The sequence below is a fragment of the Ornithodoros turicata genome, chromosome 5, assembly GCF_037126465.1.
Source record: "Ornithodoros turicata isolate Travis chromosome 5, ASM3712646v1, whole genome shotgun sequence".
In the NCBI taxonomy this organism is placed as follows: Eukaryota; Metazoa; Arthropoda; class Arachnida; order Ixodida; family Argasidae; genus Ornithodoros; species Ornithodoros turicata.
The window spans coordinates 222,692-294,780 of NC_088205.1; the positions used below are offsets into that span (position 1 = coordinate 222,692).

Below are 72,089 nucleotides of genomic sequence, written 5' to 3' on the forward strand. Positions count from 1 at the left end.
CGTCCAGAAAGCAAGCCGTAATTCTTAACAACATTTCATCTGACCTCGGATATGTAAAATCAGGAGTGCCTCAAGGTAGCATATTAGGACCTCTACTCTTTAACATTTATATAAATGATATTGTTAATGTGTCCTCTGCAGTAAACAGGTCAGTCAAATTAGATTTTAGACGACACCACACTTCTTTTTTCTGCATTTTCGATAACGGAAATAGAAAGGTTTGCAAACTACGTAATGCAAAAACTACAGGTATGGTCGGACTGTAACTCTTTAAGTGTTAACACAGATAAAACTAAAATGATGTTGTTTCGACCACGGAACAAGACTGTTCTTACAGATATTAATATCTATTTTGCGAATAGAAAGCTCCAATTAGTACCCTCCTTTAAAAGCCTAGGGGTTGTTTTCTCAGAGTGTCTAAACTGGAATATACATATTAGGGATGTTGCAAAAAAACTAGCTGCCATAGATGGTATGTTAAGTAGGTACCGATATTTCTTGCCGGAAAAGGTAAAATTACAAGTTTACAATGCATTGTTCGTCTCGAAATATAGTTACTGCTTTCTTATATGGGGCACGACTACACTAGGTAATATAAATATGTTATTCCGTTTGCAAACGAGAGCACTTAGGGTTATTGCTGGAACTCGCCGTTTCTCCCAGATTCCAGATTTATTTAGATACTACAACAATATCCCTATACAGAAGTTCCTCCATTACAGACTTGCACTGACATACTCGGTGAGCACCCGGCAATACAACACAGCGTTTTTGCAACTTTGTAACATTCAAAAACGCCCCTCTCCTTATCAGTTTCGTGCCGAACAGTTTTATACACGACGATGTCGAACAAATTATGGCAAACAATCATTGCAATATCTGCTACCTACTGTTCTTAATAAATACATTCGTATCTCTTCCGATTTCCTGCTAATGTCTAAAAATAGACTTGTTTCCTTTTTCCTAGATATGGAATAGTGTGCTCGTTTTTTTTTGTGCCTTTGTTCTTGATATGTATAACATTTTGTTTGTTAGCATGTGACTGCTGCTGTACGTTGTTATGGGAGCGGGATCTCTGTCAAGCCTAATGGCTTTTTATCCCGACTTCCATCCGCAAAGGAGAAATAAACTGAAACTGAAACTGAAACTAACGCATACCCATCCTGTGTAATACACCTAAGGCTCCCAATATTTCGAAACATAGTTTTAAACAGATCCGATAGCATGCAGACGAGCGAAAATCATTGTGTCGTCTGTACCAGTATAGTCTGAACAAGTTGGGGAGGTTCTTTTTCCTAGCACTGCAACAATTACTACCAACATAAGGAAGACGTGTGAATCAGGAGTAATTTCATCAATAAAAATAACGCAGAGCAAATACAAAAATTGTTCCAACGAAGTTCTGAACAAACAGCTAGGTGGTTTTAATGAGCAAACGTTGAAGCGGACGTTGCATACGCCTATGAAACAGTGCCGTTGAACAATGTGACCACTTGACCTCAACACAAAATTCTAGATGGAACCACAAAACATATTAACCAGAGAACGCTCTTCTACCGAACGTGACAGTCGAGCTAGAGCAACTGGCGCCTCGCTCCTACCCCTCTCTTCTACCAGCCAGAAAACACTCTCCTGCACCGGGTAACAGAGGCGGTAGAGTAGCTGAGTCTCGCTTCCTAACCCTTTCTTCTTCCAGCCAGAAAGCACTCTCCTGCACCACGTGACAGAAGCGGTAGAGCAGCTGGTCCCTCGCCTCCTACTGCTATCAACCAGAAAACACTCCCCTGCACCGCGTGACAGACGAGAACAGCTGGCGCCTTGTTTCTTACACCTGTATTCTACGAACCAGAAAACACTCTCCTGCCCCACGTGACTGTCGCTGTAGAGCAGCTGGAGCATCGCTTCTACCCCTCTCTTCTACCAACCAAAAAACAATCTCCTGCACCACGTGACAGTCGCGGTAGAGTATTTGGCGCTTCCCTTCCTACCCCCTCTACCTACCAGAAAACACTCTCCTGCACCACGTGACAGTCGAGGCAGGGCCAGTAAGCCTCGCTTCTTACCCCTCTCTTCTACCAACCAGAAAACAGTCTCCTGCATCACGTGACAGTCGCGGTAGAGCAGCTAAGCCTAACTTCCTACCCCTCTCTTCTACCAGCAAGAAAACACTATCCTGCACCTCGTGACAGAAGCGGTAGAGCAGCTGGTCCCTCGCCTCCTACTGCTATCAACCAGAAAACACTCCCCTGCACCGCGTGACAGACGAGAACAGCTGGCGCCTTGTTTCTTACACCTGTATTCTACCAACCAGAAAACACTCTCCTGCCCCACGTGACTGTCGCTGTAGAGCAGCTGGAGCATCGCTTCTACCCCTCTCTTCTACCAACAAAAAAACAATCTCCTGCACCACGTGACAGTCGCGGTAGAGTATCTTGCGCTTCCCTTCCTACCCCCTCTACCCACCACAAAACACTCTCCTGCAACACGTAACAGTCGTGGTAGAGCAGCTAAGCCTCACTTCTTACCCCTCTCTTCTACCAGCTAGAAAACACTCTCTTGCACTTCGTGACAGACGCGGTAGAGCAGCTGGTGCCTCGCCTCCTACTGCTATCAACCAGAAAACACTCCCCTGCACCGCGTGACAGACGAGAACAGCTGGCGCCTTGTTTATTACACCTGCCCAGGCCTGCTGCGAGGCAGCTGGTGCCTCGCCTCCTACTTCAATCAACCAGAAAACATTCTCCTGCACCGCGCGACAGTCGCGGGCTGGCGCCTAACTTCTTACCCGCATTTGCAACCTCCTTTCGTCGGACTGACAGCGATTGCGCTCAAAAAGTGGTCGCGCGTTATGCTCTGGTGCTAAGAAAAGCAAGATGTTCAGCTATTTTTTCCCGATGGGATAGCTCCAGAATATCCCTGTCAATTATCATGCATTTGAGTAAATTCGGCACGCTCTTCACATTGGTGGGGTAAAAAAGCGACCTTTACTTGGCAAATTTCCGAGTTCAGTTCGCAAATATTTACATAATTAAACTTACGTTACATGACATTCACATCAGGTGGTGGCAAAAATCTAGTAGGACTAAATGCCCTTGACCACATGATTCGTGGTGGCGTAGTTTTTTTTATTATAATTCAATGACACGTTTTCTGGGACACCCTGTATATCTGAGGAATAGACAAGCTGGGCTTCGTCTGATAACCTTTCCTTTCTTACATCCCGCCACGTGCCCTTCCTTCTTTCCACCCCCTCTCTTCTGTCAACCAGAAAACACTTTCTCCTGCTCCATTTGACATTTCCACAAGCATTTCCGACTCTGTAACCATCGGTCATGGCAGTATAAGATAACCCTAGACACTGAAGCAAGAAGCCTGACCGCCATATGATGCTTTTCGCTCGCAGAAAGTACATTTCGGTTAACTCAGCATGTTTTGGAAGCACACAGCTCAGAAGATTTTCGGCAGGCACAAGTCCAAGTGATGAGGTCGAAACATCTTTATTCCGGAAATAAATACTGAAGATATATCCTTGAAGGCTGTGACACAAATATGAAACAATATTCACACGATGGAACTCGAACAAGGATTGATGACGTCATGACAACTTGGCATGCAAGTAAAGGATAAAACACCACCAATATTTCTTCAACGTGGTTGTCGTCGTTGGCGAATTATGATAAAGAAAAATTAATAAAACACATTCTAACAATGCCTGACAATAAAAATCGTAGGACACAATTCATACATGGCACATGGTGTCGTTTCTACGAACAGATGAAACTCTTAGAAGGATATTTAATGAATTTGAGTGACCCACTTGGTTCACTGTACTGGTAAAAATTCATGCAATGCTGGCAACGGCATGAGTGATACTTTACGGCGGAAGCTATGACAGAAGTTGAGAAGAGGATGAAAAACTGAAATATTTACTAATGCTATGAAGCTTTATGTATAGACCTGGAATTTATTTCTTTCAACAGTTTACAACACGTGCATTTATTAGCGGAGGCATGACTAATGGCGTACATTTAATGCACTTATCACATTTTCTGCTGGAAAGGGATAAAACGACTAAAAACAATAGATCTGAATTAAGTACTATTTTAAAACGGACGCCAAATTCGAATAATCAAACAAAGAAAAACTCCGTTTCTTTCTTCATATTCGAAGTGCACATGTAACCCGACGCTTTCCTTGTTGCGGGATTATTTACAGAGACTTAAAAATAACGTCCATTGCTGTGGACACTGTCAGGCACTGCGACTTGATCCGCCGCTATTTTCATTGTATAGCATCAATGAAGGATAACACTCTTTGCTGTCTACTTAGTGAGGTTATACAATGGCTGACAAATAACTTTTTTTTCGTAAACACAGGAATGCACGAACAGTAATCAGTCAAACACACAGGACACACACTTTTGTTTCTGCACACGGCACAATTGCGTTTCCCAACACTGATAGACACATCTTATCTTCACACGGTGACACGTCTAGGCTGTGGTATACCGGACAGTAATCGTGTCTCTTATTGGAATCCTAATCTATACCTTGTACTCTCTAGTTAACGGGCACATTCTTGGAACCCTGTATTCACACGAGCGACATTCCGCAGAATACTCCACCGGAAGATGCACGAAACGTCATAGCTTTCTGCTGTCACGTGAGCACGACCCCTCATCGTCATGTCTTTTCGTGCTCTTCTTACCATGCGTAATATCCTGCGTCTCAGCCACATGATAGTCCGTAGCAGACGACACCGACGACACTGTCGTCTGCTACGCACTATCTTGCGCGCTATGTCGTTTTCGATACTCCTGCCCCCCGTGAGGAAGTTTTTGCTTTTTCTTCCGCTAGAATAATGCGTGGAGACGTTGCCCGGGTGAAGACACGGGAAAAGGCATCAGAAGAGCTCCCATCTCGTCTGCTCTGATAGAGTTAAGGCTGGTTTACATGTGTTATATTATCGAAATGCGCATGCGCTATCTTTCCATCCGTGACGTCGTTCTCTGTTTCGTGACACCTTAGTAAATAATAACAACGCCAAAGTAGACCATCTGCTTGTAAGCCATATTTCTAATATCAAAACACTCTTAAAGTATGTATGTACAATGCTAAGACGATTAGAAAAACCGGAAATAGTATTTATACATACGTATGTAGCCTTAGTATACAGGGCACCCCAGAAGAGGTCATACGTTTTTCTGCCGAATTCTTCAAACGCATGCCAAATGGATTGTGGCTCATGTTTCACGTGCAGTTTTGAGCTCAACTGTAAATGGTATCGTCGACGGCGTTTTTTAGCCGTTCACATAATCTACTTATTTTGGGAGACACTACGTTTCAATGTCAGTGATTAGGAATCGCCTTTATCCATCCATAGTAAATGCCCGTACTCAGGATGCACAGATATGATTCCTGTACCGATACTAGAGGTCATACAAATTTCAAAGCTATGTCTGTATGTACACAATCTGACATGGCAGCGAATTTCACCGAGTTACTCCATTAAATGAAGTATAGCTAGGTCACTAAACCCTACAGCGTGGATTGTGCAGTCACACTTTCGATTACAAAGGTGCTGATAAACCCGACGTTCGTAGCTTCGCACTGTTGCTTGCCAACCGATTGGATGTAACTAAAGCCACAGTGAAAACTACAGTGCATTGAAATCATTTCATGATAAAAAATACAGAGGTCTGCGTATGAAGAATGCATTCCACATTATTGTCTCAGCGATTAGGTCGCAAAGTGCGATAAAACCTTGCTGTCACTCACCACCTACTCTGAATGGGGAAGTGGAAAGAGGGACAGAAAGGGATGTGTCACATGATACCACAACGAACACAAGCTTTGTCTGGCTTCGCCCCCTGTTTGTAGAATGCATTCTGCATAAAGTGTCTCACAATTGAAATATAGTTTTGTACCCTTGGAATTTGGGGCCGAGATCATATTGTTGACGGTATATATGTTTCTAAAATAATTGTAACATAGCTCAACAGACGAGGCAGCCTATCCAGGGCCTCCAGGACCACCTTGAAACGGAACAGTATAAATAACGTAACAATATAATACTTTCTAGCACTGGGGAATAACGTATAAACAATAAATTACAACGTTAATTAATGTAGTCACGGGTCAAAACAAGATGAGAGGGACAACAAACAAAAGATGAACATTTGCCAGGGATATGAGAATGAGTTGGACAGTTTGGGAACATAGGAAGAACTAAAACGATGATCACTAAATCATTGTCCTTAAGAGTGTCGCGTTCCACACGTTCATAACACGGAACCAAAACGGCCACAGGTGTTGTAGTTGAAGATGAACGAGGGTTAATTGGAATAATATCTAACTAAACACGCGGCGAAGAGTCTGAACTCATAGACACCGTCCACCGGGGACGATGCCAGCACCTTTGGTTGCGAAGTACACACGGGCATACGCATGCACACTGTTACGGAGAGTAGGTATCGGGTGGTGGTCGGATATGACGTCATGGCTGTTCTTCTCGCTCTTGATTCAGCGTATCATGAGAAACATGGCGCATGACAGGACCATTCCGACGACCTGGTGGATAAAGAAATGTTCTGGGTTACATACTTCGTAGAAGAAATAGAAAGTCGCAATGAATTCGCCAAAATAAGCTTGCAACAAATTGCTTGATTAAATAATAATAATAATAATGTTGACAGCACGGTATATAAAGTGACACTGCGTGTGGGCAACTTTGGGGTTGGTTGTTGGCATATGGGAATGCCTTTGTTGATCGATCTAGTAGACTGCTGCTGTTGCTCGATATAATTGTAAGCACAGAATGAGATACTTGGTGGAAACGACTACAAGCAGCTCTCAGGACTTCAGGACTACATGAAACTCTTTCGGCAGCCACACATAATGTGTTGCTGAAAACGTGGCAGTCAATGTTGTCAATGAATATAGGAATCGATGCTTACCAGCAGGCAGGATATGCCGATCCCCATTCCACCCACAATGACAGCGTGGCCCTTCACGAAATCTCGAACTTTCTCGTGACAACTCTGTAACATACATAAACAGATTCAGAACTCGATTACTCACCAAACTTCTAATCTGGAGATGCATTTGTGATGACACTGCTTGTGCATAAATACATTGGACTCTAATATTAAATAATACGTTTAACCACAGTCTGTGCACAGTGCACTTTGCGCGAGCTCGAGGATAACGAAATTTATGGCTGAGGACGTGCCTAAAGCTGCCCTAGAGAAATTTCTTACTATTAAAGAAGCGCGACACACTTCATCCTCTGTGAGATTCCACACCTACTCCTAAGCGCGTATAGCAACTCGAGAAATTGTTCATTTTGAGTGAATACGACTTTTCTGGCAGATACCAGTGATTTTTAGCGCTTAATTGGGCTACATTTTTGGCGTAGGCCTTAAAAACTTCCCTTCCAGCTCCCTGATGATAAAAAATTTAGTGTTTCGTTCACTGCTGTGATCACTCACAAAATGAAGATGGCTCGAACGAGGATTCTAATCTCATTAACGTCTAGAAAATATAGCTAAATTAAGACATTCAACAATATACACAGTTAGTTACATAATAGGTACATAACACATAACAGCTTTGTAATAGATTTCCCCTGTCGTGCGTAGTTGGAGAAACAAGGAGGGGAGTGCCTTAAGATCCTTGTGCCCCCTGACGTCCACTACAAAATGATGCCTATTTACGGCGCAAATCGTCGAACTGGTTGTCGTCTAAGGTGGGATAAATACACTCACGTCCATGTAGGTGTCCCTGCTTGTGGGTTGCTTGAGGCAAGCGTGTAGCCACTCTTTCTTCCTGCAGCATGACTCCGGCACCTGGTGGTTGCTGTTGAAGTGGGAGTTCTTGAGCGACCACACGCGGAAAGGCTCGTACCTCTCCGTTCGAACTCCGCAGCATTCAAACTGAGGAGGAACATATACGTCCTTTTATCTCTTGTATTTCGCACACATGTGGTCAAAAGCAGTCTGTAACCTTTACATACACTAAGTGAATAAAATTCCTTCTTAAGCTGATGTGAGCATATGGTGAAAAGACTGACCACAACGTGCAAACTTAACGCGTTACGAGCAGTTGAGTTACTCATTCTCATAGTCGATAGCTTTTTCACAGCATTTTTTTTTTCTGGACTAGTTGATTGGTTTTCGAAACAAGATACGAGTTAATTACTACACTTGCCAGTTATTGCTATTGCTATTACGTGTTACTTTGTATGAGCACTCAAGGAAGAAAAATTCCAAAGGCGGGCCAATTTGTTATCAGCAAATCAAATACCCAGTCTTGACTCTCTTCTCCATCTTTTCTTTATTTTTTCATTTTTTTATTTTTTTTTATGTAAGGCTGTTTTTCCAGGTGGGTTATACGGCCAGGCGGCCATTTTCTTGAAGAGAGTTTAACTACTGTGTGACCTAAAATTATTTAATTAACTCTTTAATTAGGGGCTTTCGGCCTAAAGTGAGATAACACAATGGGAGATAATCCTTGTTGAAAGCGTTTCTATTTTAAAAAGGTTCTGAAACGTGCTCGTGCTTTGAAATGTCAATCGCCGACTTTGGCTATACAAATGAAGCGAAACCGAAACCGCGCACATCAGGAGCGCAGGAAGGACAGCGCTCATTCCACGTCAGAGGGCCACGTGCTTTGGAGCGATGGATACGATTGGAGCAGGTGCTGATCCCCTGGCCAGACCAACCGCTTTGCGGCCCAGATAACCCGCCGACTGCGAAGGTAATGAGGTCCAGAGGCGCCCGGTTTCGGTTTCGGCTCATTCGCGAGGCAAAATTCGGCGATAGATACTATTTCAACGCACGTGCCGTTTCAGGTTTTTAAAAATAGAAATGCTTACAAAAAAGATTCGCTCCCACTCTGCTAACCTAGTTTTGTCCGAAAGCCGAAAGTAATTAACGAATTTTAGGTAAATAGTCAACCAGTAGTTACATACTCTATTCGTGATTACGTTCACCTGACGGTAAGACTAACGGCGTATAAGCTGCTATCATAGCTTTTTTTACAAAAGAAACCTGTAACCAATAAAAAAAAAACTGTACAGCATATGTGCAGCTCGGTGTATCGTTAAACTATGCTGTCAAAGAGTTATTTGCTTCAAGATATTTCGCGCATAACGCTGTGTAAACACCATTTCGTGTCAGGCCAAGTAAAAAGAAGGCAAAAAGTTGGTAACCTACATGCTGTTGAACTGCGTCCCAGGCATCCGTGACGACCGAGTCGTTTTTGTACATGGGGATAGACATGATCATTTCTTGATACATGCGATCGTCCACCTGCAAGTTCGATGTCAGGAATGTCGTTAGTTCCTCGGCGAGACTTGACTTTGTGCAGTCAGAATTAGAAGCAACGAAAATAATGCAACGTGTCGGTGTTCTCACCTCGTTTCTAAACACATAGCCCAGAATACCTCCTACGAGCATTGTGATGAATATCATGAAGAGTATTATGAAGAACTGCAAGAGAAAATGAGGATTGTTAGCTTCGTTGGCGAAGCGACGACAGTCAAACACATTTTAATCTCGCAATTCAATCTTTCGTGAGTTATTTGTACAGTCTAAGAAAAAATGAGTAAATTTGGGCTGGATTACAGCTTCTAGACCCCTAGATTGAAATTTCTGTCCATTGTAGTCCCATAACTAAACATGAGTGCGGGTAAGCCGGCGGGAAAACCAGCCCGCCGGCTTTTGGTGCACGACCCGATTCATTGCGAACATTTGGCCTAAAACACATTCCAAGACGTTCTTATCCAGACCTTCTGTGGTACAAGAGATGATGACAGTTTTGTCATTTACTGGTACCGCGTTCTATGCTTGCTCTTTGACATAGACAGAGGGGGCAAGCATCCAGCTGATTAAGAGACCGGGAAAGTGCGGTTCGGGAAGGTTGGTAGTATAGGCGATGAAGAATGGAGTAGTGTATTGCCCCTGGCGACGAAACTCTTGTTGTTGCCGCTCTTTGACTATGTTTGCCGCATGGGGCTAATTTTGGCTATCTTTCGACACCACGACTGGTACGCTTCGCGTTAGTAAGCTGGCAACCAAGTCAGCAGTCGCCACAGCGTCTGACGCATCAATAAATCATTTCGTGCTGGGAGGATCATGCGGGATAACTGAAACCTGCGTACGCATTGGGCTGCAAGTACATCTGCGGGTATGCGGGTGCGCGTAGGGATGTGCGGGTGCGGATGCGGGTCGTGCTCCTGCGGGTGCGGTGCGGGTGCGGCTACGAATTTTCCTACCCGCACTCATCTCTACCCATAACCCTGAAAAGTACTCCTCAGCACATCGCAGTGCATAAACTTTTAATAAATTTCGGTGCTCGTGGCAATGGATCTAGTCCCCAAAAAGACTACAATTAATCATTTTTTTATGTTTTACTTTTTTTTCTACAACTGCTGCTTCGCTTAGCAACGAGATCGGTCAATTCGAATTACGACAAACGTCTCTTTCTAAACAGTACAGACTTCGCTGTCCTCTCACCGTGTCTGTCTCGCGCTATTAGCTTCGAGGAGAACGGATATAAGCAGGGGCGGGCCCTGGGTTTTTCTGAGAGGGGGGTCCAGCCTTTGCCAGCATGGTAGATACACGATCTAGGAAAATTAATTATACGTGAAGATAGAAATTGAGGAGGGGGCCAGGCTCGAGATCCGCCCCTGGATATAAGTGAGTTTTAGTGCATCGTAAGCTAACGCCTTTGCGTACGTAAGGGATAACGTTAGTGGTTCAGCGAACGCCAAAAACTAAAGATAAATCCTGGCGTCAGCTCCTGTTTCCTGAGTTGTTTGATTACATAAAGAGAGCTTCGCGCATTGCGCAGAACCACCACGCCATCGCATTTGTGGGATAGCGTGGTGGTTCCGCGCGTGCGCAGAACCGACAACGCTATCCCTTACGTACGCAATGGCGATAGCGTACGATGCACTAAAACTCACTATTGGCTCCAATGCAACAAGGTATTTTTTACATTAACGCAAGACGAACACAAACATGATTTCATTGGCGGTGTTTCTTATGGCTAGGTGGAGACTGACGAAGCAAACCCCGGAACGTTGTTCACTGCAGTGAGCCGAAGGAAGGAAAGATCAGGATGAAGAAAAGCAGAAACACCGTTTTGTTTCTGATTCGCTGCTACGTAATTCTCCTGTCATGCCCCCAGAGCTCTCGTTTTGCAAGTTTTCAGTGTTTCGCTCTTTCAGTTTTTCGTATATTTTCACTGCGCGCGCACGTTATGTAGATTTATCTAATTTCGCTTGACATGAACCACGGGCAGCATTCGCATTCGCATCAGAGAAGAAAAGGCGAGTGTTGTTTAGAAGAAGTTCCAAATGACCGTTTCCATGTGAACAGTGAAGCAACACAACGGTTCATTGGAAAAAGGTTAGCTTCAAGTACAGAAGCATTTGATGGGGTCGATAAGAGCGACCTGCGAGAAATATGGTCGATGTTCAATGATGTTCTGCCGTCTCTCCATGTGTAAGCAAAGCAGAGTCCTTTGAAGGTCTGTGACACCCTGATACGTGTGGTTCGTGCACACAATGTACTACACGCCACAGTATCGTGGAAAAAAGAATCGTCTTTCTGGGTGTCCTACTTAGCGAGATATAATCCCGTGAACCGATGTACGCCTGTCAAGCTCTGATGTCCGAGGCGCCCGCGAACTGCGACCATTCCCATTGCTAGTCGTAAGCACGTGACTTCTCTCGCGCTGCCTCACTGGCGGTGATGTCTGAGCCCGATGAATTTGGGTATTCGCAGTGCTCATTTTCTACGCCTTACTGTCCCTTTTGCGCTAAAAATTGGAATGCAGGTTCAGATCGATGCAAATATGTATTTTGAATTTATTTATATGTAATATATTCATATTTATAAAGTATTCATAATTATATATTTTACACTTGTCCTGTATATACTCGGGACGTAGTGTCACAACTCCGAGAAACCTTTCCTACTGTACATGGTACGCTCTTCGCCTTCTTGCATTTTCTACTGTGCCATAAAGAACCATTAGCGGCACGAAATAACCCTTTAATTACGGGTGTATCGTTGCATAACAGTCAGTTAAAGCGAATTTCCCACGCCGACCTGCTTGCGGAAATAATCGCAAACAAATAACTACGGACTTTTTTAAATTTTGTATTGAAGTTCTTATTTTTTACGGTGAGATAGTGTCGCACGTAATGTTCTGCTTGTTTCCAAAGTTTTCTTCCACGTAAATAGTCCAAATATAAAACACTAAAACATAAAAGATGCCGTTACCCTGATACCAACACACAAAAAAATGGGAGTCATATCCGTTCCGTTGTTCGTAATGTATGAGCGAAAGAACCTGCAGGTTACGTTTTCCCCTTTCCCTCTCCCTCTTGAGAATGCCGACAATACGGAGCGCGCTCCGCTCATAGGTCTCCGCAAGACGATTCGCCCAATCATCGCCGGAGATTCAATCGGAGGCCTCACCGCGCTGTCGGGCTTCTTGAGCAGGGGAGGGAGAGGGAAGGCGTACATTGCGGTTTCTCTCGCTCGTAAATCACGAATGACACGACCGACGAATGCCGTTCCTTTTGTGTTGGGGTTACGGCAACGGCAGGGTGTTAAGGGTTTCAACTTCATTACATGCCATAAAACATCATCACGCTTGCTCATTTGCATGAAAAACGTCACAAAACATGACTGCAGGTCGCGCGCTCCTGCAGGCCCTATGTGGCATGGTCCTATATGCGGAAGGAGAATAGGGTAATTATCTACGTACCGTGAGCAACATGCACTTGATCTCTTTGAAGGCTCCCAGGCATCCGAGAAAAGAAATGATGGTGACGACGACTCCCGTGGCAATGAGAATGGAAGCCGAACTGACGTACAAGTCGGTGCCCAGCAACCGTTCCATGAATGACCGATCCGCCAGGGTCCAGATGCCCACGGCGAAGACCGCCACTCCGCCAACCTACGATGACAATCAGGTATGCAGCTTGAGTGTTGCTGTAAATATGCGACACGTCGAATCGCGAGCGGGCCTCGAGTTAGCGAACCATGAGATAGAGTCTCCGGGGACGCTCATGGAAGACTAGGTGGTTTCAAAAAGAACGGTAGACAAACATGCCAACGAGTGGATAATATAGTTGAGAAGATAGCAGGATATTTCGCGTTTACTCATTTCCCTAATTTAACTAGCTAATAACGAATTTGTCGTCAACTTAGTTAGTCTGAGTTGAGTAAGTTTAAATTATTTTTTCATGTTTCTTGTGACGTGGGCAACCGATGAATGCCTGAACTCTGAACACAAAATTGCGTGCGTGCGGTGGGTGAACACAAAAACATCCGGTAGCATGCAACATTTCTCGTGAATTCACAATCGAATTTATTTTATGACATTTTCTTAAATATAATATGCTGCGTATCCCGTATGCGCATATGACTCCTTGCTCCGGTAACGTTATGGCTAAGACTCTTCCCTTTGTAGGTGATTTTCCCTTTCGTTTTCGGTAAGAAAATGATGGCTCGTGGTAGACTGCTTGGTTCATAAACCGAGCAACGCTGAATCTCGCTTCTTTGCTCCTTTAAGGCTTTTTTTTTGTTCTCGTTTTCACAATTTAGGTGACAATTGGTCCTGCTTTCATGATTCATTGTCTACGTGCATAAGGCCAACCGATTAGCTGTCTGGAATCTACGATGCGCTTAAATAAATAAAGAAGATATATCGAAACAATTAATGAAAAATCGTGGATGATTTCTCCCGAACGGAAGATGCATCCCTTCATCCGCATCAAAGCATCTCGCTTCGTCGTCGCGTTTTTGGAGAAAAAACTCTCATATTTTGTGACATGTAAATGCAGCAGCGATGACCTTTCCGACGCAAGCTCGTATTATGAAAGCCCCTCGCAGTGTAATAGGCCACAGCACATCCCAGGCACAATTCCCGGCCACTTTAATTCTTAATGCTTCCATCTCCTTCGCCAGGTCATAAAAACGATACCGAGACCACACCCTGCGGTTATGTGTGCGAGCTAACAACGTGGAGGGCTTTTATCTGGCCTCCTCTTTTTACCCCTAGAGACAATAGGGGTTGTAGGACGTTATTACTACAAACACTTTTCGTATCATCTCAACGCGTTTCCTGTTTATTTTTTTCTTTTGTTCTCTCTCTCTCTTTTGCAGCTCTAACTCACGTACAAGGTATGTTAAATATAAAGAAGCTGAATTAGGTGGGGGCCTCGTCTTCCGCAGTGTGGTCGAATTCAAATTGTGCGAGCTTGAGGTGGTCTTTTCGCGCTGATAGTCTTCATATGCTACAATAAGTATACGGATAAAAATCATTAAGTACTATCATAATAACGCTCTCAGCGCCAAATGTGACGTGATAGCGTTTTGATTTTGAACCTGTACAATTTGAATGTTTGAAATGCCATCGGTAATCAAGAAGCATTGCACGTGATGGTGATGCTGGAAGAAATATGTGAACTGGAAAAAATACTCAGGGAAAGAGGGTCTCTTCTATGTATTTAAATGAACAAAAAGAGAAGTAAAGTCTTGGTGCCACGCCAACGCCTTGCAAGTTAAAGTGCCGGCCGTCGGAGACCACGCCAACCTTGACGATGGCAAAGACATGCGTGGAGGTTATGACGTAAGGATAGGCCTTCCAACGGTCTGTCATGGGAGCGGAATATCACCGCTCGCATTGAACATCCTCGAAAATGCGCAAGGTGGAGCAAACACTTTTGCTTTTACATGGAACAACATAAGTGTCCGCTAAGACATCAACAGTATAGAGAGATAATATTTGGGGATGCAGTTACGCTGAGAGAAGCGATTATGGTATCTGATAGACAATATGCGGATACACAGACCTTGAGGAGAGCTCGTGTTTGTGTGCAGGCAATTTCCCACGCGCATCATTCAGCATGCAAGGAAATGCTCCGCAGCTGAACGAATTTTCCGAAAAGAGAAATCGATAGCTGTTGTTACCAGCTAGAGTACAATGAAAATGCACTTGAAGGTTTCTTTGGTGTTCTCAGTTTTGCTTAGGGTTCCCCAAGACTAACAAAGACGGTTAAGAGCATCAACTGTTTACTATATACATAAAAACAAGACTTTCGTGCAGTAGGCTGCACTTCTTCAGGTTTCTTCCCAAACCTGAAGAAGTGCAGCCTACTGCACGAAAGTCTTGTTTTTATGTATACATATAGTAAACAGTTGATGCTCTTACCCGTCTTTGTTAGTTTTGATTCTGCATCGCCGGAAACTTGTACATTGTTTTTTCTTCACGTTCTACGAGGTTCCCCAAGACACAGGGATACACACAGGGATACACACAGGAACTTTGTAAGGCTGTATCTGCATGATGAGATGGGATGTCAGCTCCATGACGTGATGAGCAAATTAGAATAGCGCAAGCTAGTTGGTGTTCTCTAGAAAGAGGAGTCTTGTGTTGTCCCCTTCATATTGTGTCTTCTTCAAACTCAAGTAAATGTTACCTCTTTCCATCACGTGTATGGACGAAATGCTCAACACCGCCCTCGGGCCGTCGTCTAGCGCAGTCTGTCATTGTGCGAGGCACACATGACCGACGATGTGTGTTTGTTCACTCCATATATGTTCCGAAACCGAAACCTTGTCACATGTCGCGTACATTTCAATACGAAAACGCAAGCAGAGTGCAAGAAATGTAAATAAATGTTTGTTTGTGTGTACAGTGCGCAATAACGAGAACTCGGCAGGTCAGCGTGGGATAACGTACGTTTCTTTTGCTCGTCGAATATTTCTGGCGCACATTATGCAACCCCGGATTGTCCAAATCATCCGTAACCCTGCCGTGCGGCACGTGCAGGGTATTCCCACACATATGTCGACTGACCCACCTTACGTGTAAATCTAATTCAAAGTATGCATTATAGAATGTTTCTTTTTCTTTTCTTTTACTTTCTTTTCGATTTTCGCAACTTAGCTTGCGATGATACATTGTAAAACTTTGGCATAATCGAGCTTTGCCCGAAGTGTGCACCAACTCCTGTGGTTGAGTGGGTTGGACAACCGCCTTCCCGCGCCGAAGCTCGGAGGTTATCCGCTATCAGGTCCCTGTGCCAGCAGTGCTGTCTGGTAGGTTTCGCAAGAGTCTTAGGAGCAGATGTTGGCACGGTTCCCTCTGAAGTCGGTCCGGGACGCACGATGTCCCTCGACCAATGCGCCGCCACGCCGGCTGACAGATCGCTCGAATACCACCCAACCGACACCTAATTTGCCCCGCATATACCTGCACATTGAATTGTGATACTAATTTGCGCCGTATTAGTGGCTACATGCGTGTGAACGTACAAACATGATCGGCTATAGCGAAGGCCAGGTTTATGTGTACGATGCAAAGATCGAGGACGCGAAAAGGACACGTACAAGATGAGACGTCATCTTGTACGCGGAAAGGCGGCGGCGGAAAGGCATCGTGGAAAGGCGGATTCACCCAACTGTGGCACCTGTGGGACTGTTGAGGACACTGAACATATCTTATTATCCTGTCCATGGTATCGGCAGCACAGACAATCTCTACAAGCTTCCTTAGCTCGGCTGAATGGCAGACCATTTGATGTTGTTAAGGTTCTGGGCCCTTGGACCCCCGACCATCAGTTTCACGCCATGCAGGCGTTTGTGCGATTTTGCGCAGACTCCAAGTTGGTGGACACAGTGTGACTGACAGTGTGCGTGGACAGCGTGTGTGTACAGCGTGTGTGGACAGTGTGTGTGAGTGACTGACTGAGAGTCTTTGTCACTCATTGGTTTTATTGTAGATAGCCATTTGTGTTTTCCTAAGTGATCTGGAGTAGCCGGCTCTCGTAATGAGCGCCTATTTCTCAATTTGTTTTTCTTTTCTTATCAACTCAACGCGTACAAGATAGAAGCGAGGTCATCTCTCGACTACAATATCACATTCAGGTAGATCCGTTGACATCCTGTATCTGCCAGATCATTATGCTTTAGCTCGCACTACAGATGATAATGGAATCCATTACGCTCGTGTAATGAATAATGTGTTTTTGTTTTCCTTACACGCATAGGAAGTATTCTTGATGTACGTCCTTGAAGGGTGTTAATATAAACGTGCCAAGAGTTATTAATTTCTACGAGTATCTGACGGCAGCCGCGTATTTTGTTCGCTGGATGTTACAATACAGAGTCCAAAGCAGCACAGTGTGCACATAACGGGAGTGCATAGGGGCCAAATTGTAGTCCAAGACGTTTTTTTTTTGTGTGTGTGTGTGCGTGTGTGTGTGTGTTCGTTCGTCTCTAATGGTATCATACAGCGGCACGCAGTTAAAAACTATGTACAAGTCGGCGTTTCAAAATGCACTTACCATGATAATAAAATTGGCGACGAAGAGCGCATATTTGACTACTTTGCCACACCCTTCCAACATCCTCGTATCTGCAAAGAAGATACAATTACATTAACATATAATGACATTAATAAATAAAATGGTGTATAGGTAGTGTAACACGCACAGTAGACGTAATATGGAAGTGGAGAAGCAAATGCGATGGTTACATCCGTCCTCTGGGGACCTGCCGTGCGTGTAGTCAGTGTGCGTGATCTAGGCAATTTCCAATGCGAGTGATATCAATAGCACATCAATAGATGTTACACGCCCAGATGTGTAATTCATACAATCTTCTCCTGCAGAAGTGAAAGCTTCGCACGATTGCATGCGGTAGTTACATCTTATCATTCTTCTATCGATGAGAAGATGCGACTCGAACACTGCCGCCAGAACAGCTACACATTGTTATCGAATGGTGAGTTATACACAAGCAAGAACTAATTCTGCCTTTACCCGACGATACCTGCACAAGATCATGCTATTACTTGACTGTGTCTATGACTTGCAGTAATCATGAAAAGAACAGACAACACCTGATACAAACGACCCAAAAGGACAGCACAAGGCACAAAGGTCTTGAAGACACTTTATTTCCAAACGGCGCAACCAGTCAAAGAAGAATAGTAAAGCGTACTTTTAAGTTATCTGAAGGCGACGAAGGTGCTTGAGTAAGGCGCGACGTTCAGCAATGCAACAACGAAATCAATGTGGCATCAGAAGACTCACGAGTCAAGTCAAGTACTGAACAAAGAGGACCAACGAAGGACTGTTTTATGCATTGCAACGGGTTGGCCAAGAAAGGAGAGGCTATGATACCGCGCTGCCTCTCCTTTATGTCTTCGCTGAGCTCTTTCATAGAATCACTTCAAAAGATGTAGAGGCGAAAGATGCAACTAGATGTAGAGGCTAACAGCACTTTTACTGTGCTTTACAGCACTTACTCTACCATAACTGTTACCTTTACTCACGTTTCGAAGTATAGTACATCGCCTTTAGTGGCAACTCAAACTTCACTATATCATCGACCATGCTGTATTAATTTTTGCCATCGTTAATAACATCCTTGAAACGCAGCGATTCTGGAAATTTACGGCGACACACACACCACAAAGTACGTTTCCAAGCTATTCTTCCTCTTTTCCTAACATAGGCAACATTGAGTATCCATTATCTTCTGCACATAATTCCTCACCGATATCCAAGGAAGAGGGAAGCGAAGCGGGAGACCGCATACTCAAAGTGATTTTGCAGAGACATAATATGCATATGCATATGCATAAACGAAACAAACAGTACGACTATAATTCCAACCCCCCTTTCCCCCTTTTCTTTGTAAGATCGATCGATATCAGAATTTGTGCTGTCGTTGTTTGTTCACGCTTGTAAATCAGTCGCTACGCGTCCAAGTGCCTTCTTAGAGCACTAGAGATCATTAAGAAAATAGCGAGGGATCTTACCAGGACACTATACCAGCCACTGTGCTTCTGAACTGCAGTTCTAGTGCCTCAAGCTCCTTAACCGCGAAAGCCTACGGCTCAAGGACGTCCTGTGTTTAAGTAACTCAACCGCGCTTCCTTATCAATTCTGCAGCCACGAAATTTGCCTTCTTAACTCAACATCACGTGACGAGGCTGGGAAAGAGCGTCGTAATCGAAACAACACGTTACCCCTGAAGCAGTTATGAATGACGCATGTTCTGCGTAGTACTGTTTTATATTTGTATCACTCATTAAATAACTTTGAAGTGCAAGTCCATAGAGAAAGTTCCTGTTAGTTGTCGCTTGCAAGGGACGGGTTTATCACTACAGATTAAAGAGAGAGAGAGAAAAAAAAAACATAACAATTACAAATGTCGCAGGGTGTCCCAAACCCCTTCTACATGTCGATCCAAAAGGGCATGAACATGACTTTTCATGTGTAATAGAATCGAATTGCCAGCAGTGAAAGGATGCCTCCACAAAGAAGGTATTTAGTTTGCGATAAATTCCACGCACCTCAAACCGCCCTCTACTTCAACAAACTTACCCATCTGTTCCACCATTGTTTACATCCAAATGAAGCGAAGATGCAATCGCTTCAGAGTATTCCAAACGGGTCAGTCACAACTCTTCACAATCTTCCGTACGAAACGGCCAAAACGTGTTTTGCGGAGGCGCTCAAGCCGTGAAATGGGACGGTGGCGGAGGCGCGGGGCTCAGACCTTTGCAGAGACGAAGCGATCGTTACACGTACGCCATCGCGTGCGAGGCGTCCTAGTTCGATACTCGGCAGGGTGAGGTCTTTCTAAGGCGAGGGTGGAGGTCCTTTTTAGAGGTGACCGTTATAGCGTAGACCTACCCGATTTGTTTTCGTAGGTTGGCTTCCCCGCTCTACGGCACAGCTATGCGGGAAAGAGAGCTTCGAGTATGAGAAAATGTTGTCAAACGGGTTGTAGTGACATTTGTACCATAGCAGGGTGTGTGTAGTGGAGGGATAACTGATCATCTATATAACACGGAATGTGCAATGCACGAAGACTTTGGGTGCTGTCTGTACGTTTATTTTCTTTTATTTTTTTCACTTTCTTTTTTAAATCAAATGATGCGTTTTACTGCTATAATTGCTTTCGAAGGCAAGCTAATTTCCTCTTATTCCTGCAAAGCAACCGGGTGCTAACGAACCGCATTTTTTTCGAACGCAATTGTGGAAGTAGACTCAATGCAAGAAATAAGAACGTAGAAGAAATAATTCGTGCCACACTTGTTGCGCCGGGCACTCGCTGGCTGGTGTTTGAAGGTTTCTTTTTTTTTTTTTTCGTCTATTACTTGCTCTCGGTTTCTTTTATATCCGACGGACGATTTTGGAACCGATTATCGCATTCGAAAAAACCGCTTTTAGCCTACTTATTCTTTTTTCGAGCGAAACGGCAGCCGGGCATGACGCGCTATGCACGTGTCCACTAATTGTCCACACCATTACCGCAATGGAGAATTGCGGGACCCATTTACCTTTCTCTTCAGGTTAAATATAACCCTCGACGACACACATCGGAAACCCCTGTCCACCGCTCAAATGACCGACACGGGTAGTACAATTCGCATATGGGAGCAAGAAGACATTGATTTAGCCATTGGAAGGTCAGATTATGAATTATGAGTTATTATTTACCTAAGCCGTGCACTGTTACGATTAAGTACGGGGCCGCTACATATTTTGTATCCCTATTGTCTTTCAGCACCGTGCCAAATGCTTGCCAAAGTTGAGGGACACAACTGGCTTTCCTGCCCTGCTCACACGTCTTTAGTTCTTATGTCTTCGTTCTTTGACTATTTTCCTTATTATGTTGTAGTGATGTGTCGGTCGTGAATGATTCGTTCAGAGTGAACGACACAGTCGCGTGAACTGAATGAACTCATTCACAAACGACCAAAAGATTCGTTCACCAGTCCAGTTCAGTGAGTTGCCAGCTTGTTGCCTTGTTGCACAGTTTCTGCAACCGCCGTCCCGTTGCTCACGACGGCGTTGCCATCTATGTTGTCCGCTGCGAACTTTAGCTTTAGCAGCGGAGTGTGGATCGCCCTGAGCGCACGCGCAGGGGTTGCCAGCCCTGCCGAGAATAAGCGAGGAGGAGAACGAAGTGAATGGAATGACCGACTGAATGTGCGACATCGTTCATTCGGTCAGTGAATTCGATGCTCCAAACCATTCGCTCTGAACGGATCGCTCTCTCTCTCGTAGAGCAGTTCTGAATGATGGCGTCGGTTCCCCCAAGGAAAGGGCGCCGTCCCCGTGCTGCCTGATCGCTTGTGTGTGAGATCGTGGAAGAGAACGAACTGAATGACCTGCTTCAGCTAGATCATTCGTGAACGAGATGCTCCAAAACGTTCGCTCTCAGCGGTTGGTCATTCACTCATTCATGAACAAGATGCTTCAAACCGCTCGCTCTGAACGGGTGGTTCACCTTGAATGACTGCCTCGCGGAGCAGTACTGAATGCAACGTCGCCTCCGCCAGTTCAGTGGTGGATTCGTCCGCCTCGAACGACTCTCGGGAAGCAGTCATGGGGGATCGCGACGACCCCGTTTCTGGGAACACCTTACCTCTGGGGTTGGAGGCGTTCGGTGAGCCCATGGATTTCGCATTTCCATCGTTCTCCTGTTTTATTTTTCGCAGCACAGCGTCATGATGGCAATGGTTTAATGACAGAATGGACATGGCGCGCGTGGTACGCGCCCACCGTTTTTGTCGTCGAAAGATCCGCAGTTGGGTTGTTGGCGTTCTGTTTTGCGCATTTATTTCACTTTTCTCGAGAAATAGCACGTTAATGTACGCTGTATGTTGTCGACAATGTTCTTGAATAAACATAGAGGAATGCGTTCTTGTGCGTGCCGCTTGCGTTTGCGTTCAATTGGTTGGTTGATATAATTTCTTATCGTATCGCTCTCTTTTGTTTATTAAGAGCGTACAGCGTTGTACGATCACAGAAGCTGAACTTGTTACATCATTCCTTCTTATGGCAAACAAATGTACCAACCGCTCAATTCAAGCTCTGTCCACGTTTATTTTCCACTCACCGGACAGATATCACGTGACTTTCACGGCTCAGCTCAAACCATGCCTCCGAAGACTCAACCCCCCCCCCCCGCACACACACGTGTATCAGTTACGTGGTGGTATGACGTCACGAAGAGGTGAATGAATGAACGACTTTTTTTTAACAGTTCACTGAATGAACGAGTTCATCAAATTGAACTGTTTTGCTCATCACTATATGTTGTGTTACCAGGCTTTATGCAGATATCCCCTTCTCGGGTATCACGTAATGGTACCGACGTCACATATCGACCACTGGAATCGTTCCTGCACCGATTCCGGCTGAACGTCCCCCACGGCCGCGTGTTTCTACACCGTACCGGGATAGCACCCTCACCAGACTGCATCCAATGCGGAGTGCCAGAGGACAGTGAACACATACTGCTCAGCTGAGAGCGATCCGCAACAAGTTGTGAAGTTCTCCGGGATGCCTTGGTTAGACACGGGCCCTCTTGACCTCAAGAAGGTACTCGGTGACTGGCCAGTAGCACATCGACATGTTTCACACGCTGTGGTCTCCTTCATTAGGATATTTGTGGAACAAACATTCTTTTAGATTCTTTGGTAGCCAGACCTCGCTACCATAAGCGTACTGGAGTAGCCGGCCCAATGTAGAGTTGGGCCAACATCTCCATATTTTTCTTTTTTATACCAACCAACCAACCTTCTCGGTCAAGCTACCACTGCGTCATAACCAATGCCAAGCCCACTCCAGAGACCGCTTACAACGCTGAGAAACCCTTTTTTCTCAAGCAGAATTACTCTGCCAGGCTGATGACCCGTGCCGCCGTTTTTGCACATAGCAACAGATCTCGCTCTGTCATGCAACACGTGCATAGTAAAGAGCGATACCCACATCATAAAACTGGTCGATAGGCTTCCACAAACCAAGGGCAGTAGGAGGTCATTTTTATACGCACCGTTCTAAGCGGTCGTCGAACTGATTAAAGTACAACCGTACAGAAATGTTGAGCAAAGCGAAGAAAATCGTTGATCGTACATATTCAAGACGCATATGTATGGATTCTTGCTGCCATTATATTTGCTACTGAATCGTTCCGTAGGGAGTGAAAGCTCCACGCATATTGTGCTTTTTGAAACCAACTTCTGTTATGTCCGTTGGCGATATACGGGCGTTGACACGAACTTTTCTTCCACATACCAGGTATATCACTACGAGCATAGTAGGCTGCGGAATGTTTGAATATGGCCTTTCGTGCTGTTTGTTCGGCGAGGATTCTGATATGTCATTGACTTACTGCGGGGAACGCAGAATTGCCTGACAGGTGTAACTGCAATTTTTTTTCGTCAAAAGTTCGTGTCGTGATGTGTGACGGACAGGAGGGAATACACTTTATACACTTTTATAAAATAAAGCAAAAACTAGTAAATTGGCGAGTAATTACAGCCTCTACTCCCCTAGATTGCAATTGCTCCCCATTTTAGTCCCCTGGCCCTGAGATTTATTCCCAGTAGTGAAAACAGTCTGTAAACTTCGGATATGCTTCCATGCAAGTAGTCCCGCGAGTAACTATTGGTTGTGGCAAGACACCTAATCCCCAAAAAGGACTAAAATTGCCGTGTTTTTTTTTTTTTCTTCTTTTTTGAGTGTAGACCGAAAAACCGCGAAACTATATATTATTCGCTGTTTAAGTTTTGGGGACGCACACAATCAGGCAAAACCGCACATCGAAACTATTTTTTTTTCCTATCCTTCCCTGTCTGTTGAATAAACCAACTGCAGTCAAGACCGTGTCTTAAACACCTTTCCCGGAGTATCCGACGCTGCGACGAAAGGGTAAACCAGTTCAAATCATCTCTCTGTCAAGAACGTAACCTCACGTACAAATAGTCTGACTGCGCTAATCTTAATTTCCACAATCTCCATGTTATTTTTCTTTCAAATCTAATCCAATCCAATTAATCTATGAAAGAAAACTATACCTCTCGACGCGGTTCCGACCTTTGTCTTTGCACTACGCCGTGCACCAACGTACGATGTCGTTGTCCACTCCAATAGTGAGTTTCAGTGTATCGTACGCTATCGCCTTTGCATACGTAAGGAATAGCGTGGTGGTTCTGCGCAATGCACGAAGCTCTCTTTTTTGTTTTGCGCGTCCGCAGAACCACCAACGCTGTCCCTTACGTACGCAAAGGCGATGGCGTACGATGCACTAAAACTCTCTTTTATCGCCTAACATTATGACATCTCTTGAACGTATCGAACTACAATGCCAGATACTAAAGAATGTTGCCTACGCACAAAACAAAAAGCGCAAGTGCATGAAAACATAAAATATCATCACCTGTATAGCAAAGCATCTTCATTCCGTCTAGCACCTGCGAAGCTTGTCTTCACTTTAGCGGCTCTCTAGAACGCGCCAAGGAAGGTACGAAAACTAACGATGATCTCAACACAAATGCCTCTCAGCAGCGTACGCAAGAGAAGATTGCCTCGTACTTTCCCCCCAATTCAAAAGCGCTGCAGTCTTCGGCAGAGAAAAACCCAGACGTCGTTACGTAGCGACCTCGGTCGCGAGACGTTTGCGCAAGGAATTTCATCCGGTTCAGGCTCATACACCGCGGTCAGACTTTCCGAGCTCGCATATAGTGGCCGCCCGCTAAGTGGTAAGAATAGGTTGTGGGGAATAATCGGTATTTATAGTGTTTCATAATCAGTATTCTTAGATGTGGTGAAAATATAAATGAAGAAACCGGCCTCAGTAATATGCGTAATGGAAAAGCAGGTGCGAGCATATTCCTTTAGGTGCGAGAAAATTGCTGACTTGAATGGACGAGAAATAAGTTGCAATGCCTGCGGAATCGACTTAATCTGATCTATTTTCGGGTCACTAGACGTATGGAATTATATTCGCACCCCGTAAAAAGTACCACTGGCATAGCAGATGTTGAAACCACAAACCAGCACACACACGAGCAGCAGATAGATTTCCCCGTGTCCTCTCTCCATCTGTGTACGCAGCCACAGTTGCTTCGCGGAAGAGAGAAGCGCCTCTTTGCACAATTTATTGACAAAGAACTATGTCAAATAACCGTACTTATGTTAATTTTTATAGTGTATAACGCCCCCATCCCATAGTGTTAGCACGAAAGTGCTATTTTGGTTCATTATTGTTCCATTTCAAACCTCGTACTTTGTCTTGGGAAGCTTCCTATGTATTAGCACGTACTTTATAAATCACTTTTGCCAAATAATATCACATAAAGATGTCAAATGTGGCATTACATTTGCATCCTGTATCCTTTACCGCAAGATATATTTACGGAACCTCATATATCGTCGCCTCTAATTTGAGATATAACATGAACCTTGTGGTCGAACCAAAGTTTCCGTTCCTCTCTACAGGTGATCTGCCGCCGAACACTTCTTTCTCTTCTTCTTTTTTTTTTTTTTTTTTTATCGAGCAGACAGAACTCATCGAACAGGTAATTTCCATTTCTGCGATTCCTTGAACAGATGTTACAGTGATACAGCCACAAGTAACACGAGCCAAGGTCGGTCAGAAACCGGTCATTCCGATCAAGAACGACTGTTTTTCGTGACCTGCAGTCCGAAGCCCTCAATATGCATTCATTTAATCCACGAGTGAACGCAGAACAGATATAAAAAAAAACAGAGGAGGCAAGGTCTTTCACAGTACATCTGGTGCCAAAGAAAAAAGGAGAAACGGAAGAAAGACAGTCGGCGCGTGCGGTAAATGTTCGTCCACAAGGTCGCGCGGGCAGCAGACAGAGAGCATATGGCGTAATAGCGGTCACCACATGAGGGTGGCTGCTCACTGGTACCTGAATAATCTGTGGGACAGAAGACGTAAACTTCACTGTGTATGTTGTGTGATTGCTAGACCGGGAAAAAACACAGCGCGAAAACGACAATCACGGGAGGAACATAAGACACACACGGGCATGTTGCGTGAATTTACTTTTTCACACGTGTTTTTTTAACAACATCGAGCCGCAGCCTCATCCATTAACTTCATATGTTTCAAGTACCTTTTTAATTCTGTGTTAACGCCGCGAAGCAACTGTGGCGATGAGCAGCGTACAGACTTGGGCAGGTGGACAGAGGACAGCAGGAAGGTATGGGGGATAGCATGCGTCTTGGGTCGACTTGAGGGGGATGTGTACCGTCTAGAAAGTCTGCTGGAAAACCCAGGGAAAACCTCACAGGAGACAGCACAGTCCGTGCTAGGATTGGAACCCGTCTCGTCGGAATCACCTCCCAGTCTCGGCGTGGAAAGCAGTTACCCTAACCACTATGCCACGGGAGCTGGTGGTTTACGAATGTGGCAATCGAGCTCGCTTTTCCTACTTCCTATGGTTAACATAGTCGAATAATGGGTGGAAATGCCAACGAGTACAATCGCGCCCGTATTTTGTTTCTATTCGGAACACGCTTCCGTGGGAAACAAGTGCGACAGTCGAGATAATTTTTGCCGCATTTTACAGTTAACTATGGGAAAACTATTCGCAATTCTGCATATACCTTGTACCAGTATACTAAGAAACACACATGGAGCGGAACAAACTCAGGTCAGACTGTAGTCGCAGTTAACAAAACGAATACCCCGCTAATCATCAGATAAATCACATTACCATTTTGGCACACAGTGCGAGAACAGCCTCTTATTACCTCTCTTAAATGACGTCCAACACCTTGCGCTGAAGAAATATTTGACATTGACATCGTCTGCTGCCAAGAAGGAAAACGGCAAAAGATGTCATAATTCCACTTTCACGTTTCCGAACGAATGAAAAACGCCAGCGGATGGCCTAATTTTTCGCCGAAAGACACGCGCGTTTTCTGAAGAACAAAAGAATGACTGGGCAGAAAACAAAAGATCGCATCACGCTCTGATAGGTCAGAAAATTAGCGCAGGCTAGAAACATTACTGTTAGCTCTTTTGCAGAACACGAATCCAAGATGCGTATCGCGCATTTTGAAATCCAGCCTCGATCGAAAAATACCACAGTGGCGTTTTTCTCTTCTGTGCGCGAGATTTCGTACCGTTTTCAGCATCCCTTTATCGTGCGTGTTCATGGGTGTGGCAGTAGATGTAAGTCAAGCAAATTGCACGTTACCGACGCTAGACAGCCGGAAAAGTGTGTCTGCTGATGCAGGAGAACATGAATCATGACACGGGATCGTGAGCAGGATTTGTCGTCGACGGTGCACGGACTTGTGCGTGCTCAATCAAATTTTTCGTCGCGTCCGGCGAAATCTGGTGAAATACGTTCCAGCAAGCGTGTGATGAAACATAGGGAACACGAGCGAGCGATTCGCGAGATGTGCGTACAAGAAATAGCGAGTTTTAGTAAACCGTTGGTAAGGTTATTGTGCCTATCGGAGCTAATCGCAGTCGTGTGTGACTCAGAATCTTATCCACTGATTGGTTCCGGTTGATACGGTTCGACGCAAGCCACGTTATCAACACCGTTGAGCTGGCAGCTGAGGGCGGCTGGCCTTTTAGTAGCCCCGTGTGCACTTATCAACTATTTCACTGTTGTTTTGTTTTGTTTTTTCACTTTTACATGTTCCCCTAGCTTTCATTCGTTCATTAACCCCAAGCTGTCACTGAGCCGTATGCTTTAAGTTGTCTGGGCTAGTCGGCTCGACTGTTTCCTTTTACACATCCAATCCAATCTGATCCAAACATCGAGTAAGAAATGCAGCTTATAATGAACATGAATGCCATGAGCAAATCAAGTCACATAACTCTGTCACATTGCCTTGCTTTTCACATGCCCTCTTTTCCAATAAGGGACAGGAACTAACAACTCTAAATAACGCTGCTTTATAACTACAATCCCTCTAACGTCATAACCCAGATCAGAAGAAGAAAGTTCGGCGCAACTTATGAGCGCTGTAATCAGAGACTGTGCTACCGACATCGCAAATTCCACGTATTTGCAATCTTCCGACATCCAAAGCGTCCACGTTCTTGAGCCAAGACAAGTGGGCTTCAAGCATCCTACATTTTCCAAGCTCCTTATTACACCTCAAGCACCGTGTTGCTGCACGTCACAACAAAAGGCATATGCACCAATTATTATCGATACCACGCAACCCTATACCGCAGAAACGATGCACGGGTCGAGGAGAAACGACGATATACGCTGGTGCACGGATGACCCCAAAATTATACCCACATTTTCTTCGCACATGAATGAGAGGTTCGCACGATGACAGTCTGTCGAGCTTAGATCGCGCGGCATGATATTCAAAGTAGAAAGAGTTTTGCGGGTATTATGCCTCCTCCAGAGTTTACTAAACGTGTTCGAAGATGGTAAGGATATGATTTGCTGCGACTATCGCGCTTGTTGGCCAATAAGCGCTATCTTTCTAGTATATTTACGTAAATTATGCGCGCGCGAACCCTCTTGACATCAACGTAGTGTACGCAAAAAGCGAACACATGCGCTGTCTGTGCAAAGAAATTATAAAGTTGGAAGGAAGCGGGGTATCCTGTGCTTAGACAACGACCTCCGAAGGTTGCACGCGGTGCGCTTCTATAATGCACAACACGCATAAGGCTGAAGGGGTTGTTACGTAATTACATGAAAAATAATTAAGTCCTATACATAGCACACGTGGCGGCCTTGCCGTGTCCGGCAGGTTAGCGGGAACACGGCACGTGTACACTCAAGAGGACGTGCATTAGAGAGACGGTCGCGTTAAGTGTACAACACGAGAATTCGTTTTAGAGAGAATTCGTTTAAGTCGAACAATTGTTTGTAAAAAGCATTTCCATTATACCATGATCTGTGCCACAAAAATGAAATATTGGGTAAAGTCATACTAAAACAACAACAACACAAAAAGGAAACTGTATAATTGCTTTGCCTGTGTTTTTTTTTTCTTTTTCTTTTTGTTGTTGCCAGAGGAAGTGGTAGCCTTTCCTGCGCAGTATCGTTCGCACAATTTGTAGCATTTCTGAAAATATTTACGCAATGGGACATTCTGCTGACAGATATCTTCGACGATGGTGTTTCCCCACAGAAGTTGCGCAGCCGCGGTGCGGCCCTTGCTGCGCACCTTTCGCATTTATTTCCACTTAAGTGATCACGCAGGATGACTTTGTGCGCGCCTTAACCCAGCTGCCAACTCGCCTGGAACCCGAGCATAGAGAGAAAAGAAACTGGTGAGAAAAGAAAGTTCGGGGACTGCGGCCTTTTTCGCTAAGCTTTGCGAGCACAAAGGCCGTGTCCCCTTGGTTCCATGTGGCGGGTTGGTGACATGTACCGCTTGTTGCGGTAACCGCTTCTTGCGGAGTGCCGGTCTGGACAAACACAAAGAACGGTCACAACGTGCTTGCTTCCCAGATATCAACGTGACGTAAGGACGCTAATAACTAATAAACAAACTGGAGCAGTTATGTGCATGGGGGCCTGTAACGCCACAGGAAGAAACTTAATATAGTTCGGCCCTACAGACAGATCCTGAACGCGGAATACGTTCTTATTGTAGAAAGGCGCATCTTTTGGGGGTCGGAATGTAAATGAGACTGGGAGTCGGAAACATCAGCAATCTACTAACAGACCTATAAGACAGCCCCACGGCCCTCGGCCGGGAGGACGGCGATTTTCCTGGTTGCGAAATCCCCGATCTCAAAATTTACGTTCGCGAAACAAGGAAAAAATCAAGGAGAACGCTCGATTGCTTCGGAAGATGATATGCCGTCTTTAAACCTTTTAACTGCCTGCTCGACAATTTTGTTGAGCATGTTCAAAACCGGCGTTCTCTGAGGAGGAGAGCGATTGAAGAGTGCCGACACCTACATTTTACTTCTGATATAATGTTCTGTTGTTTGACTAAGTATCGTGATTCGTGACGATAGATGTCCCGGGTGGCGTCTAAAAAGAAAGACGACGATCGCGCGCCAAAAGTTACGGCGCTTTGGAGAAAGAGCGTCTTTGTGCAGGACATTTCTGCAGACAGAGATCAGGCAATGCATCCAAACTTTTTTTGGTAATAATATGGCCCTTGTAGCACGTACAGAAAAAAAATCCTCTCTCTTGTTTTATTGGGCTCTCTGCTAACACGCATTTCCAAACTCGACAAAATTGTCGAGGTGCCCGTTCAGGGGTAATGCACTGAGTGAGAATTACATAGCTTTGGCGGATGCTCCATGTTGTTATTAGCTGTTTCTAAGGGTTGGTGGCATTGATTACCAGTCTATCAGCGTACTTGGGACCGGTTGAGCTCACTGACATCCGATTTGTATAAATTTTCACAATTTCCACACATTTGTGGAAATTTCTAAACGGAGTGTTACAGCGACCTGGCGCTTGCAGTTTTACACTTTTATGACTTGTTGAAGCTTCATAAACGTATTTAAAAAATTATTTGACCATGCGTTCTATCTGCGCCAGTTAAAGGATTAAAAACACGACATCGCCATTTAACTACTCAAATTCACCGGTTTTCGATGGCTGTCCAAGTCGTTTTAGCGAAAGAAAGCCACATTTCAGCAGCCGTTACTTTCGGACTTTTCCCCTAGCTACGCTGCTAGGCCGCACACAACATAGTCAGGTGACAAAGGCATTTGTTCGGTTCCTGCAGATCTGTGGCCTTCTGGGTGAACTGTGATCAATTTCGTGTTTGCTTTCCTTTTTGTTTGTTTGTTTTTCTTTCTCTTTTCTTTTTTCCCCTTTCTTTCCTGGGAATAGCAAGCCGCCGTAGCGCAGGCTAACCTTTCCCTCCTATTATTTTTATATAATAAACATATCCCCCCCCCCCCCCCATTATATCAGCAAGTTACGCGACGAGGGGGCAGTTGTCTACTTCCGCGCGCGATGCAGGGACAACCCACTCAATAACTCCGTCAAGCAGATAATTCTTCCATCAACGCACGCGCTACGCTCTTCAAACAAATTTCGAGGCACGGTATACCGTGACTCATTAACAACCGCACTTGAACGTTCATGGCACGTTAATTGACACCCGCAGGGCGATCGCACTGATTGAATCGAAATTGTGCACAACAGCCATCCTAGCCGAGGGGAAGGATCAACTCTTTTTTTCGTTTTTGCTCTTTTCAAGGCTCCAGTTATCATTCCTGCGTTAGACCACATAAGGGTAGCAGTAGGAAGCGAGTGATTGTCAAGGCCATCGATCAGTCATGATTTCCATGTCCTCTGGTGATTTCGTACGTGGCCAAGCTGTGAAGCTCTAAGGTCTTCAGAGATCATGAGTCTACTTATATTATCAGAGTCTTTCTCTACCATAAGGTCCGTGGCATGATACGGTCACGTGACGCTGCGTAGCATTGCAGGCACCATTAATCGTCAGACTGCTTGCGGTACGCTGAAATTGTGTAACCACCACAGTAAGAATGCAAAAGTTTCACGAAACATTAAAATGCTTTCAATTAAAATGGAAGAGCATTTCAAAAAGACGTTTGGTGTTTATTAACCAGCAGCAGATGTTAAACGTTCTCACACAACAAAATTCTTGATTTAACGCTTTTAGTGTTCTCCTTCACGTATTGCCAAACGGCCGTTCAACCTCGCGAAGATTCTCGGACCGTGGTCGAACGCTGCCTACCAGCTGCAAGGCCGTCGCCTTCTTGCGGAGCTCTTGCGCTCCACCGGTCTGGCGATGGATCCCTGAAAGTGCTCCCCCCATCATCATCTCCTCATCCGTTCCCAATGTGCAATAGGGCAGTGTACCACCATAGCGGCGGTGAATCGCCCACCTCATCATCATCCAATGTATGTGTGTCCTCCTTCAGGGACGTAACAGGTGACAGTTGTTTTCATTAACGACCGGTCTTACAAACAATACCTGGCTACCGCACCTGCATCGAAATTAATAGCCAATAATTAGACTTTGAAATATGTTATCGGCGTGCGTTAGCAACCACTCACACATTACACCGAAAGACACTAATACTACAATTACGGAAATGACGCGCCAGCAGTAATGAGCCCTAGTAGCTCGTCATCAATGTCACACACGACGGTGGAAGAAGCTCTTTTGGAGAGACATCAATTCTTCGCTTCTGTGGGAACCTTCGACAGCGGCGGCTTTGTGAAAGTGACGTTCGCTGATGTGTCTCAAGGTTCTTGGGAGGATCTTCACTTTTTCAAGGGAAGAAGACAAGCTGACGTATCGCTGTGTAACAGAGAAGGCACATACAGACGTTATGCCGCGTTTGCGTAATTGCGGCGTTATTTGAACGGTGGCTTGTGACAGGTAAACAGGTGTGACAGGTGATTATTTTGTAGTGGGTGCAGGTACCGGTGCGAGCTACTCAAGTGCAAGTTTCCTATACCTCAACTCTCTGTGAAATATCGGGAAAGAAAAGCCGTTCAAGTTCACAGATTACGGAATTAAATTAGGCACATCCGATAAATTCTCAGTTTTACAGTAAAAGGGGAAGAATAATAACGGATTGGCACACCAACCTGTGCTCCCGCTCAACGTTGTATTTGGTTTATAGATACAACTATATCACCTTATCGACCTTTATCTCCTTACCGCGTGTTATCGTCAAAATTCAAGGATCAGTGTAACGTCAACGGTAGCGGGGTAAGGACAAGGGATAGCTGGTACGTGGTGAATTAGAAAATAAAAACCCGAGACAGGGGGAACTAAAGACGAAACACAGACGTGTTTCGTTCACTTCCTTCGCCATCACCGAGTCCGCTGACTGTCTGCCACTCACTTCAGCGTCGTTCATCGTCTCATCATCACGTCACATCTCATTCGGTCCATTGTGCCTTGGGGTAGCGGGACGCACCTCACGTTTTATCACCGCATCATCATCAATTTATCTGTTGTTGTTGTTGTTCGCTATCGGTGCAACGTGTCTCATTTCGTTTCATGTTAAGTGAAAGGCGCTTGCTTACAATTGACCACCGATGCAGATTGCCTGCCATGCAACAGTTCACACAGCGACAATTTTCAACTGTACAACACCTGTTAAGGTGCACTTGAACATCATCGAGGACACGCTATGGCACACAAAATCTTTTAACGATGAGTTGCAACACAAATTTATCTTTGACAATTCACATTCATTTGGCGTACGTACAGCTGCCAACTATCGCATGGATCTTGCATATTCCTTACACTGAAGTGTAACGAGACATCTACGTCATGCGAAGATATTCAAAGGCAATACCCATCCACATCCGCTATCGTCGACCGCTTGCGTATAGCAACACGCCGTCACTGTTCAGTGCGCAACGCATTCGCTGTTGAGTCACAAGCAACACTAGGTCTGGCGATTTTCATGCGTGTCATTATGCAAACACCGATACGGTAATCGACCTTCAGTTGAAATGACACAAAGGTACGACAAGGACGTCGCTCGTTGAATGTGTAAGGAATCATCCGACCTACTAGACCGGAAGTTTGTCCTGGTCTATGCCCTTGCGCCGTACATCATGCATGGTCTTGCATACGAAGTACCCTTTGCATCTTCTTCGATCTGGGGAAATGCCAAGCGGCTTCGGACCGGAAGAAGGCAATAGCTGTCGTGACCATAAGTTACAGGGCAACCTTCAGATGGTTGCCGTCTCTGGGGTGTCGGCGTTATAAGAGTGCAAGGTAACCCTAACGCGGTACTTCCTTTGCACGGCGTCGCGTGGCATGGATGACGGGTTATTGCTCAACAGTTACCGTTAGCTGACATAGTAAAACGGATTGGACAGTGCGAGCGGTTTGCAAGCCTAATGTACCAAATCTTTTTTCTTGCGGTATGTATGCGCCTTGAGTGCCACTAGGCGCAAAGACCCCACTTTTCTAAATGTTAATAGAATGACCCGCGATTTATTGCTTCTCACCCGGAGTTCACCAGCTGACTTCAGACTTTTCTAGATGCCATCCCCAAGACACAAGACTTCTTGTACGTGAGAGTAGTGCCCTGTACTGTGAGACATTGCAGTTTCTCGTGAAGCTAAATGTCCTATACAGCAACTAAACCAGTCCAAGTTACTGTAGTGACTAAGCCAGTGCTTTGGAATCTTGCTACTGTTCTATAACGCTTTCCATCCTTGCGAGCGTCCTTGTAAGAAAAAAAAACAATCGTAATATTTTGCGACTGTATGTGTTCAGTTCGATTAGATATAAAGGTAGCCCTGGTTGATGGATAACAGAATGGATACACGGGGTTCACCCATAATCGGTTCAGGCTGTGGTCGACAAAACGTCTAACAGAAATGTACACAATCTACATACAAGCCTGTGCGGGAAGTCGGCGTCCTCCGAAACGTTTAGCAATGAGGTGTGAGCATGCCATGAGGGGAGGTACAGTCTCGAGTGGAGGACGACGGCACAATGGCACCGCACCTGCAAGTTCAGGAGACCGTTTGACGCCCCCCGCTGATACGAGTCTCGCGATAACAACCGCACCGACTGGGGATGTTGACAAAGAGGCCTTCTGGGAATGCCGCTGGAAGCCCACTTTGCAACACTAAGAAGCTGGGCGACTTTCGGTCGCCCATTTACACTATCAATCGAGTGTCATGCAGGTTCAGAAACGCTTTCCGGAGCTCTACCAGTGAGTTTCAGTAAATCGTTTCCACTCATTCGGTCCCGAACGGTATCGCCGGCGACCAATAACAAGGGAAAGTGAGTCAGGATGCATTCCTCTGGTTAGGCATGCTTTTCTTCGTTTAAACCAAAGAGCCAATCAACTTCTGGTTGGGGAGCGGCGAGCCGCTTGAGTGAACACGCTTCAATAAAACTCACTTAGAACAGCATATGTTGAACTGTTTGTTCGTCCCGTTTAACTGTGGCTGATTATAATATTACCGAGCCGCTTTATAAACCGTATACGATTGCCTATACCTTGATCTAGAAACGGAAATGCGTAGGTATGAAAACGTGGTCTCATCATTTGAATTCCAGATACATTCGCTAGCTTCGTTGCTGAATATAGCATTTCCAATATGGTTTCGGCTTCACCGGGTCCCGTAGGGGGGGTCTATTGATTGTGGCAGGAAAAATCAGCCAGAAAGGATGGCTTGCTATTCCTTGGTAAGTATAATTAATTCCTTAGTGGGTAGTCAAGTTCCTGGGGTAGTCAGAGTCCGGCGATGTGGGGCCCCGTGGGTCATTCATGTTAACCGATGCATTTACTGATTGCGGGTTACGGCCGGGGACGCCAAATGCTGAGACTGATGAACATAGCAGAATAGCTTAGACTGAGTTTACATACGAATAGCTTAGACATATAGTTGTCAGTAACATTTCCCTGAGCCCGGGGAGATATATCTGTGCGCACATCCCCTCAGACACAGGGAAACGTTACCAACAACTAGCCTTAACCAATCAAAGCAGAGACTTGAGGTACTTCGTACATGGCTACTACTGAATAAAGGCGACAAGATCACACGAAGAGAAGATAGGACAACACAACGCCAAATTTGCAACTGTTTACTACACAAGGGGTTTAAAAAATGGCGCCGTTTTAAATGACCCCGCTTTCAGGACTCGTTTTGAATAAGGCTGGCAGAACAAAGTTGCCCGTGACCCTTGCAGAGCGAACTTGGCGGCGTCTATAGAGCACGTGAGTGTTGGCCGCCTTGAGCTGCTGGCGACCAAGGTCGGGCTGGCCGCAACGTACACACGCCCAGCGCAGGAATGAGGAACGTGCTTTCCCGTTACATAAAACCACGCTGGCGCCACTACGAAATATTTTATGAGCTACCTGGGAATTTCCCTCTATACCCCTTCGCTCAGCAATCGTCCTTGATCATGGAATGAAGCTACGTGAACATACGTATGTACGACGTATCCGTTATGTGTCTGACATTTACGCGTAAGCCACTCACGCATTGTAATGGAGCGTGCCTCTAGCTTTGCGCGTAGTAGACCATTCATCGCTCCGTAATTGCGCAGGTTACAAGAAAATGGAGTGACGCCAAACGCCGGGTGGCAACATTGTGTCTCAATTAGCTAAGTGATAGAGCGAAGCTGTGTATCCTCCGGTTAACCTGGGGAACTCATATTACTTTATAACGCTACACGCTAGAAGACAACGTTTCTATTCCCATGAGCGGCATCATTCCGCAAAGCCTCATTTTATTCGTTGCTCCTTTCTCGCATTGCTTCGCGGCGCTAACACGGAATCAATCCTTTTTGGCAGCCTGGGGGGGGATCTATTTATTTTGTCAGGAAAAGTCAGCCAGAGAGGACAGCTTGTTATTCCTTAATGAATAATTCCTTAGTGGGCAGCAGCAGGGGACGGTCAACGGCAACGGGTTCTAGTCACTGATCGAAATATGGCGTTTTTGTGCAGCAAGGACACGAGCGATTTTGCGGCCTGCTACCATCGGTAAAGCACTCTAAGAAAGAAAAAAAAAGGAGTAAAATGGGAAGTAACTGCAGCTTCTAGTCCCCTAGATTGCAGTTGCTCCCCATTAGACAATAGAATCCGTACAGAGCAAAGCCGCCCGCTTTATATTAGGTAATTACAGTCGTACAGCTAGCGTATCTACAATGAAACAGACCTTAGGATTACCAAGTTTACCAGTGCGCCGGAAAATCAGCCGTCTCTGCCTGTTTCACAAAATATTTCATTATAACGAATCCTTAAAAGAGTCGCTCATGAGCACACCTTCCTACATCTCCCTCCGCACAGACCATAATCAAAAAGTAGGAGTACAATTATGTTCCACAAGATCATTCTGTTCATCATTTATACCACGCACATCACTTGAGTGGAACCACCTTCCTGGGTCTCTAACCTCTATTTCAGACATCAAGCAATTTAAAATTGGTTTGCTCGATCATTTTAACTTGTAAATCCCGTTCATCGTTTTCCTTGGTCATCCACATTATGTGTCCATCTTCATTACTGTTACGCTTAAGCACCTGTGATACACGCCATCATTTCATTGCTGTCATTTTGTTAACCGATTTGTATATTCACTTTACCTTTGCTGCTGTTGCCCTTGTTGTATTGTAACCCCACTCCCCTCTATTTGCCCTCCGGGTCATGAGGGTATGTCAATAAATAAAAATAAATAAATACATTTGAGTCCCCTAACCCCGATATCTACTCCCCAGGACTGCAAATTGCCAAAGTAACTTTCCAAATGGTCTCCTGAATGCAACGGTCTACGTAAATATGTGCTCTTCGTGAATTTCGATAGGATATAAGGCTATATAACTTAGCTAACTTAGCAATTTTCGACCCACACCGAAGAAGAAATAGTTAACGGTTCTTTCTTGCGAAATTTTGCCCTATGCATGTCGCAAGATTTTATATCACTCGACATATCACGGTTGACGGTTTAATTCAAAGTACTTTCATTCATGCACACGGAATATGTACATGGGACTGTTAGAACAGAGCCTGAAATGCACTCTGTTACATTCATTTAGGGACTATTTTTTTGGCAATGCATTTAGTCCCCCAAAGGACTAAAATTACTCTTTTTTTCTTAAGGTGAGGGTATGTCTTCAAGAGAGCGTGTTAAACTGTTAAAATTGAACAAACTTCCTGCCGCGTCTGATTCCCTTCTGCACGCACGAAACTGTACTTTCGGTACAACAACAACAACAACAATTACGCGATGAATAATGATGCCATGGTGTACTCTTACTACTACATAGCGATTAGCTTTCGTTCTGAGTCATTTAACGGGTAATTTTTGCCCAGAACATTACGCACCGAACTGATGAATATTTCCCTTCGGAAACAGCGCATAAGCATCGCTCAAAACAACACCAATGCCATGCTCGCAAGTCCCGGTCTCTTATCTGAAACAACGGGGTCAAGAACACTAACGCAGAAAGCGAGAGAAAACATGGATTTCTTGGTACATCCTCAACGCATCTCAACACCGGAAACATTACGCAGCCAACAGGCGCTGAAGAAACGGTTCATCGCGCTTCGTCGCTCGTCCGTAAAACCCCCATGTATAGAACAAAAGATCTCTGCGGCGATCTACATGTGCATCATCTGGAACATGTGACGTGTTATGTCATCTACATATATCTACACGACGACATCGGTAAATCCCGGCGTGCGTAAAGTCTATGAAGGAAGGAACCTCCATTAATATCTATTCCGAGTGTGTTTGTTTCGGATCTGGTTTTGCTTCCGTGGGAGATCCCAAACCATTACAGCCTCTGACGTCACGCGGTGTCGCGCTTCCTGCAAGTTAGGTGATAATTACGAGAAGACAAGAGAGAGACGGGCCGGATATATTGTTATCTGCGGCTTGAGGACTCCAGCAACAGATAGCGAAAAAAATTTATTTTCCCACTTCGTAGCAAAGCGAAGCGCGAGTTGGTCCCGTTTGTTCCCCAATTTAATCTTCATGTTTTCTTTACTACGTCATCATCATCATTTCCCAATTAGAAATGAAACTCACACCGTATATTTTTCTATACAACCGCCATCATTATCATCAATTACAAATTAAACTTACGCCGCATATCTACTTGGAAACGCATGTATACTAGATGCTTACCGCAAAAACGTTTTTTAGGGTCATTAACAACTTAGGATGTTGATGTCTCTCATGTTAAGGGGGAGCGACACCCTTCGTCGTATATGAGATTCCCTACATATTTTTACAATCTGATGGCGCCGCGGAGGAATCGTTCGATTTGCGTGAGATATATGTCTTGGCTGGTAGATTTCAATGGTTCCTGGCTGTTAATGAGGCAAGATTTTCTATTTTAGACTAAGAAGCTTTCCTGCAGAGCTCAGAAGATGTCAAGAAATCACATTTCGTGACTCGCTCATCATCCACAAAATAAAGATGCCACAAAGGATAATTTTAATTAAGCTCTAGAAAAATGTATATAAAATCACCACACTCAACACTGTTTCGTTTAAGTTGAGTCATCTGCCTCCTGAACGACTTTTTGTCAGATTTCGAGCTAGTCGCAAAGCGCAACATAACACTGTCGTACATGATTAGAGAAACACGACCACCTCAGACGATTCTGCTTGTCACTTTATCTCGTATGCGCTCTTGTTGCCTCAATGTATCCCATTCGAGCAACGCGGTAAAAGGTATTGATCGGCATCACCGTATTCATGCACGTCTTCGTAGCAAATGATGCAAGTGCCAGTTTACGTGCAGCTCAAAAAAAGGAGCCTTCTATCTCCGTCCACAGCAGGAAATCCGAAGGGATAAAAACAGCCGCTCCATAGCATTGGCAACCTTCCGCTCTGAAAGGGTGGCATTAAATACCCTGCAGGGCATAAGAAATAACTGTCTAGCGCTAACCGACGGTAGCACGCTCGCGACGTCAAGGTCTGCTACAGGTGAGTTGGCGATGACTTCGCATCGAATTGAGAAAGGCTTACTTACGGCGGCGGCATTTGATTCGATTGCATGTTTTGAGGAATAAAACATGAATCTTGCCTCCAAAGGCCAAATAATGGAGACGGATAAACCACTTATGCGATGCTAAAGTGTTTCTTCAAAGTGGGTAGTAAAAAACAAAGGGTTTGTTAGAAGGGGGAGGACGTGAAGATGCTCTTTTGCATTTTTTTTCGGTTTGCAATACAGTTAAGCGTGCCATATATTGCAACTTTATTGCGTATATATTGAGTTGGAAAGGGTACAGGTTTCACATAAAGGAACTACGGGACGATTATTTAGGCGCTGAGCAAACGTGTAATGTTGTGAAGCGCACTTTACAAAACGCCACTAAAGTTCCATAAATCCGGAAGATAAACCGTAGAAGTCAAAAGAGTGCGCTTTTTTTTAACTGTATGTATAATCATCCGTTATATTTTAAATTAAAAACAAACTAAAATGCATCACGTTGTGAAAAATAATGGTGCATAAGAATACACAGAATAACACTCGACGAAATTCATAGAATCAATATCCGGTCTGGGGATTCTACTACTTTCTGGTTTCTCAAAATAAAATGGTTCATTATTTATCAATTTGCACGCCTTCATGACGAGCAAGTCATCTGTCCGGATCTTAACTAGCATTTTGAATAGGAGAGACAGGTTGGACACAAAAATAAGACAGAGAACAACGAAATAGAAATTAAAAAGTAGCGGGTACTTACACCTGAGATACATCTTGGCGCCTTGACTCTTTTTTTGGTATAGAACTGGACGAGTGTTTTTCTAACAAGCCAGAGAGACACACACGAAACACAGAAGAGGAAGGAGGCACAGAAGGCGGTCAGAACGTGGGACGTCGCATGGAGACATGGAAGATCGCCACTACCACCACCCGCGGTAAGTGTCGGACAACTGGTGTGGTGTGCTTCGCCGGGCCGGGGGTCTTTCCAATACGGCGACGGAAGGAGAGAGGGTGGGCACGCAGGCGGTGGCTGCCCTCGCTGCTGCTGCTGCTGCCGTTATTCCGAGAGGAGGAGGAAAAAGAAACGAGGCTGACGTGGTTGCCGACTTTCAGGGTTAAGGTTAGTGGCAGGAAGAAGGTGACACGCCGTTTCTGCTGCTGCTGCTGCTGGATTCTGCTCGGGAGATTGATGTTAGCGGGAGAGTAGTAGGCGAAAGTGGTGCAGGAGAGAGAGAGAGTGTGTTATCATAGAGATGTAAGAAAATTGTGGTTAGTTGAAGTATGAGGGAGGAGGTATAGCGTGGTGCTCGAGTAAGTTATTGTCGAACAGCATCCGTTTACTGCGATTTCCGTCGATGGCTTTTATACATACAAGCGCATCAGTACACCGTGAATAAAAATATGAGTTGAAATGTAAAAAAAAAAAAAAACGAAAACGTGAGTGTACATATCACACAGACTTCGTCGTTACTGCCTTTGCGGTAATCAACAGAGGCGTTTCAATTATCGAATAACATTTGTGGTTTGAGAAGCATGCCCTTCTAAAATACATGCAGTGGGCTCGGAATGGCGCGACGACATATTTGAAAAATACGCGTGGTGGTGGCGAAGGAACTGCTTGCTGTAGCCGGCCACGCTTATGCGGGCAACGTCACGACTATCGCAGGGGGATCGTGTGTCCTGGGCCGACTTCACGGGAAATTATGCCGACATTTGTCTTAAAGCATCGGAGGAAAACCCAGGAAAAACGCCCAGACAGCACAGCCGGCGCGCGGATTTGAACCCTGGTCACCTCAAAATACGCGTAAAAGTCAGTCTCGAAACGGATTGTGAAATCCTTGTGACTTCGCGCACAGAGCGACATTCATCTTCGTCGGGGCAATGGAAAATCTCCTCATGGCTGCTTAACTTTCGACTACTTTTCGTGTGTGTGTTTCTTTTGTTTCGTTTTCTACATCAAGTCAGCCGACATGAACAGAAGATTTATCATTCCTATTGCGTATAACGTTTTCCTATACTTTTCTTCGTCTCAACATGTAACTAATGTGATGGCGGAAAGGAGCCGCTCGTTTCCGTTAGAAAGGTGTACTCTCACTCGGGAGGGTAGTGAAAACTGGTTCAAGATACACCAGCTTTCTGTTTCCGTTGCCAATGGCACGGCGTGACCTAAACTGGTGTTTGGTGTTGCGACAGAGGCTGTTCTACCGTTAGCGGCGCATCATATCACTTTTCTCCGGAGCAGCGATCGGTGTCGTTGAACCTATCGCTGCTGAATCGCCATTTGAGAGGGTCAACGGCTGAGCTGTCACGCAACAACAGACAAGACGCTTCAAAGAAAATAAGGTTCTCTTCTGATGGATGACTCGCTTGCGCCAAGCGCGGATCTTTGTACACCGCCCTGTAAATCGCCACTTGGTATGTACGTTCTTTGGAAGCGATAACCCAGCGTGAGGTGCATCGTAGCATCTGAAAATTATGACACGGTTCGTGGTTGTGTGTGAAGGGCTCGGAGTGTTTCTTGTTTTACTGGTTTTCTCTGGTGGAAACTTTATTTTGGTTATAAGATAAATGATACGATAATTCGCGGTTTTACGACGCGAGACAACTATAATCATGGGCGACTCCACCTGAGGATTTTAACCACCTGAGCATTCTTTAACGTGTATCGAAATCTCAGCACGCGGCACACCGTATTTAACGTCCCTGGCGGAAGACGGCGTGTCTAAGCTACTTGTACCCTGTCACCACTGGCGCCCTCGACCAGGTTCGAAATCGCATCTTTGGGATCCGTAGCCGGACACTGTACAAACTGATCCACCTCATTTACCAATCACACGTTTTTCGCGACTATTAACTAAAAGAGAGAGTAGCACAGCAATACTATCGAACGCAAAATGTATCCGATAACAAGTCAGCTCTATTTGTCGAGGAGCTGATGGGAGCCTGAAAGACGCGATCACTTAATACTACAAATTGTTTTGTACTTGTGGTTACGACCATACGTGTTCCCGTCTTTTCCTCAAGCTTTTCTCTCATTGAAGAGGATTACTTAAAAGGGGTATGACCGTAGGTGTACTGCTTGCACCACACTTGTCTGAAGTCTTCGTTCAGCGGTACCGAGCCCGAATGGGCTTGGCTGCCCCAGGAGGAGCTGTACCATTATTGTGCTTGAGGGTGGGTAGTTTGTCGTACAAGTCTATTAGTCGGTAGAAACAATCTTGCAACATCTGGGGATTTCAGACAAGACAAACCGCGAGCTGTCGATTTCAGGCAAGTGCACTACGTTGCAAGCAGTACATCAAAATATCACAAACAGAAACGGTGGACAGTGTAAAGGGCATACACTATATAACTCAGTACATGCTTGCTGTACATAAGTATTGTTGTGACACAGTGTACTAAACTGAAGTGACAGACGGTTTATAGATTGAGGACCCAAACGTATCCTGACCGAACCTTTTTTATGCATCGCTGAATGAAAGCTCGCTGCACTTACTACTCATTACATAGCTTCTCCTGTCCCGTGTGTTCTTCACTCTCTTTCAGTTCAGCGCTACCTTCGATGATGTTACGTAACCGCATCATTGGAATGTAAGAAGTTGTAATCCCAAATATGCACTTGACGTGCAGCACGCATGCTAAGCATTTTTCGTGGTCGTACCGAGAATTCCGATGACAACATGACGCCAGGTCGGCACAGATGTATCACTTTTATTTTTTCGATCGCCAGGGAGATACCGTAGGTAAAAAAAAGTAAAACTTCACTAAATCGCTGCCATATTCCTGGACGCGACCCTGGCTCGTCTAATGACACGACAATTTCTTTCTTTTTACTTGATTTTCCTGTTTTCTTCGACGCACTGTATAATCCTCACAAGTGTCTCATGAGCCAAGGCGTTTTTTTTTTAATTCCAGGGAACGGTTGAAATAAGGTCATGCTAGCGCTTCTTCGAACGACATGAAGGAGGAATCTGCGAAATCGTCGAAGGTGCTGATTCCACTCTCGCAAAGCTTACATGTTTATTACATGTATAGCGCTGACAGTTTGTTACTGGGCCTCTTGTAGTCCATATAACGTCTGCAGTAAATTAAATAAAATTGAGTTGAATTGATTGGACTATTAGGATCGTGGGGAATGATACGAAACAGACACCGTATCGTACAGGCAGAGTATCGTACAGGCAGAGTATCGTAATTTGTCGGTAATGAACTTTTTGCCGATTGAATCAGACTGCTGTTGTGGAGTCGTAGCAGTACTGCATAAGGTGGCTCTGTACATAGTACAAATGTACTATATGTACTATGTCTACACGTGGGTATTGTTTGATGCAGGGCACACCAAGTACCACGTAATCATTCCTGTTTGTCAAATACTTGTGAACGAATTCTGGAAAAAAAGATTAGCAAAATATCCTAGTGCAGTTACACACATTACTAATAAGTATTACAAAATGCCCGTTTTGCACAGGATGCACACCATTGAACCATTGTTATATTGAATACGGTTACACAATAAGGGAACCAATACGGGGAAGGCAGAAAATTCGTACATCATCATTGATAATACCAGAACAAAAAAAAAAAGTCTTCAAACTACATGTACTTTCCTTCCAGAGCCTCTTCGTACTCCCACACAGCAAACACGCACGCGCACTAACATCTTCGCCTTTCACCGGCAGTTACAACGCAGAACCACTTCCGTTCCTCTCTTCCACCATCACACGTCGTCCGCCATCATTACCTAGGCTATCCAGAATAGAACTTAAATGTAGCCAAAAATAAGACGCGTTATCGGCCAGGAAAGAGGACGGTGACCTCTGGGGCACTAAATAAGTCATAACAGCCGTATTCCTATCAACGTCACCTCGCCGACGACATCATTAAAATATTATCGAAAGTCTCCCCGGGCGTGTATGATATTAGCATGCACCGTAGACCGGACCCTCTCAGTTCAACCTTCGCGACGCATAAAGCATGCAACATCGAAGGAAGTGAAACAGAAATGGATATGGAGCAAATTACGTGCGAGGAGTTGACGTAAGAATTGTCCCCTGCTGTTCCTTTACCGGTTGCCTTGAGACGAAAGCGGGGAAGAAAGAATGTTATGGTCGCTTGACGTGGTTGCATGTGTGTGTGTCCTTTGGTGATTCGGTGGAGGCGCGCATTAATCGTTTATGGCTGCGAGGCCGGTTCTTGCCCCCTTAATAATGAAAAGATACGTAATTAAGACATCCCTTTCCGGAAGCTCGAAATGGATCTCAATGAGCACTGCGTCAGAGCCGGTAATGATTGTCGTTTGGACAGTTATTGAAGCGGTCTACAAGGAAAAAGTCTGCACGCTAATGTTCTCTAAATGTATTTATACTTTCGGTGGTGCAATATTTGCATCTGCTACCTGTTTCTGTAGCTGAGGTTGGGAACTTGTTGTTCGAGATCACGGATGGATGGATATACAGAGTGTTTTTGATTTTTTTTTTCGATACAGATTTTTCATTAAAAAACTATAAGGGCTATAGACATCCTGTTTTCACTTCTATCACCCTTGGGCCGGCCGACGTTCTTGGCCATCTGTTGCTCAACCGTCGAATGACTAATTACCTAAAAATAGTTAATTAACCTTTTAATTATAAAAGCTGCAAGGTCGTCCCAATGAGAACATCTGGTCCATTCGGTCACCTGATACCGTTACCGTTTTCAGAACGACAATCCGTTCAATAGATCGCCCGCAAAAGATTCGTGAAAGAACACCTTTTTTTTTTGTTCATTGCGCATCTTCGTAGACGCGTCTTTCCTTCACCCCCAATGTGAGAGGGTGAAGGAGCACAGTGCCGCCTCATGCGTCGAAGATAAGCTCGAAATTGCGGAAACAAAACAAAAAGAAATGTATCGGGTGACGCTATCCGAACTGCCCTTATCTTGGGTTGCATTTTCTCAATGCAACGCAATAGGCGATAGTGTGCTCTTTCACCCTCTCACATTAGGGGTGAAGGAAAGACGCGTCTCCGAAGATGCGTAATGAACAAAATAAAGAAAAAAATGGTGTTCCTTCACGAATTTTTTGCGGACGATCTATCGAACGGATTTTTGTTCTGCAAACGGCAACGGTATCAGGTGACCGAAGGGACCAGATGTTCTCATTGGGACGACCTTGTACCTTTTATAATTAAAAAGTTAGGTAATTAGTCATTCGACAGTTGAGCAACAGATGGCCAAGAACGTCCGCCGGCCCAGAGGTGATAGAAGTGAAAACACGATGTCTATAGTCCTTATAGTTTTTTTTAATGAAAAACCTGTATCGAAAAAAAAAGACACCCTGTATAATGAAAAGTATGGATAATGCAGTGGTGTCGGATCACCACAGGGGCGGGGGTGAGCTGATGTTCGAAGGACTGGTATACTACGAACTTCCTGCGAACAGACAAGGTTGTGTGAAAGCTCGAAACATGCTACACGCAGCGCAGAATGGCTCCAGATATGTTTCCACCTACGGCATTCGGTTACTTAGGAAATGGCTATAGTCTTTCTCTATACGAATAACCGCTATAGACACGTGGTTTGTGTCAGAAGGATAGCGACGGTACCAATGCATATGTTTATGTGACGTAACAAATTTTGTTTGCCCCCTGAAAAAGAAATGTTACCCAGTGATGCAAGCAAAGCTCATACAAGTGAACGAGCAAATTCTGTAAAAATCTGCTTGTAAAAGTGGCATACACCCTGATGTTCGTGCCTGGAAGGGGGGGGGGGGGGAGGCGAGACCCCCAAAGCCTGACATCAGGAGGGGCGGCTACCATCTTGCTCCCCCTTCCGACGGCGCTGTGGAAATGGTAGTTCCAAATGTGGACCCGTCGACTCAATGACTCAATGAATTGGAAGGACGACGAGCGCAGGCGACCTACAGCGCGCGTGCGCGAGGCCTCTGTTCCGCACACACTTTTCAAAAATCCCGCACTCTTTGAAAGAGCGTATCGGAGAAGGAGGGAATGTCGTGACGTAGACTATTCCCCTGGCATGTGACCGGAGACGTAGACCGGCGCAGCTCAAGCGGGTATAAGCAGCGCGTGAGCCGAAAAGAAGGAAACAAAGAGCAAAGGTGCGGGTACTTGCCGTGTCGACGTCTCGCGAGCATCGTTCCGGCCGTCCACAGCTGCTTTCTTCGACTTTTTATGTAAATTTGATTGCGGAGGGACAATACACGAAACCATTTTGCATGGTGACTCTTGATCAGGTTTGGTTACCGGAAACGAGAAACGTTAAATACCCAAATTCCGCAGGAAATGAAAATATTTTCGTTACCTTTACCGGATGCCGAAACGGAAAGGAAACATCACACCACCACCAACAACAACAACGGAAACGAAATTCAAGATTGGAATTCACGTAACGTAATTCCCCTACCTTTCCTCTAAATGTGCATATATTAGTATTCTCTTTTTTTTTGGAAAACCTAGCGATCATTCTGAGCGCCTTAAAACCAGCAAAGGTAGCAACCGTCGTTCCGTAGGCTGAGTCACTACTGTCCGGTGACTTTTTAGCCGAATATGGGAATGCCTGAAACTTAAACTGCAAAGCAGCTGAAGTGATTTGGCTGAGCAGCCTTTGTCTAGTATCAAAAGAAGGGAAAGCTTGCTGCTGAATAGTAACATTTTTCTCGTGGGTGTGTACTGCATCCGAAGTACCGCTCTCTCCCGACTGAATACGCAATAGACACTGCTAAATTGTAACTAAAAAGTAATATTGAAAAGATTGGCTGAAATGGCAGCAGTTGAGCATGGTGAAAACACGCATTCTGATGATACGCTCTACAGTCTACACTGCTGACGCCCTTGAAGGTTCCATAGACGATCCTCTGGAAAGCCTGATGAGGTCTCGTGAAATTTGCCAGAACTCCAGTACAATGCCACCGACTTTCCATAAACAATATATAAAAGCCTCCTTTCCGTCTGATTTCTAATTCCAATTCCAAGAACACGAAGCAACGCCAAGTGTGCCCAAAGAGTCAAATATCTTGAAATGGTGTTTGTCTCGCGATGAGCCTTTTGCGAAACGAATGATCGACGCTGCATTTGTTGTATTCGCCCTTCCAGTGACGCATGTGTCAGTTGAGCGTCTGTGTTCTGGACTCGAATTCATTTTAAAGCAACTGCGCAGCAAAATGAAGCCTGCTGGATTAGACGACGTAAAGTTCCTTCCAACTAGTGGCAGCTTTTAGGAGTTAAGGGCACGTTCTTATGACGTATTCTTCAAGAAAGTTTTGAGCGTTTGTGCCTGGCATTACCGTCCTCCTGTTTAATAATGTTTGAACATGACTCGGGTCCCAGTAGCATGATCAACGTAATACCGAGAGAACACACAGACGAAAGGATCACTGTAGTATGTAGTAACAGAAAGTGGAACCCGTATGGAACGTCCATCGGAAACGGAGACAAACGAAAATCCGCTGTGGAAACGGAAACGCAAAATTGAATTTCTTAGGTACCAGAGAAACGGAAACATTATTACGTTCGGCAACCAACCCTGCTCCTGATGGACAGCTTGACTCAGGCTTTGGAGCCATGTTAAATATCACCCCCATTGCTCCATTAAAGCTGAGTGCTCAGGGACCGCTTGCGATTGTTGGAAAAACGAAGAAAACCTTTCAAAAATTCTTTCGGACACTATTGTTAGAGTTAAGGTTGTGGAGGCTAACATCTTTATAATTTTCTGCATTCCTTCCATGGCCGAGCGGGTTATGGCGCCCGCTCGTTGGTGGCAGTCAAGGTCGTACTGAAGACTAGGAGGTGGTGGCTTCGAATCCTACCAGACGTTTTTCCTGGGTTTCCCGAAAACCTTCTAGACACAGTTCCCCCTCAAGTCGGCCCATGACGCATAGCAATCCTCCCACTCCTTCCTGCTGCCCTGCCTGCATCTGTCCACTTCTGTACGCCGCTCATAGCCGCAGTTGCTTCGCGGCGCTAACACGGAATTCAAAAAAAATTCCCTGTATCTTACGTCACCTCAGTAAAGGTTATTAGTGTACCCTGCGAGAACACTGCGCTCCCAAATGTAACACTGAATTCCAACAGCGATAGACGTATATTTTTGTGCAACTAAAAGGTCACCTTTACAGATGCGACCTTATCGACGACATCCTAAATACCTAACCACCGTCGTCGTCTTCTTTTTTTTCAGCTTCAGCTTCTGTTTACTTCTGTTATTACATTTGTGTGCAGATTTGCGTTTCTGTTGTTCTAATTGTTGTTGTTGTTCTGTAGCGCCACTTAAAACACGATAGACAAACAACAGCGATAGACATACATTTTTGTGCAGACGAATCATCATAATTTTATTTAATTTTTGTTTTTCACCTTCTGTTTCCGTTTCTTTCTGTTATTACGTTCCTGCAAGTGTTCTCGCTTTATTCACTCAAGTAGTACTTGTATGTGAGATCTAAACTGCATGGCAGATCGCAACCGGGATCCTGTAGGATGAGTGTTGTTTCCAAAGCTGAGAATTGCCACGTTTTTGCAACGATATAAGCAATAAAGATTACTAACACGCTCACAAGAAAAGAAAAACCTCCAGCTAAACCACTTTGCCCCTTCTAGCATCTTGACGCACTTCCGGCGGTCTGGAGCGACCCGTTGAGAAAGATTAACTGTGACAACTGACGGACTGCATGATTGTAATCGTTCTGTAAGCCTGACCAGCCGTAAAGGTCGTCTGGCAACGGTTCTTTCTTTCCGTGTTACGCACTGGTCGTTGTTTTACGTCACCCCGGACAAAGTACAACAATGCTTTCGTGAATATCGCTAGAATGAGTCGAATGCGCTTTCGAGGCCTCGCAAGGCAGTCCTGCTGCCAGTCTGTACTCTGTGATTAATAACAGTGATGGATGTATCAAGTTGAGCATGCGTCAAGAAATCCGAGGCTCTGAACGTCGATAGGGAACAATTAGAAGGCCAGAAACAACGTTCGTCATAGCTGGCCAAGCTCCAAACATGTATCACAAAGCAAATAGTTTACTGGGCGTTGACCTAAACCAAAGTTGCGCTCCAAGGGCAACACATTATATGAGACGATATGCTGCATGGGCCTCAGGGTAGAACTGTGGATAATTTCGACCACCTAGGCTTATTACATAACAATAAACAGGGTGTTTATTTTTATTCGATACAGAATTTTTATTAAAAAACTAGCAGAGCAAAATAGATGCCGTATTTGCAGTTGACTTCTACGGCCATGTGGACATCCCCTCGAAGAAAGTATGCAACTACAAGATGGCTAATTACCTAAAATTCGTTAATTAATAATAATTGGGTATTTACGTCGCGAGCCAACTGAGAGTAAAATTCGTTAATTAACTCTTTCATTAGGTGATTTCGGGCAAAAACGGAAGATGAGAATCAGAGACCATCCTAGTTGAAAGCCATTCCACGTTTAAAAAGTCCTGAAACATGCACGTGCGTGAAGATATCCACCCCCGAATTTTGATATGCAAATGAGCAGACATCGAAACGGCTGCGATGGGAACGCAGGGGGTACAGCCTTCATTTCATGTCAGAGGGCCACGTGATTTGGAGCGATGGAGATGATTGGAGTAGGTGCCGACCTGCGGGCCAGATAAACCGCTTTCCCGCCTAGATAAGCCTCGGTCGGCGAAGGTGATGCCCTTCTCAGGCGCGCTTTTTCAGTTTCGGCTCATTTGCATATCTTTCTTCGAGGGGATGTCTGCCTTGCTGTAGAACTCAACTGCAAAAACGACATCTATTTTGCTCTGCTAGTTTTTTAATAAAAATTATGTAACGAATAAAAATAAACACCCTGTATGAAATAAGCATGCAGTAACAATATAGAATAATAATAATAACTTTGCCCCATACTGCGAACAAATATTGCTCAAATCAGAGTGTCCGGTGGCCAGGTGTGGAGATTGCAATCAGATATCATCGTAGAAACGTCTCACTTGCATCTGCTTATTTGTATTGACAAGTACGGAGGTCCGCCAATTCTACAGCACCGCGAAGGCACGCAACTGGGCCTGTAGCTGTGTCCGGGAAGACACGCACCTGATAGTGACAAGACCGCTTCAGTCGAAAGGGGATTTCGACTAGTGTATGAGTCACAGAATCCTGTGAGGGGTGGCATTGTTATGCCAGAGGAATTATATCTAGGGGACACAAGAATAAGGTCCGTTTACTGAGAGTTACCTGTCTCCCAAAACTTTGTAGATACCTGATCTTGCTAGCACGTCAATGTGCTAGAAATCGTTTGCAAATTTCTATGCACAACTGCGATGAAGTAATTTAGGGAAGAGACTCCGGACCAGAGTTGCCGATATTTCTGAGACTGTCTTTCTTCTGGGCGTCCAGAAGAAGTCTCTGGCAGAAGGCCGAAAGTCTCTGTTCGAAATCTCGGCGGCTCTGGTCCTGAGGCCCTTCCGTACCGGCCAACTGGTCTTTCCCCACTTCTGTGCAGTGAGTATAGTAGCATTTTGAGCAGTTCGGCAAAGGTAAATAAAAAAATACACGTTCGCAAATTTCTTGGGCATTCCGCGGCACACATTATTTACAACATGTTTTATTTACAACAAAAGTTTCGCCCCATTATCAACACGTGCCACTATGTCCTTCTTTTGACCAGGTGGCAAGGCATATTCGTGCCTTGCATATGAATAAGATCTTACGGAAGTTATAAAGCTGCATATGCCGCTCGCTGCCGATAGAGAGTGGTATCCTGAAACAAAAGGCCGTTCCCCACATTATGTGAGCTGACGACCTTCTCCGTCCAACCCTTTAACGTTGTGCACGACAGCTCCGAAAACGAGATACGAATTGACGTCTATAACGAACAAATAAAGACCGAATGCAGATCGCAATGTCCAAACCGGATGAAGCCTATTGGCCATGGCCGCACGCGTGGAAAACCTTCGATAGCTGCGACGTTGGTTACGATGCTCGTTACTGTCGCCGGAGGGCGCTTCCGTCTGTCACGTGCGTAACGCAAAATAGCATGGGCGGACCGTTCAGTGGTCAGATCGCTAGCTGTAGATTATATTCTATCTATGTTCGGAACAATAACTCATAAGAGCGATACTACTGGTGTTGCCCTTTCAAATCAGGTGGGCGCGTTATAACCTTGCACATAGTGTGTGATATACCAGGTTTCTTTGTTCTCGTTCTGCTAATAGCGGGATGGATTTTCCAACGTATTTTTGATGTCGATCTTGCGCCTGTTTTTTTTTTTTTTTTTTTTGCTCTGTGTGTGTCTCGCACATTGCTCCTTTTTACCCCTACATGCGAACATGCAAAAGACAACAGCAGAGCAGACAACGAAAGGAACAGGCCGTGAAGACATACCTATATTGTCACTAGGCCTGGGAAAAAATATGCACTAGAAGCTACACTACTAGATCAACAAGTTACTGCAGTTATGCATGAATTCATACTGCATAAACGACCGAAGTATGTCCTTGAAATAATATACAAATACGAACTGTGTTGCCAAAATAGATTGTGTCTGCGAAATTCATGCATTTAAACACGCGCACGCAGACGCAGACATGCGCAGGAATGTATGACTATTTAGAAAAGTGCAGTACATGTAGAAACAAAGAGAGAGAGCAAAAAATTGAGCAAAACTGTATAATTTATTTTAGATTGAAAAGCCGTGCAGGACACCGTTGCATGTTGACGCACCACAAACAACAACTATATTTTGAAATGATGAATGGAGAGTTTCATCGCCAGAGGCGATACATTATACCCCATTGACGCACCACCCTTCCCTTACCAACGAGGAATGGCCGAGCAGCACCAATGGCACCTCTTTTCCCTGGGTGTTTGAACCCTTACTTTCTTCATCTAAACTTCATCATCATTAAAATAAAGTTGGTGTTGCTTTTCCCTTCTCATCTTTTTATACCTCAGATTTTTACCAGCCGTGTATAGTACAGAACGATAAACGTATATTGCGCTATATTACACGAAAGAAATTAAATTATTACGCCTACCATGACGTTCAGCAGCCCGTATAAAGCTTGGTCGTATTCTTTCACATTTCGGGTACCCTAAGATTTCTGCCTATATTGCTTCAGAAATGCCATAATGCGCCATATACTCGTCAAGTATTTTTCTCTGTCAGGTTGGGGAACATTGAGCACAATGTACTCCCCTATTTGTATGTATATTTTGTGCTCACTTACTTCCGAAACGGTAAGAGTACAATTTCGGCAAACAACGATGCGATCGCATAAATGTGCACTGAAGCGTTTGTCTTCACAAAATAATCCCTATCCATTTGCGGTTAAGTTCTCAGTTACATAAGTGGGAGTACGAAGCATTCACGAGCTAAGCGTTCTTGAATTGTCTGTACGCGAGGGATTGGGCGCGGCCAAAGCAAGATCAGCTGGATACTGAGTAGTTTTTCCACTCGTACGACGTTTTTAATGAAGACAGCAAGTGCGCCTCGCTGCATGTATAGCATAAAGCAGCCCACCATTAATTTTAGGCGTGTCTAACTCGCACTAATAGATTCCGTTTGGAAACTCACTATATCATTATTTTGAGCCATCGGAAAGGCTTGACCATTTCTTGACCGAGCGAGACATTGGTCGCGTAATATGGCAATCCCACAGATCATTACCGTTGGGCTTATAGATGAAGCTCGTAAGTGCACACACGCTGTCTGTGAGTCTTGCATTAACAGATAGGTTACTAGCGATTGCCCTCTGCCCAGGACCTCCGATCGTATGTATACCGGTCCTGTTGCATGTGACGTGCAAGAGTATAGTGCTCGTATTCGTGTTGGTTATCTGAATGTCAAATATTCCCTGTTCTTAGACTTGAGCTACTGTGCTTTCCGCTGGGTGCTCAATCTCATTGTTTTCCTTCAGCACTGTCGTCTCGTGTATCAAATGGCATTCAGACATTTGGTACAATAATAAGAATTGATATATAGCACTGCGGGAGAAAAGAACGTAGTACCCCAAAAATACGAACCTCTTTTTTTTCTTGTTCCCTTCATCACCATCATCAGCGTCATTGAACCTTATTACACGACCTACGTTACCTGAATTATTATGATTCAAGATCAGAACACAATTTGGAGTAATATGATTTACCACTATCTATTTTCTCGATATATTCTCTTTCTTTGGCCGATCTTTTTCGCGATAAAGATCGGCCAAAGGCCAAATGATCGGTGCGAAAGATACGTTGTATACACAAGCTTGCGATGTGATGCTTCCATTCCACATCTTTTTCATCGTCATCCCCCACTCATATGTTAACCCACATATGGTACCGCAATTGCTGGGGTGAATCACCTCATCCCATCGTCATTCATGTAGTTGTTCCCTCATCCAGGGACACGTTCCTGTATATGATTGAGTTATTGCGTGCAGTGGAGATACCCCGGGATTTCACTGTGCAGCCTCCGCCGACAGCAGCAGCCTTGAAACGGCCGACTAGACAGCACGTCAAGTTGTTGCATATGTATGTCTGACCCGTATGTACTGTCTACACCTTATGCCTAGGATCTGAATACAGCCCACTTTGACGCCTACTGCCTGAACCAATACCCCTTCGCCATATTCCACTCCACAACCCAAGGTCATTGTTAGTGTTCCAAAAATTAGCAACTGGCGTAACCTGGTAATTGCACGTTGGTATGTGCCTACACGGAGTCGTGTACCAGGAAAGCACAAAACCGCTATAATTTATACGCACCCCATCATTCGCAATATTCCATCCACAATTGCGACACTGGGTCAACTTTCAATTAATCCGCCACTCTCGAAGCGTTATCGTGCGTCACGCTCCGCATTATCACCAATTATCGGATCCCACCCTTCCAATCCTCGTCACGATCCGGGCTTAACGATTTCCAGCAAGTCTATATACTTGGTCGGTCGAGGCTTGGTGTTCAATTTGGTTCTTGATGCACAAGATAGATGATGATAAGATGCGGGGGAAGAGGACGGGGATCGCACGACGTTATAAGCGTCTGAAACCGTTTAGGACGAAACAGAACTTGCAAGTCTTACGAAATAGTCAACAACGACACACGAAATAATAGGTACAAAACAGTCAATAAAGTATCTAAAGGGGAATTGTCAGAAAGTAGATGACGTTGCTTTAAACAGGAGTGTGTCGTACTGAAACGTTTTCAACTGCCTGGGGTGGACTCGGGCTTGACCATTATGGGTCTGCGCCAGGCCAAGGTCGGGTTCGAGCCGTGTTACCCCATTGTTAGTTAGCCACGGACACCTTTTACATCCCGCTAGACTGGGCCGGGTCGGGTAGCCTATAAATTTATCGGTCTCGAGTCGGGTCTGGGCCGGGAAACCTAGAAATTCTTCGGGTTTGGGCAGGGCCAGGTATAGAGAAAGGAGGGCCGGGTCTGGGCCTAAGAGTTGAGTTTGAGTTTGAATATATCTATATAAAAAAGGGAAGATACTGAATCCTGTGATGCGATGCGATGTGATGCTGTGGGGCGGCGATGAAGCTCCCTATTCATCATCTCAAAATAAAGTTGCTGTTTGTTGTTTGTCATCTGACGAATTCTGCTACTTTCACAAATATCCCCTAAATGAACCCCACGGGAAGGAAAAAGAAAAATGAAAAGATGAAAATAGCAAAACCCCTCCCTCACCCCTCCCGGTCACCGAACTGTATGTGCACATGCGTAGCTGCAATCCCTAGAAGTGAAATGAATTGCGAGAAACTAACAGGAACGGGGAACTCGACGACACATGCCTGGAATGCGGCCCTAAAATACAGATTCCATATCACTGCTCACTATGAAGTTGACAAGTGCTGATAACGCCGCATCTCTCTTCTTGGGTTCCCATACACCCAGCACTTTGACTATATCAGGAGCACTATATTGTCCTGTGTTCTGCGCCCAGCCTTATTTCCCCACTTTCCGTGTTCGATGGCCCTAGTGATCATAAATTTCTGTCTTTCTCTATTCGAGTTACTTTGCCCCGAATGCGCAGTCGTAGAAGGCCTCTTAAAAACTATAGAGCTGATAACTATACACCTATTAATATTACACTGTCATCTTTCTTTGATGTGTTTGTTGCCGATTTCCACTCGAGGACCGTGGAGCAAAACTGGTGTCTTTTTAAGGCGAAACTTCAGGAACTGGAAGATGTACATATACCTACGGTTCTATGTCACTTCTTGTCCCACGGTCCCTTGGTTTAGTTCCAATCTAAAGCTTCTTCGCTCAAAAAAAGAAACGTTTATTTCGGCAAGCCAGATTTTCTGGGTCTCCCCTCGCATGGACCGGCAAAATATCAGACCGCCGAGAGAATATTCAAGGACTGCGTAGGTGAGGCTAAGACACTTTTCTGTCGTAGAACACTTCCCTCCCTACTTAGGAATCAGCCCCGTAAGTTCTGGCAGCTGATTTTGCCTCCTGTCGCGACTGACTTGTGTTTACAAGATGTCTCCGGTTCGCCTGTGGGGAGAAACGATTGCTCGACTGTCCTCAACCAATACTTTGTGTCAGTATTCACTAGGGAATCAGCTATGAATGTACCTACACCTCCTTTGTACAATTTCCCGCCTATGGAAGGGATTGTCATTAGCTATACAGTGGTGTACTTAGGTTAATTGAAAATTGTAAGCTGTCTTCTTCTTGGGGTATTGATGGAATTACGTCCAAATTGTTAAAAAATACTAAACATATATCCGCAAAATTCTTAACGTTAATATTATTACAGTTGACTGGTGAGTGGTGACATACCATCTGACTGGCTGACCCCAGAAACTATAGGCCTATTTCTCTAACCTGTTTGCCGTGCAGATTCCTGGAACAGATTATAGTGTCACATTTAACTTCTTTTCTTGAGGAGAACAACTTTTTCTTTCCTCTACAGCATGGGTTTCGTCGCGGTTATTCTTGTGAAACTCAGTTGGCTGGACTGACCCATGACAATTTTAGTTTTCTCGACCAGGGTTGCCAGGTGGACGCTGTCTTTTTGGACTTCGCGAAGGCTTTCGATCGGGTTCCCCACGTCCGTCTTTTTGCAAAATTATCTAAACTCAATATTGACCCCTTCGTTCTATCATGGATTCAGAATTTCTTAAGCGGCAGATCACAGTTTGTGACAGCCAACGAGACAGCGTCTTCTCTGGCACCTGTAACCGCAGGAATCCCTCAGGGTTGAGTAATAGGCCCTCTTTTATTTCTCATTTTAATTAATGACATCTGTAACGGCTTAACTTCGCGGACGATTGCGTCATCTACCGTAAAGTATCTTCCACCCTAGACTGTGATACACTCCAAGAGGACCTTGTACGTATATCATCTTGGTGCTCGGCATGGTTACTACCTGTCAATACTCATAAATGTAAAGTTCTGTCCTTCTCACGGTCCTTTCCTCATATTTCAAGTTACCACTTCGGCACTTCTCCTCTCGTCCGCCTCGAATCTTACAAATACTTAGGTGTAACACTAACTGCAGATCTTTCATGGTCTCAACACATTTCCCATATTCTCGCCTACGCTAACCGTTCCCTTGGCTCTTACAACGCAATCTTAGGCTTGCGCCCTCTCATGTAAAAAAGCTGGCTTACACGACTTTCATCAGGCCAAAACTTGAGTATGCTTCGCCTTTCTGGGACCCCTACCAAGACTACCTTTCCTTTGCAGTTGAACCAGGACAAAATCGAGGAGTTGGTTTTGTCACTAACTCATAATCCTATGACACTAGCATATCCGCTCTTCGGAGTGACCTTGCTCTTCCTACCTTATCGTTGCACCGTATCCAATCAGGATTTTTGCTTTTTCACAAAATCTATCATAACCATTTCTTGCGTACATCTCTTTTAAGGCCTCCTTCCTACGTATCTGAACGTCATGATCACGAAAATAAGGTTTGCGTTCATACGTATAATACCCTTTACTGCCGTTTATTCCCCGTTTGTCAAGACTCTGGAATGACCTTCCCCGCCATGTAGCACTTTTTACTGATCATCCCCGGTTTCAGGCGGCCATCACCAATTTGCATAGAAATCTTAAGGAGTATGCTAGAAGGAAACCTCCGAAACTGGGACGTACGGGCGAAGGGAGCGCCATATTGAATCAGCTACTGTTGCCGCGGCGCATGCAAACAAAGGAATCCAGTAAGCGTACAGCAAACATAACGCCAAAAATGTTTTTGGAACAGTAACACACCGCCAGAACCCATGAAACCGTAAGATATATGAAAACACATACACACGAAGAAACAGACACGACACGGACGCCACATGGGGACGCCGTCTCCGCGCCTGGATAGGGGCGGCCACTGACAAAATATGTAGCCGACGGAAGCAGAGGAGCAACCGAGCAAGTGTTGCAACAGTTTCTGGAACTGTGGCTGCTTTCACGGACTTTTCCTCCTCCCCAGCTTTCCTTCTAGCCTCTCTCCGTAAGATTTCTATGCAATTTGTTATCTCTCCCCTGACCCTTCTTTCAGTTGTTTTTGTTTTTCGGCACTTTGTTCACGGCATCTATATGTGTTGCTTGCTGTGTGATGCTTGCTGGTTTTGGCTTTATGTCTTGATGACTTTAGTGTTGTATTTCCTTTTTTTCAGTATATTTGATGTTTCTCTTGTTGTTTGCCGAACATGGTAATTACTTTTTCATTTTCTACAGTGTTATTGTCGCCCAACTTTTCCGTTATGTTGTACCCGTTTTGGGCCTTTAACGTATTATAAATAAATAAATATATCGAATGGTCCTATTGTCCAAGCGGTGTGGAGCAGACTTCAATGTAGCTCCTTGGGATGCATATCTTGTGCAGTGCATAACGATGTGTTCCGTGTTTTCCACAGATGCACACACTGGACAGTGCTGAACTAGCCCTGCCGACTTTATGGAGAAACTGTTGGCCATACGGAACGTTAAGGCGAAACCGATGCAAACGTGTTTGTATAGGTCGTGGTATGCTGTACGGAACACGGAATTTCAGCTCCGGGTCAATCTGATGAAGCAAGGATGACCCTGGGTCTAAGAATACGACCCGTGCAGTGTTCTAGTGCTTCAACACAAGAAGCGATAGAGATGTAGTTTCTGTGAAAGATGTCTCACATTGCATAGAAGGATAAGCAGTGCATTTAGGACAGTGTGTTGTTGAGCTGAGTTTGACGGCGGGCCACAAAGCCTTGTTTACTCGGAGGTTCATAATCTAGCCTGGTTCAAAAAGATGTTGATGTTGACGAAACAGTAATAGGGAGAGATTGAATTCGTCAGACGACAGATTCGCGTTCAAAAGACTTTGAGTGTGGTCGTGACTGTTCGGTGGTGAAGACGATGGAGAAGAACGTGCTCTATAGATGTCTACGATCCACCACGGTGGAGGCAGCTTGGAGAGTGCCGTGTTTCGTGGCATCCGAAAAGCGAGGCTTTAGGTAAACTCTTGCAAGCGATGTCAAAGAAATGTCAAGTGTTCACTGGCACATGGTAGCGGGTCCCATTATGCGTCGAAAGACGGAATGACGGTCGCGCCTTGTTGTTGTAGGCGACATATAGGCATTAACCCGTAGTCTATTTAAAGTATACGCACCTAAGATAAAAGGTCCGAATTTTCGAAATAATAGGGCTAAGTAACAGGAAAGTTTTATGATAGGTGATGGTGATGTGATAAAGAAGAAAATGGGGATGTGAGTTAGGACGAAGTCGAACTGGCTACCCCAGTACGCTTACACACAAAGTACAAACAGATGAGAGAGTTAAAATGTTGGAGTTGAACATGTAGTTGAAAAGTTTCGACCAAGTGAATGTAAAATGTCGGAATCGCTGGGGGCATACACAGCACACATTCAGCGAGTCATAGAATGCCCATAAGCTCGGTTGTATGTAGAAAATCTTCAAGTGCCCTCCGTGCCTTGTCAGACGACGGAGGACCTAACAGTTTCGCGATGTCGATGGCTCGAGAGTCCACACGAGAGAGGCTCGCCTCTAAAACCCTTCGATCATCAACGTATATCCGACACCTGAGAAGGATGTGTTCTACGTCCTCTACAACGCCACACTCAGCACAGTTCAGAAAGTCTCGCTTTCCCAGTTGGAAGAGAAGACGTGCGCTGCATGGTACGTTGAGCTGTAGCCTATGTAGGACAATCGTCGTTTGTCGCGTGAAGGAAGGTGGTACTCGTAAGCGTAACTCTGGGTCGACCTATACCCATGATAGGATACCCAAGCGTTTGCGAGCCCTAATGAAATAATAGTGAGTTTTAGTATACCGTACGCTATCGCCTTTGTGTACGTAAGCACAAGCGTTGGTGGTTCTGCGCACGCGCAGGACAGAGATTTACGCAGAATATACACAAAGGCGACAGCGTACGATATACTCAAACTCATTAATAAGTGTTCATTGTTTGGGTCCAGGGTATGTGCAGTGGCGACCCGTTCTTTCTTCTCAAATCGCTTAAGAACCCTCTTCTAAAACTCTCTGATTGCTTACGATGACTGAGAGCGTGCCTTGAAGATGCCACATGAGATACGTAAGATAGATTAGATAAAATATTTGAGAAGATAACGGGGCGCCGTTCTGACTGCCCCGTGGCAGTTTTCGAAGGTCTGACTATAGGCATGTAATGGAATGCGGACAAAAGGGAGAAAAAGAGGGACGCAACGCTTGGACTGACCTCTAATGCTCTGCAATCCCGACATTTTTTCTCAGATAACATCATTGGGCTACGCGCCTGTTTCAGCAACCCTACCGAGCTATTACACTAAGTGGCGATGCCGGCATCCAAGGCTTTCATTCCTGAGGCATGAATGAATGAATCCTTCGTGAACAATTCGACGTCTCCCGAATACGTGATATTCAAGTGGTCTCGCGTGCGTGGTGAAGGTCCTCGACAGGCGGTGAACGATTAACCTTGCCTTGCGCGGACAGTTATTGCGTCACGCTCGTATTCGTATGTGTGTGTTAACACGCAAAAAAAGTTGCAGTGTTGGCATTTGAAGGAACGTGTCAAGAGTACAGTTCTTGCTGATCAGCAGTTTGCGGGCCTGCCTCACAAACATACTGCAGTGAGCCTTATTTGCATTAGGGGAAGATTGTTTTCGGCGTGATCACACCTTCCATTCGCATCCAGGGCGCATATATTTCCATCGCTGGCGCTCCACCGTAACTGTATATGACCTCTACATGTGTACTTATAGGTGCAGCCGCCGTCAGACTTAACAGTAACGCTTCAGGTAGCGGCACGCGTAGTCGGAAGGGATTGCCTCTTGGCTTGAGACTGCGTCTAAACACAGGTCTGAGTATTCGTTGAGACTAGTGGCGTAGCAAGAAGGAGGGTTTCAGACCTTTTGTAGTGCATCTGGGAGAGGGAAACGAGGGGGAAATCCTCCTCTCCCATGTTAAGTTCCCCTCCCCGAAATATTTTTCTGGCTACGCCACTGATTGAGACATGCACCGCTCAGCGGCACGGCATGCTGGGTTGGGCGGTTATCACACCTGCAATCAGTCTCACCACCGACTCTGCTGCATGCGCACTGCGGCATAGTCTCTGAAACGCAGCTGCCAACGCTCCGCGGTGCCGGCGTTTCTGTATGCAAACAATGCCGTGGGATATGTGTGTATGCCTGTTCATAATGCTTAATAAATTGCTCCATAGCAAAGGGCCCGTCAGTGGTACGTGTTGTTAAAACCCGACTGCGCGTGCGGCCATTAAAGGGAGTATATGCGTCAACTGACTAGCTTTTCCGATGCGTTCTGTCATAGAAATTCGCGATTTTTAACGGAATACGGCAATAGAAGCATTCAACACTAAATAAATGGGTACAAACCTTCGGTAAGTGAACCGTGATAGGTATGAGAAACAAAGTTCAAGTTTACTGTAAAGCACCGCTTAATTATTTTATCATTCCGGGAAAAAAATGGTGACATATATTACAATATTCTACATACTTCGAAAGGATGTGCCATGAAACATGATCATGGATCGATTCAGCCCAGACGGGCACATATAAGGGAGATAGGCCATGTCCTACTGACATCCAAGCATTGTTCAACGTAACAGGATATCCGGTTGGATATGTGTTGTTCAGTAGACCAGACCAGACCAGAAATTGGCAACATCATTCGTTGGCAACATCACTCCTGTCGACCTTACAGCGTCTACAATATTTTCTGCAGTGAAGGCTATGCATGACAACATTATTAAAAGATATCTATTAGAGCCCTGCACGGGCACGGGCCCCCGACACGCCCCGCGGGCCGGGCCGGGCTCTATTCACTGGGCCACCGGGCCTGCAGCATAAAAACGTGAAGGTCCGGGCCCGGGCCGGGTCATTTTTCGATGCGCCCGGGCCGGGTCGGGCCCGAAAAAGTCGGCCCGTGCAGGGCTCTAAGAGCCACTGTAATGAGAACCCGCAAAAGCACACCAGAAAAAAGTGAATCATCGTCTTCGAGATGATGCACACATAACCGTAAGCCATTTTGTCCCGTTATCTATTACTCAACATTAACGTTTGTTCTCTAACTGCCGAGCAGCGAAGCGGAAGCGTAACCTCATGCCCTTTCTGCTAAGAAAAAAAAAAAGACCGCACAATATATGGATAGGTATTGTATCCACTGCATCTGTGCGTGTCTTGAACGGCGTCCAAATTTGCTTTCCAATCAACCTTGTCCAGCATGAGTTGAGAGAGTCAACATAGAGAGAGGCGTGTCTCCGTTGTCTGGCATTTGTTCAATTAGGCGTGCAAAGCGAGAATAGAATCCTTTGTCCACGATTTTCTCTTCGGGTATAGAGCGACCAAGGTTACGTAACCACGGGTCTCGCTCCTTCTAAAATAGGTGCCTTTTTGAACGTTGGTGTTGGCAACATCGTTCGGCCTTGGCCGTTCGAAAATCTCCGCTGCTGTGCATGATACGAAAAAAAAAAAAAGGAATAAAAGAGACGCAGTTCTGCCGGTCTTCCAGCGAATAACGGCACGGAGGAAACGCTTGACAAGCACCTTACAAAAGAAAGGAGAATTGAAAACGGATGTCCGTTAGGAGTCGAGGATAGCCGCAAGGAGGCTGCCGTTCTTTTAAGCGTGAGCCATATTTTTCAGCAATGCTAATTATTTTTCCCACCTTGTGTCCCTAACGTGATAGCTCAAGAATGTTGACAGAGAGCGCTGGCGTCAATTCTGCGCAACGCTGTCGCCTTTTACTCGCGCTGCCAGAGTGTGGAGCGTGGCCCGGAGTCTGAGAGAGACCGTCCCGCCCAAAAATCCTTTGGGAGTGCTAGCGCTGTCTCTCATGCGGTCCGAGAACTCTGTTGCGCTGGACTTCTGCAAGATTATATCAGCAAATTCGCAAGCTTCAAACACTGACATATTCCGCGCTTCCACTTCCGAGATACAGGAGGCGATCTCACGAAGAGAACCAGTGGTGAACGAACAGATGGATATGGACTTCACATTGGGTGAATTCAGAGCCGCGGTGTGCCTGTCACGAGTACAATCGACGCCAGGTGGAGACGGAATCTCCTATCGAGCCATCCGAAACCTTAGCGACGGCTGTGTTTCCTGTGTGATCCATGTCTTCAATACATCATGGAGAAGCGGTGAAGTGCCACAGTCTTGGAAAGATGCCGTAGTAGTCCCGCTGTTAAAGCCTGGAAAGCACCCATCTGACCTGTCATCCTTTCGTCCAGTTAGCCTGACGAGTTGTCTTGGTAAAGTCTTGGAGCGAATGGTCTTGCATAGACTGGAGTGGTGGCTTGAGGGTCATCGTACCTTCCCCGAAGAGATGGCAGGCTTCCGTCGGAATCGTAGCTCCATAGACTCTGTTCTCGATCTCGTCACCACCGTCGAGCAAGCGAGGAGCCAGAAGAAAATAGTCATGGCAGTGTTCCTGGACGTCAAGAGAGCCTACGACACCGTCAGTCATGCCAACGTTCTGCATCTTTTGTTGCAAGCAGGCGTTCCCGACAGATTGTTCTTGTGGCTGGCTGATTTTTTGCGCCACAGAACACTCTCTGTTCGCACAAAAGAAGGAGTCACTTCGAAAGTTGTCTTGACTCAGGGCGTACCACAAGGCAGCGTTTTAAGTCCTATCCTTTTCAACCTTGTAATGGCAGGCCTAAAGTCCTGTATCGCCCCTAAAGTCAGTATATCTATCTATGCTGATGACGTCTGCATTTGGACTGTTGGGAAATCGAGGCCTGCAATCCTACGCCGTCTTCAGCATTCCCTGGATAACATCTTGCGGTACCTAACGGAGGCAGGCATGGATATATCAACTGAGAAAACAGCAGTCATGGCTTTTACTCGGAAGCATATGCATCGGTATCAGCTCTTCCTTGGCGATACGCCTCTTAGGCTGGTAGCACACCATAGATTCCTGGGTGTCATCCTAGACTCCAACTTGTCCTGGAAGAAACACATCGATCACCTGGACAAAAAGGCACACCGGTGGATTTCCGTCATTCGCCACTTTGCTGGGCCGAAGTGGGGAATGAATGAGAAGTCTCTTCTGGCCATCCACAAAGCCCTAGTCCGAGGAACTCTGCTATATAGCCTACCAGTCTTGCACGGAATTTCACAGACGCAAGAACAACGACTGCGGTGTATTCTAGCGCGGAGCTTAAGGGTATGTCTTGGCGTCCCGAGAGCCGCGGAAACGCGGATGGTGATAGCAGAAGCCCGCGAAATACCCATTGAAGTCTTACGGCAGAGGGAGACCATTCGCCATTACTTGCGCCTCAGGGCACACCACCGCCGCCATCCACTAATAGCAAAAGTTTGTCGCCGGAAGCAATGTAACGCATACAACTGTTTCATGGAAGTGAAACCTAACGTTCCCCCGTTCTCTGCAAGATCAGTGGTGCCCACGACGCCTCCGTGGTCGCTTCCAGTACCATCGATCGCATTGTCAATTCCTGGTCTTAATGTCAAACGAAACCAAGTGCCTACATCAGTTCTGAAACAGCTTGCAGCGGATATGATGCACAATCGCTATTCTGACCACACTGCAGTTTTCACTGACGGATCCTCCAGTCATGAATGTTCATCGTCTGCATTTGTTATTCCAAATGACGGTGTGTCACATGGATACCGTCTCTCACACCGCACATCATCCACGTCGGCTGAGTTATATGCTATCCTGTTGTTTCTACGTAAGACGCCCTGTGACGATCCGCGGGCCTGGGTCATCTACTCAGATTCAAAGGCTGCTCTTCAATGTATAGCCAACATGGGAATACGTGGATCGCTCGCCCCAGTTGTCACTGATATCCTCCATCAGGTTCAGCTTCTAAGCGATCACGGTCATCATATATCCCTGCAGTGGGTCCCGGGTCACTGTGGTTTGAGCGGAAACGAAGAAGCCGACAGAGCGGCAACGGCTGCCCAACAGTCTCGGACTGTTGTACCAACGGTGTTATCAAGAGGAGACAGGAGATCACTTCTGAATGAGCTCATTCAGCCACTAGCTCGCCAGCAGTGGAGTCGCGACATCACTGACAGGTCTCTCATGTATTCGGTGGATCCCACTATGTCCTTCTCAGTTCCTGACCGTTTACCACGCTATTTTACGTCCCTCCTGCACAGGCTTCGTCTCAACGTTGCCTTCACTCCCCAATTCAAGTGCCGAATCGGATACTGTGACAGCTGCCTATGCTCCAAATGTGGCGTTGAAGCGAACATTGAGCACGTCCTAATAGAATGTAAGCTCTACGAAACGGAGAGGCGGCAACTCTGTGCTCAGCTGAGTGGTGCTAGCCGACAGACGTTCAACCTGGCTGCAATTCTTGGCCCATGTCAGAGCCATGTCCAACACCGTCGAAAACTTCTGATGTTCTTGGAGTTCCTCTTGGCTACCGGCTTGCTCCAGACGCTGTAGGGTCCTCCCTTGCATCTCAAGGACCATTGGCGCTTCTTTCATGTGCTTCTTCCTTTTGTGCGACGTATAGCGTTGCGCAACCAGAGGACGGGAGTTCGAGTTGTACTTGCACATAACTTCATTTTCATATTTGACATCTCATGCTTCTCGTGTAATGGGGTAGGGTACTGCTCTCAAGCGGTGAATCACCCCAGGCCATAGTCATGATTTAGTTGTTGTTGTTGTTGTGATAGCTCAACGCACCGAGTGCTCGACGGTGCACGTTGAAAAAGCAATTCGTTTCAAATAGGAAAACGAAACCAAATGCACTGCTGTACCATTCAGACAGCGTCGTTGAAAGTTTATAGCTATGGCTGTTCGAATTCTCGTCATCGTCATCGTCATCGTCAGGGGACCCAGATGATACGTCCCGGGAAGTGATAACCTTGGACAATAAAGCGAAAATCCAGACAATTTCACTTTAGAATATATTTTTTCTATTTCACTTTTTGTCACTCGGAAATGTCTCCCTGTGAAGTGCGAATACTTTATGTAACAAAATATACTACATGTTGTGTATGTGTTGCTAAATATGAAGAACACATTACAGGATGCTTCACCTAAAGTGATAAAAAATTCTAACTGGCGACGTACCCGCCGGGGGATTGTGTTACTTTCGGCAATTACCTTCTGGGAACTTTTGCCGCCATTTAGGAAGGCTTTAATGGACGGAAATTTATTTTTTCAATTGAACTTTGAAAATTGCCAAGCGAATCTCACTTTTTTTTTACAGAATTTTTACAGAAATATGAAGTCCTCCAGGGATAACCACAGACCCAACAAAAACTATGCGCAGTATCGCAACAAAAATAGACTTAAAAATTAGTAAAAATTCGGCTTTAGCCCCGCCTGCTTGATTGTCGCAAAGAAGAGCGCACGGAAGATGCGGGGAGAGAAGGAAGTGTTCCCGCCTCTTGTTTTACCTTTCTTTCCTACTCTTTGACCTTGATGCTGGTGACAACCGTTTTATACCAAAGAAAACAAAACAACACGTCTTATCACAAAGAAGGCAAAACAAATAAAGGCGGGGACAATTCCTGCTCTACACGTACGTTTCGCACGCGCTTCTTTGCGAAAATCAAGCAGGCGGGGCTAAAGCGTAATTTTTACTAATTTTTTTCGACTATTTCTGTTGCGATACTGTGCATAGGTTTTGTTGGGTCTGCGGTTATCCGTTGAGGACTTCATATTTCTGTAAATGAAAGTGAGCTTCGCTTGGCAATTTTCAAAGTTCAATTGAAAAAATAAATTTCCCTCAATTAAAAATTGTCCAAAGCCTTACTCAATGGTGGCAAAAGTTTCCAGAAGGTAATTGCCGAAAGGCCCACAATCCTCCGACGAGTACGTCGCCAGTTAGAATTTTTTATCACTTTAGGTGAAACCAGGGCCGGCGATAGAGGAGGGGGGGGGGGCTCAGTATGGCCACGATACACTTAACCGCAGCAAAGCGTTTGAGTGGTGCAAACGGTTCCGAGACGGCCGTACATCAGTGCAGGACGATCCCGGCCGGGGCGGCTCAGAGCCCAGTGTCAGAGTTCCTGAGAACATCCAACTTGTGGAGCGCCTGATCCTCAAGGACCGACGGATAACGTGTCTCGAACTGGCTCGAAAGACGGACCTTTCTGTGGGAACGTTGAACACTATCATTCATGAACACCTCAAGTTTCGGAAAGTTAGTGCCCATTGGGTCCCGAGGCAGTTCTACCGTGTTTGACCGGCAGAGAAGACTGGAAATCTCCCAAGAGCTAACGTACCGTTTCGACACTGAAGGACAGCCGTTCCTTGATCGGATCATCACGTGCGATGAAACGTGGGTGCACCATTTCAGTCTGAGTCTAAACGCGCAGTCACCTGAGTCTAAACGCGCATCAAAACAGTGGAAGCATCCGGGCTCGCCAGCTCCCAAGAAGTTCCGAAGCACCCCGTCTGCGGGTAAGGTCATGGCCACGGTTTTCTGGGACAAGGCTGGCGTTGTTCATGCTGATTTTCTACCCAATGGTACCACCATCAATACTGCATATTACTGCCAGTTTCTCAGGGATGTGCATAAGGCGCTGAAGCAAAAGCGGCCGGGCCTTATCATCAAAGGAGTCCTCCTCCTACAGGACAATGCACCCCCGGATACCGCGCATCTCACGACACGCACCTTACAGGAACTTGGCTGGGAGTTGCTGCCACATCCCCCTTACAGTCCAGACCTCGCCCCCAGCGATTTCCATCTCTTCGGGCCACTGAAGGCGTTCCTTGGGGGCCGCCACTTCAGCTGCGACGACGAGGTCAAGAAAGCGGTCCGATCATGGCTGCTATGCGCCGGTAAGGATTTCTAAGCCGCTGGCATCCAAGCCCTCGTGAAACGCTGGGACAAGTGCATTAGTGCAGCTGGAGATTACGTTGAAAAATAAAACAAATTTCTCGCCTGTAAGTTCATTTTACTTTTGCGAAAAATGAAAATTCGCGGTTTGACTTGAACACCCCTCGTATATGCACAGTGGAACCCTGTTAATGTTATACTCGTCAATACGGCATCCCCGCTTTATGACCCTTTTCCTGGGGAACTGTTCCCTCCCAATGGCCTCCACATGTAGCTCTTGTTCGTTAATATGACATTTCGTTTATATGACAATGACTGGTATTTTCCGCACAACAAGGGACGAACACGTGTACTTTACCCTCGTTCCTACGACCGTTGGTCACTGAACCAGCGGTTCTCATGACCTATAGCTGCCAAAACGCGGCCCCGCTTTCAGGGTGCCCCTGTCTGACGTGCTAAAAAGAGCAGTGTCCTTGGTCATATGGTCATTGTGACCTGCTGCAATCGAACAGCATTCGTCGACCATGTCTGAGACGAAGCGAAAACGGACAGAGCTGACTGCTGGAATCAAGAAGCGGATATGCGTCATATTCAAGGAGCGGCCATGCATACATACATTAAATCCGTACATTATTTTAAAATGCCTTAATATTCGTATTCTGTTACCAGCTTACGTAATTTTCTACCTTTCGAAGCTTACGTAAAGGGCATGGTACGACTCGTAACACGTGGTGTTCGTTAGTACGACAATAAATCCGCGGGAACGGCCGTGGTCATAGTAACGATCTTCTACTGTAAACACTATGCGCCTAATGTTTTTTTCCTGACTATTCTTGTGCAGCCTCTGGCGGTGCAAGACAGTGCTTCTGGAGAGGTTCGGGAAGTTGGTGCGCTCCAGGCGAAAGTCGGGACGGCTCTGCTTATTAGGGCTCCTATTTGTTTATGCGGGTGCACCCCGTTGATACCCGAGCGTTTTTGCGTTGAGGTATTCGGTGTTGCTGCGGGTTGTGGGTAAAATGCGGGTGTACGTGCCACTGTGCACTGTGCTGTGTCCGCCGGTAGTGCAGGTTTACAGCATTGCATGCCGCGCTGTGCGGGTGCGGGTACGGGTACGGATTCACTTAGTTCCGTTAACCTCTGCTTGGTGAAGATACTCCACAAGCTAAGCGGCATTAGCTAAGCGGGCATTTTATCAGTTTACTTTAAGCACGGCAAGAGGCACCTTTTCCGAGGTTTAGAAGAGTAACTTGCGTCGACAAGAATAGGTAGCTGAATAGTTATTCCTTTTGTAAAAAGCTTTTCCCACATCGTGAAAAATTAGCGAGGCACCGTCACAGAAGTCATCGTTCGTGTGACTTCACTGTGACAGCCATATGACGTATGTGACACGCGAGTGCTATTTATTTTCATTTTCATTCCTTAATTATCATTTTACTTACTTTACTGCATCTTTAATTGAACCGGAGTAGCGGGCTCTCTTCATGAGCGCCACATTCTCCTTGTTATTCTTCCTCACACCAAACCAACCCAACCACTCATTGCAATGCTCCGAAGACTGAACCGCATTTGAAATATAAAATTAATGCCACGGGTTTGTCAACTTACAGGGCGTGCTGTCAGCTGGTAAGTCAAGCAGGACTGCGTTTTACACAGCTAGGCGCCTCAAGCGCATACCACAAACACACACACATAAATGAGATGATGATGTGGTGGGTCGTTCTCCGCCGTTATGGCGGTACACTGCCCCATTGCGCTTGTGGAAGGGATGAGAAAGTGATGATGATGGAAAGATATCCTATTAGAGTTCGTCCATTAGTCCAGTGCTGGAGAGGAACACAGCAACAGCTCGTAGGCCTTGTATCAGATGGGAGGAGTCGGACCATGGCCCGAGAATTTTGGAAACTGGAGAAAAGGTCCCCTCAAAAGACCGTTCCACTGAGTTATACTTTATCGCTTGTAACTGGAATCAGTGACTATTAGAGCGCGCATTTTCAAGTCATTTTTGTATTGTTGACATGGTCTTGTACTTGAACGCTTAAAACGCGATTCTGGTCCAAACCCATAGGACTGATTAGAAGAGTTCTGCAGTGATATAGCAAGTGGTTGAAGAAGAAAAAGAGAGGGAGAGAGAGAAAGAAAAAAAGAGCAGCGTGGGGAACTTCCAGCTACCCAGCATGGAAAGAGGGAAATGTATTGTTGCGACGACTACTTCGGCACCCAGGAATTCGACACCATGCATATTTTCATGATTCAGATTTAAAAGTGCATTTTTAACTTTGGATTTATCGATTTAGATTTGGAATGGATTTATGGTCTTAGTTTTAAACTATTTATTTCAGCGTTATATGTCGGATCGGACAGATCGCTTGTCCGCTTCTGGCTGTTAGCTATATCCGCTGAACCAGATCCCAACGGTTATATGATATAAAATATGTGTTCAGAGTTGCATACATATTTCAGGAGCTTTTAGTGTATAGTTATCCGCACAGCAGTGAATGCACTGTGTACACGGTATTAAAAACTGTGTTGCCGGGGAAGCCGCGAAGTCCCATAGTGGTCACACAATCCGTGGCGCAGATCTGGAATCCGTAAAAACGACCCAGGGCGAAAAGAAAGCTCAGCGCATGTTGACGACGTTTTATGTGAGAGATGATGGCCATCTGAAATTCACTCGGAGGGAATGACAAAGGCAGACGACGGACTTCCCCTCGTGGTTGAGCCGTCCGTGAAAACTGCGGTATCATAACACGAGCTCATCATATCGAGAGTGAGCTGCTTCGTCATGCATGCAGCAACGTTGCCTTTCTTCCCTGGTAGCCCAGGCACCGACAGGGAGATGCAGGGTATCGGAGAAGTCCAAGGAGGAGTGCTGGGAGCTGTGGGTGCGACCACAAAGTCAGGTATGCTAGTTTTCAGTTGAGAGACACATGGGTGTACGCTGCTGTGCTTGCGTCTCCGGAGCTTCATAACTAGCGGATGCCGCCAATGGTGAGCTAGAAGGCGGAGGTACTGCCGACACGTCTCCCCGTAGCGAAGAACTTTAAGCGGGGCTTGCAGCTTTAAGCAATGACCATATGGGTCTCTGCCGCCCGAGGGACTCCCAAGCACACTCGGAGACTGCGCGCCAGGAGGCACTGAAGCTTATGGACTGAAGAAGGTGGAAGGTCATTCAACACAGGCAAGCTGTATGCAGGTGACCCGCGAACCAAAGCTCGGTGGACGGCCAAAAGCGACGCCATGGAACTGCCCCACTTCGTGCCTGCCAGGTGCCTGATCACCGCAATCCACCGGTGCACCTTGGCTTCCAAGCTCGCTATGTGCTTCATCCAAGACAGCCTGGCGTCTACCGTGACACCTAGGAAACGATTAAAGGATGCACTGCTCAGCTGTACACCAGCAACTGAAAGAGGGAAGGGATGCATGTTCCTTCTCGTAAACGGGAATACCACGGACTTTTCAGTCGAGATGTCCATGCAGGCCGTTGCGAGGTAGTGCTCAATAGTGTCCAAAGCGTGTTGCAGGCGCCGCTGGATGGCCGGACGGGATTTGCCGCTGGTCCAAATGCATGTCATCCGCGTAGATCGAAATTGACAGTTTCTTTCCAATGCAGCCCCGAAGACCCGCCATGGCCACATTAAAGAATTGGACTCAACACGCTCCCCTGTGGGACTCTATGAGTCATCGATACATGCTCCTTATTCCCTTGACGGGTGGAGGAAGTCCTTAATCCATGAGAGAGCTCTGGAGCGTAGGCCGGCTTGAGTGAGGGGATGCAGAACGGAGGCGTGGCTCACGGTGTCGTAAGCGCATTTAACATCAAGAAATGCAGCCACCACTCTCTTCTTACGCGCCTTTGCTTCTTCCACCGACGTAATAAAGTCAAGAACAGAGTCCATGGAAGACAAGCGCATACCATTCTTAAGGTGTGCACGGAAAACTTGACGCGTACAGCTGCGATCGTTTTATTCTTCCTCTATGTCTTTTTCGTTTAATATATGATAATTGGAGCAGACTTACACGTAAGGGTCTTGGTAACGTAAGGTAAGAAGGTAAGGCTTACACGTAAGGTAAGAAATCTTGGACACGTATATGCTGCTGGAAGCAATGTTAGCCTCCCCTACATTGCCACCGTCCTCGGCCGGGATCGAACCCGTGCTCGTCTTTTTTTCTTTTTAGATGGAGTCTTATGGTATCATCGACTGGCAGTACCACCAATGCTCTAAGGCAGAGCGCTCCGAGCTGGAGTAAGAAAGAAACAACTGCCGAAGCTGTCGTCAGAGAGCTCGTTTTTGACCAGTCGAAGATAGAGCGCTCTAGAGGGATCGGTGGCTGCCAGTCGAACATGCCATTAGAGCTGGATTTTAACTCTGAGTGCCAATTGAAAGATAAGGCAACTTCACTAGCCAACCATCCTGCCGCTTACCGTTGTACAGGGAGCATCTCAATCAAGGCGACTGAGGGGTGCTCGCGGTGAGTAGCAATTAGGCTATCCGAATCCCAGAGCAAGTGGGACTGCTCACGCTCTCCCTATCTTGTGCCACCATCATCTCCATTTTTCACCTTTCGCGTTTCCCCTCTCCATGGTGCACCGAGTTGCCACCCCTGAGCAGGTTTACTGCAACTTCCACAAGCATCATCTCCCCCCCTATTCACAGTGCCCTTTGGCTCCCTCTGGTGAGAGGGACGC

At 45.6% G+C, this 72,089-nt stretch overlaps 1 protein-coding gene and 1 long non-coding RNA gene across 5 annotated transcripts; one reads left to right on the forward strand and one right to left on the reverse strand.

The window, feature by feature from the left end:
- Positions 1-3,478: 3,478 nt before the first annotated feature.
- Positions 3,479-40,273, reverse strand: LOC135393755 (CD151 antigen-like). Of its 4 annotated transcripts, XM_064623995.1 has the most exons (9): positions 39,991-40,273; positions 34,174-34,284; positions 17,371-17,441; positions 12,783-12,974; positions 9,416-9,490; positions 9,215-9,310; positions 7,766-7,933; positions 6,956-7,039; positions 3,479-6,569 (listed from the first exon to the last, which is right to left on the reverse strand). In XM_064623995.1, the coding sequence occupies exons 1-9, from the start codon at positions 40,001-40,003 to the stop codon at positions 6,522-6,524; spliced, it is 858 nt and encodes a 285-aa protein (XP_064480065.1). In that variant the 5' UTR covers positions 40,004-40,273; the 3' UTR covers positions 3,479-6,521. The 4 variants fall into 4 exon arrangements, with proteins under 4 accessions (XP_064480065.1, XP_064480067.1, XP_064480066.1 ...); XM_064623997.1 differs by lacking the exon at positions 34,174-34,284; XM_064623996.1 differs by lacking the exons at positions 34,174-34,284; positions 39,991-40,273 and adding an exon at positions 21,473-21,543.
- Positions 12,818-18,029, forward strand: LOC135393756 (uncharacterized). Its single transcript, XR_010422715.1, has 3 exons — positions 12,818-12,990; positions 17,697-17,809; positions 17,903-18,029. It is a non-coding gene; the product is annotated as an uncharacterized LOC135393756 (long non-coding RNA).
- Positions 40,274-72,089: the final 31,816 nt, after the last annotated feature.

Excerpts from the sequence above, each read along its gene's own strand:
- LOC135393755 (XM_064623995.1), bottom strand. Across the intron at positions 12,975-17,370 it reads TCGCCAATTTTATTATCATG|GTTGGCGGAGTGGCGGTCTT; the intron begins GTAAGTGCATTT and ends TTGTCATCGTAG. Across the intron at positions 7,934-9,214 it reads GGGACGCAGTTCAACAGCAT|TTTGAATGCTGCGGAGTTCG; the intron begins GTAGGTTACCAA and ends GTTCCTCCTCAG.